The sequence below is a fragment of the Vipera berus genome (genome assembly GCF_964194415.1).
Source record: "Vipera berus genome assembly, chromosome: Z".
Classification (NCBI taxonomy): domain Eukaryota; kingdom Metazoa; phylum Chordata; class Lepidosauria; order Squamata; family Viperidae; genus Vipera; species Vipera berus.
The window spans coordinates 21574169-21627476 of record NC_138205.1 but is presented as its reverse complement, the minus strand read 5'-3'; the positions used below and the strand labels follow the sequence as shown (position 1 = coordinate 21627476).

Sequence of the window (53308 nt, the reverse complement as noted above, 5' to 3'; positions counted from 1 at the left end):
TGTTTCCTTAAATAAACCAATCTGTACTTTCAGATCAGACCCATATCCAGATACACAATTAATTTTAATGGCTACCTGCTTTATTATGTTTTCCTTAATATACATGCGGCACAATGATTTCATAATAAGTTAAATAATTAAACAAATTTCAATTATATACAAGAGGAGTTGGCCTGATACAAGTTTCGGATATGGATTTAATTCATTGAAAGGACAACACCCAATATATTTGAACGTAGACTCTGCAGTTAATATTTCTAAAGTAAGGCCCTGGGGATTCAGTAAACCTTTAAAAAAATGGAGAAAGAATGGGGCGTTAACCTAGGTCTCTTTTTGTGGAAAAGAATCTCATTCCATCAAGGGTTTGATATTTAAAACTGTCCAATGGGCTGCTATCCACACTTCCTAGAATACCATTTCAGCATCCTTCCAGGAAATTGGAAATGGTGCCTTGTAATCATTTCCAGTTGCCACAAAATGATTCTAAGACTGAGAGCTAACCAACATTGGGTGGGGCCCGTCTAGCGACAAATCTGCCAGCCCTTCTTTTACTATGCTGCCCTAGGCACTTGACGTAGTTGCCAATTGTTGAGGGAAAGCACTTTACCGATGTTCAGAGGCACTCTTTATGGTTTCACATACTTGAGGGCTGAGCCCACAGCTCCTGGAGTCATAGTCTTAGGTTTAGATTTATTCTTGGCGACAGCACAACTGTAACTTTCAAAATATATAAGGGATTTGAGATTGTCTTTAGGCAAAGAAGCACACTGTTCTCTTTCAGTCTTAAAAAAATGTCTGGACTCATCTTTTTACAAGTCATTGAAGTTTCAAAGGTTGGGCTCTTGTTCCTATTATTGACAAAATGGCACATATGTAAACATGGCTGAAGATCCTTAAATTAAAATGATTGGAACTGAAAAATTCTGTACATTCTGTTCCTGAAGAATTACACAACACACACACACATGCACAGAAAGCACACACACACACACAGAGATTTTCTCTAACACTGTTCCCTTCCTGGGACACACAAAGGATGCCCTTTCAAACAAATCCTTTACATCACTCTTTCCCAAACCTGATAGTCTCTAGAAATCCTAGGATTGTAATTCCTAGTTTCCCTTAATCTTTGTTTACAGGTATGGCTATTAAATTATCAACTAATTCTATAATAATATATTTTTGTAACTGTTGTGTTGGTCTGATTTGTACTAAACCTTGGGAAAAGTGTATAACAACAAGGACCTCAGTTGGAGGGCAAAGACTGGGAAAGTCTAGAGGGGATATTGTTTTTTGAGTTAATAGCTGGAGCAGATTCTACACAAACAGTCTGAAACTCCATTCTCAGCTGCAGAATTACAAGAGCTAATGGACCACACTCCAAAAAACTGGCCTTCATAGAGGTTGAAAGAATAAGGTCTTCTCTTGCTGTCTTCTAAAGATAATACATTATTAAAAAACCTGATAGGTTACGTTGGGTTTACAAACCTGGCAGCTTTAAGATATGTGGGTTTCAACTCCCAGAATCCCCTAGGCAGCATGGGAGTTGAAGTCTACTCATCTTAAAAGTTTCCAGCTTTGAAACACACTGCATTAAATCAATGGCATAGTTGCCCTGGATTCTGTTTCACATTGTGGCTAACCAGATGCTATTGGGTACTGCAAACAGTAGGAGGTTACTCTGTCCCCTTCTTTTAAACAATTCTGGGCTGGCAACCATTATGACTAGGGAAGGAATACTGAAAGAATTTGGCACAAGGATCTGCTAACAGCCTCATCATCACCAGTGTGGTCTATAATTCAGTAAAACAACACACTATTTGTATGCAGCAGATTCTGTCCCATTAGTTAGGATTTACTATGTGACATGATGAACTCTGATATTTCCTCTATCAGTTCAGCTTCACTGCATGTACTCATGTTCTACTATTGGTGATTATCCATTCTGCCTAATTTTATACAGTTATTGCCTGTCTTGCTCACCTTTTCCTCCTCATGAAATTTATCCCAACATTGTAAAAAAAAAAACCAAAACACTTATTTGGGAATTGCTCAAAGCTCCTAAGGATTTTGGTTGCTACCCTATATTCTGTACCCTTTTTAAAAAAAAAAAGAACAGCATGGATGCATACCCATCCAAGACTTGGCTACAGCTGCAGGGCTCATGGGGCCTTAGGGACAGCCCCACCACACCTCACCCCAAACACACTGCAGGTCCAGTAGGAAACCAGGAATCTGAAACAGGATCACCGAAAGCAAAGGTAAATACCAATGTTCCTCACTTTCTTCCAGAACCTGTCCTTTTATTCAAGATCCCTTGGTTCCCCACTGCTAATGACAAAACACTCAGAGAAATGAGTCATGTTCAATGAAAAATGGACAATCCAGTGTATCTCCTACCCAGTCCAGGAAAGCAGAAAATCTATCAAGCTCTGAATCACAGCCCAACAGAGCTGATGACACAGAAGCATCCTTGCCAATACGAAAATAATTTAATGAAGGCTTAGAGTTCCAAAATCTATCCTGTACCTGTGGAACACAGGACAGCTAGTTTTCCTCCTTCTTTGGTGTGTCTACAAAATTCCCCGAAGCCAAGTAAATAATGTTTCCATGGGTGGGTCTCGAAGTCTTCAGGGTGTTTGGAGCTAAATGCCTCACCAATGTTACAGTCAATATGAGAACCGGTTTTCCCTAGTCAGTGTCCAAAAATTCATCAAGCTTTCTATATCCAGGCGTCCGTTCCTTCCAAAGTTTTCCCCCTTCCATCAGTTATAAGGAACAGGTGTGTTGTCACAGACTTACATTTTCCCATAATGCCACAGGAATATTTCTGGCATGATGGGGATTTTTACCAGTCCTCTTTGTCCAACAGGAACTTTTTACAAAATTCCAGGGCCATAAAGGCTGCTTTGAGATTAAATTAGGCTGACATGTCTTCCGCAAGGAGACATGGCAAAGAGCGTCTCCGTTCCCTCAGGCTTTTCCTGCCTCAAAGAAAGCTGTGATGTGGGGAATATTGTTACGGAGCCTTGCTACAAAGTGACCTTTGGCTTTCTGGAATGTGGTTCTCAGCCTAAAAGCTTCGACTTCCACTATATCATAAAGCCACTGCCGCACGTTCTTGAGTGGCTAAACACTGTAAGGCCCCAGTCTTTATGTCCCTGATGAACCGAGGAAGGTATGCTTTAACTGTCTGGCAGTGAAAGCCACAAACTGCAGGATCTGAGCTCCTCAGATGGTGGAGATGAGAGATTTGAGAGAGGACTGATTGGTGGAAGAAAGGTTCTCATAGCTGTGGCAGAGGCACGAGCAATCGGAGGAGGTCTCGTCGTCTCCTCCGGCAACTCCACCCCCATTGTGCAGGGGACGGTGATGGGGGGCCCCACGAGTCGTGCAGATCACCACACGGGTATGTCGGTAGGCTACAGCCCAGGCCTCACCCCCAAGACACTGGCAGCGGTTCCGTGGCCCTTTGAAGGAGAATGGGACTAGAGAATTCCCCGTCTTCTTTTGTACAAAAAGGCAGGTCCTGGAAAAGAGGGAGAAACAGGTGACATGGCCAGCTAACTCTGACAGCAAAGACATCAGCAGTAGCCACGCAATCATGCCCAACGCCCCCCACTGTACTTGACAAGAGCACAATCGTGCTCTGGCAACATCGGTTTTCATCACCTTCCCAGGTGGTTGGTGATACACGTAAATTTGTTTAACAACTATCTTGTTTAGCAACCATTCACGGTTGCGATGGTGATGAAGAAAATAATTTTGGCACCAGCCTTTGCACTTTTTGACCTTTGCAGGTCTTAAAAGCCAAGAAGCGCTGAAGTAAGAGTATAAGCACAGTCATAATTTCAGAGACCACTTCGCTTAACAACTGAATTGTGGGTTCCAATTGCGGTAGCTAAATAAGGACTACCTGTGTCTTTCTAAATTGCCTTTAGCTGTCTTTTTCCCTATAAACCAAAATGATTCTACCATGCCTTCAAAATGTGTAAAAATGATAGTTTTGTGTCATCCATTATCTTGGAGATAAGGTCAACTGACGTGTTGCTGATGTGACTGGAGAGTTTTGAGAGATGATGGTGTGCCCCCTCCCTTCTGATCATTTGTCATCCTTCATCTCAGCCTTTAATGCTTAAGTCTTCTTCATTAATGCTTAGTTCCTTGAACTAAGTGAGTTTGGCTATAACTTAGGCCTGGGGAGAGGCGATGTCACCTGTTGGGTCATCTCAGGGGTAGGTGGGTCTTCCTTTATTCACCACAAGCCAAAGAGGTGGCTTGTGGTGACAGTGAGAACAATTAATCAATGGAACAACTTGCTTCGAGAGGTTATGGATACTACAACACTGGAGGTTTTTAAGAAGAGATTGGACAACCATTTCTCTGGAATGGCTTGAGCAGGGGGTTGGACTAGAAGACCTCCAAGGTCCCTTTCAACACTGTTATTCTGTTAAGGGAGACCCAACTTAGAATTTAGGAGAAATTTCCTGACACTTGAGAACAATTAACAAATGGAAGTTGCCTCCAGAAGTTGTGGGGGCTCGAACACTGGAGGCTTTTAAGAAGAGATTGGATAACCATTTGATTGAAATGGTATAGGGCAGGGGTAGGCAACCTCGGCTCTTTTATGACTCATGGACTTCAACTCCCAGAATTCCTGAGCCAGCATGGCTGGCTCAGGAATTCTGGGAGTTGAAGTCCATGAGTCATAAAAGAGCCGAGGTTGCCTACCCCTGGTATAGGGTCTCCTGCCTGAGCAGGGGGTTGGACTAGAAGACCCCCAAGGTTCCTTCCAACTTTGTTATTCTGAACTTCTTTCAGACCCATTACTTCCTGGAGCCCTATCTGTGGCTGACCTCAAAAATGGAGAACAGAGGAGAGCCAGCTTCCAGTATTTTCTAGGAAAAAAGAAGGTGGGGATATGTTTATCCCTCCCTGTTTTAGCTGTATTTTGAAACTTGCCTTTATTTTAGCATACAGAAGTCTTGTTTTTTTTTCTTCATGCAGAAAAGAAGGAAGGAGGCTGAACTGGGCTTCTGGTGCTTATTTGCTAGTTTCCCTGCATTTGTCAATTTTAATCATTCTCTTCTCTTCTGGAAATTGCTCCACCAATTAGTCTGTCAGATCTTTTCCTCTATGGGACATCGCTACCTGCGGTTTCGTCCCTGAGACTAGTTTTGTCCTGATGTCTTTCACTCATTCATTCATTCATTTGTTCATTTATTTTACATTAGTTTAATTTGGGAGTGGGGCAGAAGTACCAGCCTACAGAAGACAAGCCAAATCTTACACACAGCTTCTGCAGTGCAGAGCCAAAAGAGGCAAGATGGCCTCACAGTAGCACTTGGCAATAGCACTTAGACTTATATGCCGCTTCATAGTGCTTTGTAGCTCTCTCTAAGTGGTTTACAGAGTCAGTATATTGCCCCCATTTTATCAACCTCAGAAGGATGAGTCAACCTTGAGCCAGTCAGGATTGAACTCCTGGTTGTGAGGTGAATTAGCCTGCAATACTGCATTCTGCGCCACCAAAGCTCCTCACAATCAAAGCTTCCCCACTTTCATACATTCATCAGTGCCACATATGTGTACAAAGGGATGGAGTTCGATTGCATGGCTGCACCCACCATCTTTTGCTAGATGATTTCCCAGTCCCCTGGTCACATATTCAAATGGAGTATTTGAATAGTATTTGTGAATGAGGCAATTGCCTGCAGCAATTGCCTCTTTCACAAATCAAAACAAGGCCATTCAGCAGTGGCTTTGGACAGATGCAACCAAGACAGTACGGTAGCAAAAATAGTTGAGGGAATGGCCCTGGGGGGACAGTAAATGTTGGCCAACATTTACTGCCTCCTCAGGGCCATTCACTTAATTACTTTTCCCTCAGGGAAAAAACAGGTGGGCAGCACTTGAACCCAGCAATGGGAAAAGGTCCTAGAACTACGGTATATTGGTTGCCCATCATTAGAGGCATAGGATTCAAACTTTAACATAGGCCTCCTCATAGTATTTCCATCAGGCCAATCAAGGACAATATCTACCAGGATGAGGAGGATAATGGACCCAATTCATATGAATCTAAATTAAATCAGTGAAACCAATTATTTCCACATTCCTGCTGTAGTTGATAAAGCATGCTTCCAAACTGAGGATTCCAAATTCCGTCAATCAAGTACATCATGCAGTTACAGATAGTCCTCGACATATAACCATTTGTTTAGTGACCATTCGAGGTTATAATGGCACTGGGGGAAAAAGTGATGTGACCATTTTTCACACTTATTATGACCGTTGCAGCATGCCCATGGTCATGTGATCAGAATCTGTGCACTTGGCAACTAGTATGTATTGTACAGCTGCATTGTCTAGGATGGGGGTCACCTGATCACCACTGTAGCCTTCCCAGCCAGCTTTGGATAAGCAAAGTCAATGGGGAGGGGGAGCCAGATTTGCTTAATGACTGTAGGATTCACTTAACAACTGGCAAAAATAGTCCATAAAATGGGGCAAAACTCACTTAAAACTGCCTGGCTTAGCAACAGAAATTTTGGCTCAATTGTGGTTGTAACTTGAGGACTACCTGGTACTTAGTCCTTTACTCCTTAGCAAGGCTTTTATTGCATTTTGTTTGTTTTAGGTAGGCACAATCAGAGGTGAGAAAATATTTGAAGACTACAGATAAAAAAAAAAGCAACAATGTCTACATGTCTACAATTCCATTGTGCCAATAAAACGCTCCTTCTGGAAACACTACATTTGGGCTTATTATTACTATAGCGACAGTATCAGATTCCACAGTAACTTTCATGAATATATATCACACAAATACATTTCCCAGAGTGACTAATGGGGCAAAATCCAGTGTACTTGCTGACTTTTGGTACCTGCACATTATTATTTTAGAACATAGTGCAGCGTAGTACTTAATCTTGCTTTTAAAAATGCAATATGGAATATGTGGCCCTTCAAATGTTGCTGAGTGACACCCATAAGCACTGGCCACGCTGTCTGAGTATTAGGAATTGTAGTTCAGCAGTACCTGGGGGGGTGTCACTGATGCACTACCCCCTTTCTTTCATCTGTATGAAACAACTTTCTTGATGGACAGTGGCATCTATAAGCAAACTTTGGACTCCTAAATTTTCCTATACACTTGATCACACATTTGTGATCACAAAAATGGGCCTTCACCATCCCCGAAGATGCCCCTGTTGCTAACAGATATTTTGTACTGTTCTCTCTCTTTCTTCTCTATGAACGACTCAATTGACTAGTCCTTACTTATTCCTTTAATGATCATTCAGAGTTACGGGTGCTGACTTATGACTGGTCCTCACCCTTACGATTGTCACAGTGTCTCCACGGTGACATGATCTCAATGTCTTGCGGAAGAACAGGGTAGAACAACGGCTAATGACCCTCTTTTACCGGTCTACTATAGAGAGCGTCCTCTCATATGGTATTGTGGTTTGATATGCTGGTCTGACAGCCGCAGATAGGAAAGTATTACAGAGTTTGTGGGCTGTCCCCTGACACCACTGGATGACATCGCCAGGGCTCGCTGCCTTGGAAGAGTGAGGAAAGTTCTCAGGGAGGACTCACATCCTGGTCGGTATCTCTTTACTCTCCTACCATCGGGTAGGAGATATAGGAGTATAGCCAGCCGTACCAACAGGCTGAAGAACAGCTTTAATCCATGGGCTGTTAGGCTCTTGAACAGGAAATAATTTTATAAACTTTATGTATGCTTGACTTGCGAGGCCAGTGTGTTGTGCAATTAGCTCACATGGTGTAATAAGATGGAGGGTTTCTTATCACTGTGAGTTGGGGGGGGCACAAAGGGAGGCTCAGCCAATCTCAATGTATACATGGTTGTACTTTGACAATAAAGGTTCATTCATTCATGATCACAATCTAAGAGGGCTTGCAACAGGCATATATTTACAAAGGCCGCAGCATCCCGGTCTCATGGGGGTTGCCGTTTGCAACCTTCCCAGGGAGCTTCAGATAAGCAAAGTCAGTAAAGAAAGTCATATTTGCTTAACGACCTTGTGATTCACTTAACAACCGCAGCAAAAAGGTCATAAAATCAGGCACAACTCACTTAACAACCATCTCACTTAATGACAAAAGTTCTGGTTGGAGTTGTGGTCGTAAGTCGAGGACTACCTACATTGCTTGTCTGTGCTTGATGACAACTTTTGTTTCATGGGGCTCAGGGAGTTTGCCTGCACCCACGCAGCCTCCACACCCCTTCTTTTCAATCTCTGGGCCTTAACTTATTCCCCCCCCCCAAATCTATTGTCTTTCATCCTGCAAAACAGGAAGGGAAGCCACCACTCCTTGTTCCCAGCAGGGATTCCTGGGCTTCCATTCCTCCAAGAAATTGGAACAAGAAATTACACAACATCTCCCAGTCAGCTTGAACCTACCTCTTGCGCAAATGGTATGAGACAATGACGATGGCTAAGATGAAGGTCCCTGTGGCCGTATACATCACCCAAGCTGTGTCACAAAAGAACAGAAGAAATCAATGGGTGTTCAACAAATGAGGAACCATTAATTAAACAGCCTGCTAAACACCACAGCCTTTTTCAACCTGGTGCCCTCCAAAGGTGTTGGAATTCCAGAGCCCTAATTGCCTGCCACTAACAAAAATTAAGGGACGCGGTGGCTCAGTGGGTTAGGACGCTGAGCTTGTCGATCAGGTGGTCGGCAGTTTGGTGGGTCGAATCCCGAGTGCCGTGTAACAGAGTGAGCGTGTTACTTGTCCCAGCTTCTGCCAACCTAGCAGTTCGAAAGCACATAAAAAGCAAGCAGAAAAATAGGGACCACTACGGTGGGAAGGTAACAGCGTTCTGTGCGCCTTTGGCGTCTAGTCATGCTGGCCACATGACCACGGAGACGTCCTCGGACAAGCGCTGGCTCTTCGGCTTTGAAACGGAGACGAGCACCGGCCCCTAGAGTTGGAAACGACTAGCACGCATGTGCAAGGGAAACTTTACCTTTACCTAACAAAAATTAAGAAGCGATCACACCAGGTTCAATTTGGCCTAACTGGGACGGCTTTAAAGCCCCCATCAGCCTATCTGTAATTGCAAAGCCTCTGCCACTAGGTGGTGCCATATTTAATATACTGAATAATACCAACGTCTTCCAGATGGGGTGGGTAATGCAGAGCAGCAAAGCAACCTCATTGCTCTGGAAGGGACAGAAGGCTAGAAGATGGTAACTAATTATATAAAATTCCAGACAGCCTGATGAGCAAGAAGTCAGTGTTCTTAAGAACATGGCACACACCTCAGAAGTGGAGATACTTGCCATGAACCTTAGGGTGATCCCAGTGGTGGGATTCAAATATGTGAACAGCCGGTTCTCTGTGAATGCCGCTTCTGGAAGTCTATTCTGGGCCTGGGCAACAAAAAATTAGCTACCGGTTCTGCCGAACTGGTGCGAACCAGATGAATCCCACCGCTGGGTGACCCTGTATACTTCTGTGTATGGTATGTATAATACACACATACACACAGTTTTGCATGAACAGAAGCCAACAAGCAACCTAGCCAGCCCCTTCTATTGACAGCATGCATTCCATTCTTCTTTGACTGCGTCATGGAAGTTTATGCCACGATGAGAAATTTTGGCTTCAGCTTGGTGTGCTCTTCTTAGTCCCTCTGGCTCAACAGACAGATATGAAAGTGGCAGAGCGACACTTAGTAAAGCTGAAGTCAGCTAAGGCAGAGGCTGAACAGAAGCCGAAAAGGGAGTTTTCCAAGCCATTCTTCCCATTCCCATAAGGGCAGCAGAAAAAGATGTGCCAAATAAGCATATATCTACCATATTGCTAGCTTTGCATTCTGCGTGCATCACCGTGCCCCTGGTTTCTTTGCACAGAGTTCTGATTTATCTTGCTTTTGTTATTTTTCCCATTCATTAGAGTCAAAGTCTCGTCCTAAATAAGGGGTTGTCTGCTAGGATCCCGGATGTGTTCATTCACCCAATTTGGAATACAAAGAGACTGACATAAAGTACATAATATGTATATAAAGTATATATACGGTATGCAGTGCTTTTTTTGTAAAAGAAAAAGGTGCCGGAACTCACACATGTCATACAACCCGCCTTGCCTACCCTACAAGCTTCCATCCAAAAAAGGTGCCGGAACTCCGTTCTGAGCGTTCTGTGAGAAAAAAAGCCCTGACGGTATGTATATAAAGTACAAAGAGAGCCAGTTTGGTCCAGTGGTTAAAGCACAAGGCTAGAAAGTGGGAAATCGTGACTTTCCCTTTAGCCATGAAAGCCAGTTGGGTAACTTTGGGCGCGTCACTCTCTCTCACCCCAGCCCACCTCACAAGGTTGTTGTTGTGGGGGGAGGAAAAGAGGAAGGTGTGTTGAATATGTTTGCCGCCCTGAGCTATATGTAAAAATAAATAAAGGCAGAATAGAAATAAAAGAAAAGAAAAATCAGAATAAAAGGAAGCGATAACTTCTAGTACAATCTTTCTGAATCTTGGCAACTTCAAGTTGTGTAGAATTCAGCTCCCAGAACTGGGGCTGGGGAGTTCTGGGTGTTGAAGTCCACACATTTTCAAGTTGCCAAGGACGAGAAACTAACTGTTGTGGTGGTCCATTGCAAGACTGTGATGCCCCAGTTTCATCCTTCCACAAGTTGACCAGACGGTCTCGGAATTATGAGAGTTGCTGTGCTAGCACATCTGGAGAGAGGCCACATTAGGAAAAGCTGAGCTGCACATCAACCTGTTTCTTCTCCATAATACTATATTAACCTGTTTACAATGACTACATCCTTTTTTTTTTGTTTGTTTATCCTGCATCTCATTTTACAGAGCGCTAGATATTTAAATACACAATTACGTATTTTCTTTTAAATATTCCTTTACAGGCAGTCCTTGACTTATGACCGTAAGGAAGCTACCCATCACAGTCATAAGTCGTGACGGTCATAAAAAGGATCTGTCACAAAACTGACCCGATTTTATGACTTTTTTTTTTTTGCTGTAGTCATTGAGCAAGCACCGGGGTTCATTTAGTGAACCCATAGTTCAGCATAGGTACAGTTTGGCCAAAAATCAAAGGTAAATGCTGGGGTTTGGCAAAACTATTGTAAATCACAGTTGTACAAACACGGGACGCTGCAAACACCATAAATGCAGCCTGGTTGCTGAGCACACAAAGTCGGGTCACATGACCATGGGGAGGGCAATTGTCAGAACTTTGAATCTGGGTCATAAGTAGCCCTCCCCTCTGGTATCTATTGTAACTTCAAACAGTTGCTAAGCAACCGGTCGTAAGTTGAGGACTACCTAAGTGAACTCATTTCGAAAAATGCACATTCCAAATGTGTGGCGATGAGGGAATGGCTTCAATTCATAATCGGCAGAAGGAGGAATAGTTTGTACAGAAATGTGAAAAGATCCCATTCCTCAAATGTTCCTCTTATCCATTTGAAAAATATGTTTTAGATACTTTTGGAATATGCTTTGGTGCACCCCAGTGTGTTTCTGTTTCTTTAAGCCAGGAACTATTTATGGGAAAGAGAAATTCTGCAAAGAATAAATGGGGGGGGGGGCTGCTAGATCTGCTTTCCATCCATCTCCATTCCAAATTATTACCCTTGAAAATATCCAAATGGATATACCCAGAACGGTTGCTGGAATTAGGTATGTCTAGTTTAATGAAGGACTACGGATGACATGATAGCAGTGTTTCAATGTCTCAGGGCTTGCCACAAAGAAGAAGGAGTCAAGAAGCTATTCTTCAAAAGCGCCTGAAGATGGGACAAGAAGCAATGGATGGAAACTAGTCAAGGAGAGAAGCAACCTAGAACTAAGGAGAAACTTCCTGGCAGTTAGAACAATTAATCAGTGGAACGACTTGCCTCCCAAAGTGGTGAATGCTCCAACACTGGAAGTTTTTAAAAAGAGATTAGACAGCCATTTGTCTGAAATGATATAGGGTTTCCTGCCTGAGCTGGGGGTGTTGCACTAGAAGACCCCCAAGGTCCCTTTCAGCTCTGATAATTCTGTTATTCATCACTGTGGGGGAAAATGCTGAAAGACTGCTCTGCTTAGAACAGTATTTCTCAATCTCAGCAACCTGAAAATTATAGACTTCAACTCCCAGAATTCTCCAGCCAGTGCTGTTGTCTGAGGATTTCTGGACATTGAAGTCCACAAATCCTCAAGTGGCTGAGATTGAACAACAATGATTTAGAAGATGGATAGGATGTATTAATCAGTATTCAGTAAAGGAGGGGGTTAATATGTATACATGTGTTGCGGGGGGGTTTTCTATTCTTTTTTACGCGCTTTTTAAATAACTTTATTGTATTTTTTTGTCCTTTTTTAGATTTTTTTTAAAAAATTGTATTTTATCTTGCTTTTGAATAAAAATAAAATTATGACAGGAAGAAGATGGATAGGCAACATTTTTAGCTCTGGATGATCCTTAAAATTTCTTTCTGCTCCTGAAGGATAAGGGAGGTATATATAACCACACCTATATACTATTACCAAAGATGGGATTGAAATCCCTTTTCCAAGTCTGGAAGGCTTTAAAAATGCAAAAAAAAGTGGATTAAACCTTCGTATGCTTCATCTATTATGCATATTTTGGGAGCAAAATCAGGTAGGGGGAAATTTTAAGCTCTGTGATTTGGGGATTCTCCTAAAAACAATGAGTCTGAGGATGCATACCAACCAGTGGTACATACAGTTGGCTTACCCTAGATTCAGAAGAAATAGATAGGTAAAAGAATTAAGTACATTTCATCTTGCAAATGTATTCTCTAACTTCGAATTGCACTCTTTGAAATATTATAAATTTTAAAATGGGCCCAGAACATCCAAGAAGTTATTACAATGGATACGTGGGAAAAGATCTGGGTGAGGAACGTAAAATTTACACAAGCTCAAAACTTAAGAGAGAACTTTTATAAAATGTTTTATAGATGGCATTTAGATCCTAAAAAGCTTGCGAGTATGTATCCGAACTATCAGCCAAAATGCTGGAGGTGTGGTGGTGAAGATGCAACATATTTTCACATATGGTGGACTTGTAAAAAGGTCAAGGCTTTTTGGATAAAAATTTGGTGGAATATGCAGAAGATCTTCAAGCAAAAGATAAAGTTTTGTCCGCAATTCTTTTTGTTGGGTATAATTACAGATGCTACTGTTGTGGACACTAAGTTGATGTTAAATTTAGTTACAGCAGCAAGACTTTTAATAGGTCAGTATTGGAAGAAGGAGGAACTGCCGACTATAGAAGAATGGACTTTAAAGGTTTCTGACCTGGCAGAAATGGCAAAGATTTCGGCTTATTTGAAAGATCATTCGCAAGAACGTTATATTATGGAGTGGGAAAAATGGATTGAATATATCCAGAAGGAATACGGGACTAAAAAGTTTCACTTAGCATTTGAATAAGTCTTCCTTTCTTTTTTCTTTTTTCTTTTTTTTATATGTAATATTAATATTGCTTGTAGTTATTTTATATGAGCTAGAGAGTGATAGATTTAAGAATTTATTGTTGGTAGCATATGGATGTTTATGATTGTTCTTTGTTTTTATACCCTGTACTTAGCTCTGGGAAGTCGGGGGGGGGGGGGGGGGAGGGGGGAAAGGGGGGGGAGGGGTAGGGAGGGATAGGTAGGGGAGGGGGAGGGGGGATTGTTAAAGATAAAATGTATTTTAAAACTTTTCAATAAAAAAAAAGAAATATTATAAATTTAATGGCACCCTGGTTTCCTTGGCAGGCATAACCAGAACGGCTCCAAGGCCTCCTTGGTCCAGTGCAAAACTACAGTGTCAAAGAATCTGCTTTGCCTAAAGCCAGTCAAGCTATAACACAAGGGTCTTCAAACTTGGCCCTTTTATGACTTGTGGACTTCAAGTCCCAGAATTCCACAGACACCCTATTGCAGGGGTCTTCAGACTTGGCCCTTTTATGACTTGTGGACTTCAACTCCCAGAATTCCTCAGCCAGCGTGCCTGGCTGAGGAATTCTGGGAGTTGAAGTCCACAAGTCATAAAAGGGCCAAGTCTGAAGATCCCTGCTATAACATATAACAGCTTCATAGGATAATATGCCCCCTCCCCCGCAGTTTGATCCTTTACCTCCTACCCCAATGGCAGAGTCATTGCCACTGTAGGTCCAGGTTGAGTTCAACCAATCAGAAGAGGTAGGGGCCAGACGGGATCCATCACCTGGAAGGGTCCGCAAGTTGACCGAGGAAGCTTTCAGGCCTGGAAGGAAATCAGAATCATGAAGGATTTTACAGTGGATTTTCAGCTTAACTTCTCATCAAAATCTCAGGCTTTCCTGATATGTTAAACAGTAACACCAACCTCACCAGTTTTCCTACATTGATTTGACATGAACATAGTACAGTGATTCTGAATGTAATCCTGGCCTAGTGAGAACATTAATTTATTATTGAAGTTTAGCCTTTCTGTGTGCATGTGTGTGCGTAGCCATGATGAGAGCTGTAGTAAGGGCAAGTTGCACAGATACAATAAATGCAACAAATGCATCTCATTAGCATCTCCTTTGAACCCTTAGAGTCTTCCCCATACAGAGATTTCAATTAGTGGAAGTTGTGGAGCATTGCTTTAGAGAAAGGTTAGATAAAATACAAGAATTTAAATCAGCCAAACAAGCAAAAACTTCACTGCAAAAGGAGCCAGGTCAAGGTGTCTTTAAAATTTGGAGAAGCTCAACAGCAAAATGTCCATCTGACCTTTTCTTCTCAATGCAAAATATATCAATTTAGCTTCTCCTCCCCTTTCAAATTAGTGACTCTATAAATGTGAATATGTACAGTTACATCTTAACACTACCAGAACAAAACGTACTGATCCAATCAATCATTTCAAAGACCAAACCGTACCTTGTGAAAGCCTGAGACAATTGTGGCCCCCAGGCTTGCAAAATCAGCTCTGGCCATCTCTGTTAAAAAGAACCCTGGTGTCACAGACAGATTACCGATCTGGGACTACAGAAAGATTTGAAGAGATGTCGAGAGAGATTGACCTACAATTAACCGTTGGGGGATATTACAAAAAAAATAATTAAATGTAAAAAAGAAATGTAATTAAAAAAATTTGGAACCTTACAAAAAAGATGTCGAGACTTTGAAAAAAGTGCAGAGAACAGCATCCAGGATGATTAAAGGCCTGGAGACTAAAACACATGAAGAACAGTTGCAGGAACTGGGTAGGGGCTAGTTTAAAGAAAAGAAGGACTAGGGTGACATGATAGCAGTATTCCAGTATTTGAGAGGCTGCCACGAAGAAGAGTGGGTCAACTTATTTTCTAAAGCACCAGAAAGCAAGACAAGAAACAATGGATGGAAACTAATCAAGGGGAGAAGCAACCTGGAATTAAGGAGAAACGTCCTAACAGTGAGAACAATTAACCAGAGGAACAGCTTGCCTTCAAAAGTTGTGGGTGCTTCATCACTGGAGGCTTTTAAGAAGAGATTGGGCAGGCACCTGTCTAAAATGGTATAGGGCAGACATGTCAAACACAAGGCCCGGGGGCCGGATCCGGCCCGCAAAGTGGTTTCATGTGGCCCACGAAGCCATCCTGGAAACAGTGAGGGAACGGCCCCCACTGCCTTGGCCCTGGCCCAGAGACCCTCCTTCCGCCAGAGACCCTCAGATCTGTCCCACTCCTGCTCAGCCCCCATAGGCACCCTTGATGCCAACGATGTAGAGCTGGCCATGCCCACCCAGTAGGCCATACGCACTTTAGCCACGCCCACCCAGTAGGCCACACCCACCCTGGCCATACCCACCCAGCCCCCTGAGGGCAACCGCAGTGCTGATGCGGCCCTCAATGAAATTGAGTTTGACACCCCTGGTATAGGGTCTCCTTCTTGAGCAGTGGGTTGGATAGAAGACCTCCAAAGTCCCTTCCAGCTCTATTATTGATTGATTGATTGATTGATTGACTGATTGATTGATTGATATGGGAAGAAGCCTTTTTTCATATTCAAGGAGTATGGCCAGATAGCAATGTTTGGGTAATAAATTTATGGAGTTTCTCCAGGAATCCTGAAAGATGTTCCAAGACGGAACCATCTGTACTCCTAACACATGTGGATCTAGGATCTACTAATTAGAGCTCAGGGTGCAAGGGTAAGATGTCACCAGTACAAGTGTTTATCCACCGCCTTGCAGGTCAAAGGCATCTGTGGTTACATTGCCCCAAAAGTTGACTTCATTCATCTTGCTAAGATGGTCTCCCCTGTCCCCCTCTGTAAGCAGGGCCGCTTGGGAGAAAGAAGGGGAGGGGGAAAGAGAAAGCACTCCTATGGAACATCGTCATATAACTTTCCTATAACATTTTAGTCAGGTGACAGCATCATCCGGGAAGCCAAAGTTCAGTGCTTACCTCGATACAAGACGGCAAAGCCTTGGGCTTGCAGGAACTGGTCTGACTGGAAGAAGAGGGAAAGACAGTCCGTGGGGAACAGCAGAGGTGCGCCTGGCCTTCGGCGCCCATCAAACTGGGCCAGTAAGAGATTGCTGTGTCCATCCCGGACCTCCAGGCGGTCGTTTGGATCACGCACGTCAAAGATCCGGAAGCTGAGCTCTATAGAATCACAACCTGCAGGGTAAAGGATCCAGCTGCAGTTGCTGTTGGCCTCATAGTCATCTGGGAATTGCGGAGAGTAGATCACTCCAGAGAGATCACTGAAGTTCCCCTGACAGGCCCCCATGGAGACTGGAATGGGAAGGGAAAAATCAGAACAGAATTGCAATCGATATTAAAGGAAAAGCCTCTGATGAACCGAGGTTATGAAATTTAGATATTTTTAAATTTAAAAAATGATCAAATGCTGAAATACAAAGAAGCACAACGTCAACATAATGGCTATTCAATTACAAAAACTCCGTTTTGTTGTTTAATGATGAAAATAAACTAAATGTAACTGCACAGAAAATAAAAAGAGTTAATTTAAATAGATCCAAAATGCATGTAATATCCATTTCATATTGGTATGAGATTATTTCAGTCCTCAAGTTTTATCATTAAATCTAGACCATATAGAGACATATTGCTTCAGTTTCTTATTTTTGGAATAAAAAGATTTCAAAAATAGATAACAGATATTCCTTAATATCAGGAAGATACGGTTTATTCAAATTATATAAGATCATCCCCTTTACCAAGATTTAGGGTCTATAGCCAAACCTCTTCGTAAAAGACCAAATTCCCTGTTTTAGGAATATAATATCTCATTTGCATTCTATTTCTTTCCAGAATGATGTTAAAAAAATATTTATAATGCCAGTACAAAAAAATCTAATGTCCAATCTTTTTTAAACTTTACCTGAGAAGTCCAGTAGATATAAAATATAATGCATTCTACTGAATTTCTTAAGTTTTTCAAAATAATAAGTATGTTTACAGTTTTTTTTTAAAAAAGGTGCACCCCTTGATTTTTCCAAAATTGGATATTTCAATTCTTCATTCCACAGTACAGATATGTAATTAAAGTTAGTCTTCCTTTTATTTTTTTAAAATCCCATATAAAATTGAATTGTTTGGATCACTTTAAGTGCTGCATCTCTTAAGCATCTCAAGACTCCAGATACTTCTAAGCCTGCTAAAAACGTCTGGCTTGTGCTATTTTGTCAGTACATGTTTCAAAGATACATACTTGCCAAACAGATGTTATGGGTAAATCATATTCAGAACACAATCTCTCAGAATATTTAAAACAACTACTAAAATTCAACTGACTTAAGGAGTTTATCCTTTGTTTGGCCCAGACATTCAAAAAGAAGATCGTCTTCTTCTTCATTTTCAAACTTGGATAATTCAACATTAGTTTCTTAAGTGAGTCTGCATCGAACCATAAACACTTTCTGACCTTCCAAATACGTTTAGAGAGAAATCCACATAATGATTTAACATAATTTGTCATTTCAGACAATATCTCTTAAACTAATTAATATTAAAGGATTTTGAGCAACCCAAAATGTCTAATTAGATTAGAAGCAGGAAGACCCAAAGTTGATTCTACCATCTTCCATAAAAACTCACAGGTGACTCTCTTTCACACAATCTTTGGTTATTTCCTGGCAAATAGATGGGGAAGAAATGGAGGTAGTGAAAGATTTTATTTGCCTGGGCTCCAAGATCACTGCAGATGGGGACTGTAGCCAAGAAATTAAAAGACGCTTGCTGCTTGGGAGGAAAGCCATGATAAATCTAGACAGCACACTAAAAAGCAGAGATATCACTCTGTCAACAAAAGTGCGTATAGTCAAGGCTATGGTCTTCCCAGTTGCAATGTATGGCAGTGAAAGTTGGACCATAAAAAAGGCTGAGCGCCAAAGAATTGAGGCCTTTGAACTGTGGTGCTGGAGAAGACTCCTGCAAGTCCCTTGGACTGCAAGGCAATCAAACCGGTCAGTCCTAGAGGAGATCAACCCTGACTGCTCTTTAGAAGGCCAGATCCTGAAGCTAAAACTCAAATACTTTGGCCACCTAATGAGAAGGAAGGACTCACTGGAGAAGAGCCTAATGCTGGGAAAGATTGAGGGCAATAGAAGAAGGGGACGACAGAGAATGAGATGGCTGAATGGAGTCACTGAAGCAGTAGGCGTGAGCTTAAATGGACTCCAGAAGATGGTAGAGGACAGGAAGGCCTGGAGGAACATTGTCCATAGGGTCGCAATGGGTCGGACACGACTTCGCAGCTAACAACAACAACAACAAATGGAGGTTCAAAGGAATCTTCTTCTGGACCTTGAGCTTCTGGAGAAAAATTGAAATAGCCTCTTGGCCCTTTCTGCTTGGTCTACTGGAGAGCACAGAACTTTACTCAGCAAATTTTTCTTTTTTGATTGAAGAAATAGTCTCTTTTTTTAGTAAATAGAGGTTTGTTTGTAGACAGTTAATCCTCACTTACCAACAGTAATTGGAATTGGAAACTATTGCTAAGTGACACAGTTGTATAGTGCAACATCATATGACCACACTGACTTATGACAACATCTCTGGCAGTCCCAGTTGCTGTTATTAGATGAGTTGGGCAGTCCCAGTTACTGCTGTTTGATGAATCTTGCAAAGGTTACAATGCCCTATGGTCACATAATCAGCATTTGAGACCTCCTGCTGGCTTCCCCATTGACTTTGCTCGTCGGAGGTTGACAGTGAAGGTCACAAATAGCAATCATGTGACTGAAGTGCTGTGACATTGTAATTGCGAGCTTGTCCTCCTCATTCAGCACCATCATAATTCTGAATGGTTGAACGAATGGTTTAAAACAAGAACTACTTATTATCGTATCTTGACTTCTTGTCAGTAAACTTTTATTGTTTTATCTCTTGTGAAATTGGTCTATTGAGGGTGAGCTTGTGGGTGGGTTTCTGAACATTTCATTACCAGGCTAGGTAACAACTTCAGCAGGGCTTCAGGTGTGGGTGTGTCAAATGAGGGTCTGGGATGGGTCTTGTGATGGGTCAGGTGTAAGTCATCAGTGTGGCAGCCTCTGAGATATTGGAACACTGCTATCATGTCTCCCCTCGCCCTTCGGTTCATTAAACTACACATACCCAATTCCAGCAACTGTTCCCTATATGTTTTAGCCTCCAGTCCCCTAATCATCTTTATTGCTCTTCTCTGTACTCTTTCTAGAGTCTCTACATCTTTTTTACATCGTGGTCACCAAAACTGGATGCAGTATTCCAGGTGTGGCCTTACCAAGGCATTGTAAAGTGGTATTAGTACTTCACATGATCTTGATTCTATCCCTCTGTTAATGCAGCCTAGCACTGTGTTGGCTTTTTTGGCAGCTGCAGCACACTGCCGGCTCATATTTAAGTGATTGTCCACTAGGACTCCTAGATCCCTCTCACAGTAACTACTATTGAGCAAGGTATCACCTATACTATGCCTGTGCATTTGGTTTTTCCTGCCTAAATGTAGAACCTTACTTTTTTCACCATTGAATTTCTGTTTGTTAGATAGATTTGTTAGATTTGACACCCAAGCTACAGATATTTGCCACTATTGAAATTTGGTCTATTTTTCAAAAGGAGGAAATAAAGGCTGCTACAAGGCCAATCTCATCCTTTCAAGGTAGATCAGACTAGGAAACCCACACCACGTAGGCCAAGACACACCTTTATTGTAAGGTTACAGTAACAGAAACTTGCAACTCTGAATACATCTCCTCCCTCCTTTTATCTTCTTGAGAATTAGGGAGAGGTTTGTCTGAGAAATTTATTCACACTACATTCGTGCTCTGGACTGAGGCTTCTTTTATCTGACTGTGGCCTTGGTAGCAGCTCTTCCTCCTATCCCTCAAGGTCACTCTCTCTTCCCCTTATGGCCAGCAAGTTGCATTATGGAATTTATTTTTCTTCCCCTGATTGCCATTGCAGCAAGATAAAATAGGTGATGAGAATCCCCTTTCAGACACATAATAGGACTGTGAAGTTATCCATTAGGTATTGCTTGGAAAGCAGTGAGAATTGCCCAGCCACTATAAGTAGCAAGAGGCGAGGACAGGATATGTGTATCCCAGGAGAGAAGACTTGAGATCTCCAGCCTTCCATATTACTGCTAAAAGGTAAAGGTAAAGGTTCCCCCCGCACATGCGTGCTAGTCATTTCCGACTCTAGGGGCCGGTGCTCATCTCCGTTTCAAAGCCGAAGAGCCAGCGCTTGTCTGAGGACGTCTCCGTGGTCATGTGGCCGACATGACTAGATGCCAAAGGCGCACGGAACGCTGTTAACCTTCCCACCGTAGTGGTCCCTATTTTTCTACTTGCATTTTTTACGTGCTTTCGAACTGCTAGGTTGGCAGAAGCTGGGATGAGTAACAGGCGCTCACTCTGTTACACGGCCCTCGGGATTTGACCCGCCAAACTGCCGACCTTCTGATTGACAAGGTCAGCGTCCTAACCCACTGAGCCACCGCGTCCCTTACTGTAAAGTTATCCATTAGGTATTGCTTGGAAAGCAGTGAGAATTGCCCAGCCACTATAAGTAGCAAGAGGCGAGGACAGGATATGCGTATCCCAGGAGAGAAGACACGAGATCTCCAGCCTTCCATATTACACTGCTACACCTCTCTTAATAGCCAGTTGAGTTCTCATAAAAATGGAGAAAGGGGTTCCCCCCATTTTTAAATTTACCCCACCTCCTGCTAGTGTATAACCAGTATTCCTACCCTGACATATCCTTATTATTATTATTTATTAGATTTCTACCCAATTTCACTCACACACAATTCCAGGAAAAGGTGTTCACAACAAACGCTATGTGCACATCCACGTATGCTACAAATTCAGTGTAGATCTTTAAACCTGGATTGCTGCATAGCCTTAATGATTATAGAGGGCTGGTGAAAGCTGAATGCCTAAGCAACTTGCCTGAGGCTGAGCAGTAAGTGCTTGGCTGAACTTAGATCTGAATCGAGCTTGTCAACAACTACAGTACTACATCCCACATCATAACGCTAAAGGCAATTAATAGGGAGTATTAAGCATTGCATCCAACTACCATGGAGTTGTTATAACCTGGCCAGAGTTAAGACCCACCTACATGAACAGTTGGATCTTTTCCTACACAAGCAATATTCTTACATCTTGCAGCTGGCTCAATTTAACAATTATGCTTCATAAGCTCATCCATTTCTGTGTGCAACCTCTGAGATAAGAGGGAGGTGGAACCCAGAACTGCAGCTGTTTTGAGGAATCATATGCATAAAATAGTACTCTGCATAGTTAAGCAGCTCACTTTGATGGGATGTACAAGTGCTTGATTAAACTATCTCAATTATAGAGAACTTCCGCAGAGCACCAATTCTACTTCCCAATCCTACCCTCCCACCCCCATTAAATTTGGAAAGACACCCGAGATTGCTGGCCTTCCCTGGAAAACTGAGGACAGGCAAGAATATCATAAGCCAATCCCTCAAGTTAACCAAAAAGTGAGCACAAAAAATACCATTTATTCTTGACCTGTGCCCTGAGCTATAGCAGTTCCGGGAGCCACAAACTCCCCTTTGCCTCTGACCCAAACTGAAAGTGGGGGGGGGGGACCCAAATTTCTAAACCCACCTCCATGTTTTCCATACAGTGTGTGCTTTTGTTGTTGGGCATTGTGTAAAAACATCCCTAAACTACCAGTATTAGGGGAAGCTCCTTTTATATGTGTAATGTATTGGGCTTGTTTTACTTGAACTGTACCACGTGTCTTTTAAGGCTGTTTGAGATTGCTTAATCAGGGAGTTGGGTAACGGTCGCTGGCTCCTCAGACAAGCAGTCTCCAGGACCACCATTGGTTGGCTCTAGGGCGGCAATAGGCTCCTTCAAACCTATTGGCCGCCGCCTAGTGGCCAGCAGTATAAATAGCTGCGTAGAAGCCTTGGTTAACAGTTCAGTTCCTGCATTCAATAAAGCATGTTCCTGCCTGAACTCTCTCGCCTTGTCTCCTGCTTGCTGCAAGGAACCCAGTACACAACAATATGCATTTTTCCCCCTGCATATATGAATTCTCAAAGTCAGCATAATATTGTTGGGTGATGCCTGCCCTTCTGTGGAAACTTCTTAAAGAAGGTGGAGAAATGTTGCGAGGCAGTTTTGAGTTATGGTGAAACTTGCTAGGAGAATTAAGATTGGGTTCGCTGATAAGGTTGTGAAATCCATTAGATGGAGGTTTCTCAACCAGGAGGACACATAGCGATGGTGGCATGCAGAAGTAGTCAACATGGGATGCAATCCTCCTCCCCAAGTTGAGAAACAGTCTGACAAGAAAAAGGGGAGGATACCGAAAAAAGAGCAACAACATCCAGGCTCTAGTTAAGTGTGATGCTAACAGTCCTGAAAATTCAGGACTAGATCAGCCTCCGAATGGTTTGGGCTAGGGAAAAAGATCAAACACAGGCAGTCCTTCACTTATATTACAGTGGAGCCTTGAATTTCCATCAGAAAAGAGGCAGTCCTACGGGAGAAGGGCAGTATATAAGTTTAATAAATAATAATAATAATCATGATACCACCATCCTGCTTCTGTCAATCTGACCCCTCTTGCCGCTCCTTCCAGATGCTGCCTCAAACCAGGTTCTCTGATAGCTGGGATTTAATACACAAAGGATGCTATTATGAGGGTGGCTATCCTAGAGCCAGACTGGCGTGGTGGTCAAGGCATCAGGAGAGAAACTGGGAGACCATGAGTTTTAGTCTCACCTTAAGCACAGCTCCAACTAGCTGGTCAGACCAGTCACTTTCAGCCCTAGGAAGAAGGCAATGGCAAATCACTTCTGAAAAACCTTGCCAAGAAAACTGTAGGGACTTGTCCAGGCAGTCGCTGAGAATCAAATGCGGTTGAATGGAAGAAAAAAAAATCCTAGCAAATGCCAGGTGAAGAAGCAACTTTCCATGTGCCGAAAAACAGTCCAGCCAAACCTCCATAGAGCTCCAGCACTGCAAATCAGTTGTGGGAACACATTGCCATGATGCCAATTGCTGGACTGGCATGACTGCTATATGCCTGAAGGGCTCCAGAGTTGGCTGTCAGTGGATTTGGGAGGCGGAAAAGATGTTAATTGGACTCTAGGTTAGGTTAGGAAGACACTCGGGTACTGGGTGTATATAGCAGTGTTTCTCAACCTTGGCAACTTTTAGATGTGGTGGACTTCAACTCCCAGAATTCCTCAGCCAGCATGCTCGGTCAGAGCCACCTAGAACTTACAAATGTTCGTAAGGAGCAGGGATTCCCAGGTGCACAAAAAGCTCCCAGGCAGTTGACTTGTTAAATTCAGGGGCTGGCAGAACAAGATAAAACATGGCTAAATATCCGCAGCCATTGCAAAGAAGGCACAACTATTTTGTCTGACTGTGGAGAAGCTGGACATGGGTATGTTCTCATCCCTCTGATCCCTTTGGGCCTCTTTTTAATCCCCCGTGTAGTCACAGGTATATCTGTGTGAAAATCAGAACGCTGTCAGAGATTATGAGGTGGTCAGAGATGATGACGTTAAAGAAAATCTACTCTTCTTTAACGATGTCACCTCAGAATTGGCCATCAATTGCTCCTCTGTCTAGTTGCATGGGTGACAACTGTCCAGGAGGAGCTAATTTAATTTAATTTAATTCTAATCAAATCTGGAACTGTTTAGAGCTAAATGTGAAATAGCTGGATCATTTTAAGCTACCTTTTCTATTTATATAGTAAACAACTCCTGAGTCCCCAATGAGCTGCCAAAGGGATTGACCAAATAATATGTAATTCTCCCTCCCCCAATATTTATGCCAATATATGCCAGCTCTTGAGACCGACCTTCAAATATGATACAGGTATTCCTTGAATTACAACCATTCATTTAGCAACCATTCAAAGTTATAATGGCACTGAAAAAAGTGACTTATGACCAGTCCTTGCATATGTAACATCCAGCATCTCTACAGTCATGTGATTAAAATTCAGGTGCTTGGCAACTGGCATGTATCCATGATGGCTGCACTAACCTGAGGTCATGTAATTGCCATTTGTGACCTTCCCAACTGAAATGAAAAGCCAATGGGGCGAGCTGGATTAATTTAAAAAACTGTTGTGCTTTGCTTACAACCATGGCAAAAATGGTCGTAAAATCAAGTGCGTCTCACGTAACAACTGCCTTGCTTAGCAATAGAAATTCTGGTCCCAGTGGTGGTTTTAAATCAAAGGCTATTTACACTAGTGTTTTCAGTTGCTTAATTTGATGAACCATGCAAAGAAGGCTCCAATTGTCCTCTTAATATTTTTTTTCGTCAAAACTGTTCCTCCCACCCTTCTGGCTAGTTGGGGTTTTTGTTTGTTTGTGGGTTTTTTTGATAAAAAATGTGTATATAACACATGATATTTCAAAGCAGTACTATTGATATCTGAGGGAACATCTGCTGCCGGCATCAAGCTCCCTTCGTCCTGTGCGCTCCCACAGGGAGGGTCTTCTCAGGGTACCGCCGGTAAAAGATTGCCGGCAGATAACACCCAGGGGGAGGGCCTTCTCTGTGGGTGCGCCGGCCCTTTGGAATCAGCTGCCCGTAGAGCTTAGGACTGCCCCTGACCTTCGCTCATTCCGCTGGGACCTGAAGACTTGGCTCTTTGAGCTTTCTGGCCTGGACTGAGAGTATTAATTGGGGTTTTAAATTGGATTTTAATTGGGGTTTTATATTTATTCAAGGTTTAAATGTAATTATTTTAACTGTTTTTAATTTTTGTAATGTTGTATTGTTATTTTAATAAAACCTCGTGAACCTCCCTGAGTCCTACGGGAGAAGGGCAGTATATAAGTCTAATAAAGATAAAGATAAAGATTTTACTTTTAGGATATTTTGGGGTAAAGTAGAGTCAATTTCAAATGTCTTAGTCTAGTTAGCATAGTAAAACTGACAAAGACATATGAAATTGACTGGACTAGGGTGAGGGTATAAAACTGACAGCAGAATAAGCGAAGGACTCTGGAAGTGATAGATAGTAGCGCTCCTAATCATTCGGCCTCTAGAAGATACAACCAGAAGAACTTTTTTTCCCTTTCCTTTTGAATTAAAATAAAAAATTTTTTTTTATTTTTTATTTTTTATTTTAATCCCATTTATATCCTGCCCTTCTCCGAAGATTCAGGGCGGCTTACAATCTAAACACAAATCAAATGTGCTTAGCAATTACATTTAAAGGAACAAAGAACAATTCAAAAGAGAAAAACAGATTTAAAAGGCCAAACTGGAATTTGCAATTACAGAGCTATTAGTCATAAAACACACAAACTTTTCTTTTTCTTTTTTTTTTGCACCTCCCACTTCTCCCACAATTGCTCAGTGTGCATCTCACGCACATATTCAAAATAAAGCGAACACTGCCTTGTTGTGTTTGTCATGTGCCTTCTAAGTTGCAATTGTATTATGGAAAACTGCCAGTGCACTGCCTCATACGTGAAAGGAGATCCTATATAGATCCCGGCTTTTTTATGGTTGTTAAAAACTAATTAAAATGGAAATAATACTAAGTTGCAAACAGACTTTGTCAAGAGTCAAAATCAGGAAGGAAAAGTGCCCAGCTGCATCTTAAATAAACAAGAAGGCAAAGCAAAGTTCTTGAAAACTAACACTAGTTAAAATAAATAACTGCATTCCAGATGCTGAGAACATAAAACTAGCAGGATGGGAGCAAATACCGTCCTTCTCTCCTATACCCAAAAATATGCAAGAGCTAGTTCCTAAAATGGCCTTCCTATTCGTATAATAAGGGTTATGGCACTTGCAAATGAAACTTGCAAATATTTATTACTCTCTATGGCAAAATAGGGGCGCGGTGGCTCAGTGGGTTAGGATGCTGAGCTTGTCGATCAGAAGGTCGGCAGTTTGGCGGGTCAAATCCCGAGTGCCGCATAACAGAGTGAGCGCCTGTTACTCGTCCCAGCTTCTGCCAACCTAGCAGTTCGAAAGCACGTAAAAATGCAAGTAGAAAAATAGGGACCACTATGGTGGGAAGGTAACAGCGTTCCGTGCGCCTTTGGCGTCTAGTCATGCCGGCCACATGATCACGGAGACGTCCTCGAACAAGCGCTGGCTCTTCGGCTTTGAAACGGAGATGAGCACCGGCCCCTAGAGTTGGAAACGACTAGCACGCATGTGCGGGAGAACCTTAACCTTTACCTTTATGGCAAAATATGAACTCAAGCACATCGCTGCATTGTTAACACTGGAAGTTGTCTAATCCCAGGTATAAAAGCTGTTATGCTGCAGCATCGGTTGCCACAAGAGAAAACACATTTTACCCAGAAGAGTCTGCAGGATGGGAGGCTGTCATCTTAAATGATGAGAGCAAAGTTGCACCTTCTACGAGGCAAGCTCATCTCCTTTTGCATGTGTGTGCAAGGTCACTCAGGGCACAAGAAAGAGATCATCATGATAGCGTGACAGTGTTTTTGTCATATATATTTTTTCACACTGCCTAGCCCTCTTGCCTCAGATGCCTCTGAATCTATGAATGTCTCTTCTCGGGATTCCATCCCACTCAATTTTAATGGAACTTTATCCTCTTCTCTATAGTCACCGATTTACCCCCTCCAAATGTAAGCAGTGTTTTCATGCCAGTGTCCCACTTAAACCTTCTCTTATGCCAATGTGATGGATTCACCAAGGATTTCACCTTCCATCCTGTCAGCTGACTGGCACTTCCTCCAACTGACCAATGAAAGAGACCGAGAAAAGGTAGCAAGCTGGCAATCTTCTACCTTCCTTGTTTCCTTTCTCACATTTTCATTTTCACGAGAAGAATTTTAAAAAACAAAAACAATCCTTTTCCAGCCCTTGCGTGGTGCAACTATAGAATGGTGGCAAGGGAAGAAGAGAGAAATTCCAGCATTTAGGAAGTGAAAAAGGAGAAATGTTTTCTCTGGAGCAGGAAATGAGCCAGCAGTTAATTGGATCACTTTTCAAAGCCTCACAGAGAGTTCACAGGGAGGGGCAATGACTATCTCAGACCTTAACCTACTGTCTAGGTCAACATGGCCTCAGAACGTGCATAGAACAGGGTTTCTCAACCTTGGCAGTTTGAAGATTCAGTTCTTCAACTCCCAAATCCTGGCTGGGGAATTCTGGAAGTCTAAATCTGTACATTTTCAAGCTGCTGAGAAATACTGTTATAAACAATATGAAACTTCTGAAAAACCCCTGGTATGCCACTTAGGGCAGAGTTCCCCCAATTTTTCCCGCTCTGTGGATCGGTGGAGGGGAGGGGATGGTGCCACACAGGCGGTGGGCAAGCACGTACACACAACTCCATTTGCACGAGCAGTGGGCAAGCCTGCCCGCTGCTACCAGCAAATGGAGCGCACATGCACACATTCACCCACTGCTCAAACAATGTACGTGCACGCTCACCTGCCACTTCTGTGGCTCAGTTCCAAATGGCTCAAGGCCTGGTAGTGGGCCACAGACCAGGGGTTGTGGACCCCTGACTTAGGGTAACTTGGATTCCAAATCCTTGAATAAAAAGATAACTTGCCTTTGTCTTTCTAAAAGTGTATTGGAAGTTATTTCTAAACCCCATCAACTTCACTGGATGGCCTTCCAACGTGTAATATGCAGAGGGAAGAAGTTTCACCTATAGGCATTTAGCTGTAGCAGGTACATCTTTACCAAAGATATGCATCCAATTCTCACACTTACCATTGTATATGCCGATCCGGCCATCTCCTCCACACAGTTCACTGGACTTGCCAAAGCAGACTTGATCACATTCCACAGCACTCACTTGCTGGCTGTGCCGGATATCCCCTTCATGGCCACAGAAACAGGCATAACCAGCTTCTACTCCAGCAAACTTCCAAAAAGGCAGAAGAAAATAAGTGAAGATTTAAGATGGACCCATCTCTTTAACTGCATTGCTATGGCAAGAAGATGAAACATGAAACAAGGAAACAAGGATAGGACAAGCAATTGTCTTGAAGGAAATTCAAGACTTCCTAGGATATACTCGTAGACTGAAAGCCATGCTTGATTTAATCAGGGTTTACTGAATAAGCCAAATTGGTTGGGTTCACTCAATATGCTAGACCATATTGAAGGTACTTACCTTTAAAGCCGTACATGGCTTAGGCCCGGGATACTTGCAGGACCATCTGCTGCCGGGAACGACTTCCCATCGCCCAGTGCACTCACACGGAGAAGGCCTCCTCAGGGTACCGTCAGCTAGACAATGTCGGCTGGCGACCCCCAAGGGGAGGGCCTTCTCTGTGGGAGCGCCAGCCCTATGGAACCAGCTCCCCCCTGAGCTTCGGATGGCCCCAGATCTCCAGTCCTTTCGCCGCGGCCACAAAACACTCCTTTTCCACCAGGCTGACCTGGACTGACAGGGATTTTAATTATGTTTTTAATTTTTAACTTTAATTTTTAACTTATTTTAATTTTAATTTTAATTTATTCTACAGGGCCATTAATTTAATTTTTCTTTTAACTTCTGTATTATTGTATGTTATTGTTGTTAGCTGCCCTGAGTCCTTCGGGAGATAGGGCGGCATATAAATCCCAATAATAAATAAATAAATAGATAGATAGATAGATAGATAGATAGATAGATAGATAGATAGATAGATAGATAGATAGATAGATAAATCATGGTTTACAGACCATAAAGATTGTATTTGCATGGTAAACTGTTGAGCTAGTTGTCCACCTTAAAGCCAGAAGAAATGGTTTACTTTCTATGGAGCAATTACGCAGAGTAATACCAGCAGATTTATGTTTCCATAAAATAAAAGGGCTGGAAGATATGGAAGATTATAGGAAAAGAGCCAAAATTACTTACAAGAGCCCCAAATTTTTGTTATTTCCAAATGAGAAAGCTTAAACAGATGACATAATCAACTAACCAGACTGTATAATGCTTTCCCAGATATTAAAAAAAAATAGACGAATCTTCAAATTCAGTATCTCCAGAACAGAAGCATAACCATGAGGGCAGCCGTCTGAACCAAGTGTGACAAATGGGTAACAACTGTGCATTTGTTGCGCTAATAAAAACTGATAGCCTGGAACGACAAAACAAATGCTGTTTGATGGCTGAGCTCTGTTTCACAGGATGCCAAGAATTGGGCTGATGGGATGAAAATAGAGAAGGGGGATAACATGTGTCTACTCTATTCCCATCAGTTGTCAGAGAACCGATGAAAGGGTGCAAGATCAATCCAAATAAGGGGAAAAAGTAGATCAGTGAAGGCACATGCCCAGAGCGAGTGAAGAAAATCAAGATTCAGGCCTTTCATGTAAGCTAGCTCTGCCTTACTCTGAGGTCATCATTTGATTTGCTGTTTAGATGTTGTACCTTGAATTACAAGTGAAGGGTGGAGAGCTGGTCCCCCGTAAAGTGCTGATGGTGCTGTGATCAGCAAACAAATCAAGTAGGAAAGCTTTTTTATGGCGTGGAGATAGGCACTATTGCCCATCAAATCAAGCAGCAGCTGCTCAAGGCCCAATAGTTAAGATCAGCTCAGAAAAGTTAGCAAACCAACAGTCCCTATATCAATATTAAATAGAGATCTCTTTATTAACAACCATGGATCAGTGGCCAGCAAGACCTCTATAGCTGTCTTAACAGTTTTTCTTGAAATATGAGAGATGAGCTATCTTGGTTACCCATTAATAGGGGAAAAAAAAGAATTGTCATAGCTGTTCTTAATGGGAACTGTAGTTTAATGGGACACTAAGAGATCAAATGAAAAAGAGGTTGAAATTACAAATGGAGCTTCTCTACCAAATATTTTTATTCAGGGAATGACAGCTTTTTGGTTCCCAGACAGAGAAATAGTCACTAAACTTGGTTGGGTTCCAAATTTCTTTATTCCTCAACAATAATAAATCAATATATAAATTCATCAGTTCTGTATTCAGAACCCCCTAATGGTCTCCAATGCCATACTGGCTAAATTTGTTAGCTGTGCCAGAGCACTGCTTTGTATCTCTTTGAACCACCCTACATCCTTATACAGGGGTCTTCAAACTTGGCCCTTTTATGACTTGTGGACTTCAACTCCCAGAATTACTCAGCCAGCATTCTGGGAATTGAAGTCCACAAGTCATAAAAGGGTCAGGTTTGAAGACTCCTGTCCTTATATATACCAATCTTAAAGGTCTTTAAATCAGCCTTCTCAAGCTTTGCAGACCAAGTCAGGTTAGGAAAGACAAATCTAAAAGCATACTGTATTGGAAACAGTGTCAGGATTCTATGTTTAAATTAAAAACAAGCCCAGAGCTGCATCACACAACTCCAGTGTGGCAGATTAGAAAGAATGAAATCCTTTTCACTGGCGCTTTTTTCCTAGGCTGGAGAAGAGAATAAGTGGGAACTGGGTGGAATCACTCCCTGGCTTTTATTTATTATTTTATATTATTCTAAAAATAATATAGTTTAGTTTTTCTCAACTAATGTCATCTAATTGTATCTGGACTATTTAAGAACTCAGTTCCTGGATTCTTAATCAACCCCAGATTTTCTAGCCAGTCTGTTATCCGGGAATTCTGGGAGATGTAGTTCTAACACACCTAGACAAACCCAGGTTGGGAGGGCCGTTTGAAGCAACCTCTTCAATGGACTGTGAAGGCCTCCTGAGCTGCTGTACCTTATAGCCTCGCTTGCGGCAGAAACTGAGGCAAACTTGCACTGTGAGCTTGGTGGAGGTGCCACTGCTCCCACTTAGTGTTGGGGGAGTACCAGAGTCCAAGAAGCAGCCAACATAGCCAGGCACTGAAAAAAAACAATGGAGGATGAGGGTAGAAATTTTGAATGTTTATACAGGAAGGTATCACAATGCTACACAACTGTAGGACTTTACAAGCAGTCTTCATTTACCAACCACAATTGGGACTTGCAACACAGTCACTAAGCCAAAAAAAGCCATGTGACTGCGCTGGACCTTTGATGTCAATTCTGCTTCCATCATTACACAAATCACCATGGTCAGTAAGTGAAACATCACATGACTGCGACTTGGGGTTTCACTTTCGCATTCTCCATCAATTGTGCTTGTTTGAAGCTGATTGTGAAGCTCACAAATGGCAATCACTTAACCATGGGACACTGTACGGCTGAAAACGTAAACTTTGGTTGCAAAGCTGTTTTTCTTTTTCAAGCAGTCACTAAACAAGGCAGTCAATAAGTGATGACTACTTGTGATACAAACTGACCGTATGCAGCCAGATGTGGGGAGTTCTGGGAGTTGTAGTCTACCCATCTTTAAATTGCCAAGGTTGAGAAACACTGACATATTGTTTTGAGTGAAAGGCATCAGAGGCAGTTGTCTCAAAATTGTTGCTCTTCGGGTACAACAGATTTAATACCAACTTACACTTTCTCTGAAGTGTTTTCCGCTATAAGAGCTGTTCATGTTTTTCTGTATTTTTCTGAGGCTTGAAAATTGCATTCCAATACATCTCTTCTTGATGTATTGGGTTTACAGTACGTTCCTGTTGAAACTGAGAAGGGTGCTACAGCGTTATTTTGTTTCTTTGACTTCAGAGTTGCCCTGGCTGCCCAAACTTCAAAATCTGAAAAGGGACAGTAGAAGGGACACCCCTAGACTGGATTTTCATCTAAAACTCTTGGTCTCCCATAATAAAGGCAAACCACAACACTCCATCTATAAGAATTTCATTTAAATGTTCTTCTCCTTTGAAATAAATTTCAAAGCAAGCAAATCTTTCTTCTGAGCTGGTGATTGATCAGAATGGGATCTGCTTGTCAGTTTGAAGGAGAACAGTTAGGATCACAGTGTCAGAGAACTGTAAGAATGGGACTTCCATAATTTCTACCCATTCTGGCCTTTATAGGACACCCATTTGGGAAAAGCTGGGTTAGAGACTCCAGGCAGAACCAGCAAGCAATTGAGAAAAGGATGTTTAACTTCTGAGAAGGTCCACCAATTATTAACTTTCCTACAGAGTGGACCAAACTTTGAGGGGTCCTTGGTGCTCTCTGAGCTTGCTTTTTTCTTGCAGACGTTTCATTACCCTATCTAGTAACATTGTCCGGGCTAGTAAGGACCGCTGTTTGCTGTCAGTTTATATAAATCTTAAAGGTCTTTAAATCAGCCTTCTCAAGCACTCAAGCACTCCTTACTAGCACGGATGATGTTACCTAGTCAGGGTAATGAAACGTCTGCAAGGAAACAAGCAAGCTCAGAGCACCAAGGACCCCTCATTTCAACCCTTAGCTACACATATTCTCCATCATTGGGACCAATTTTATTTTATTTTATTTTATTTGCTAAACTCTGGCTGATTCCCCCAACTTCAATGCAAGGTTCAACACTTACTGTGGCAGGTTGGGATGTCACAATACTTCCAGTAGATCCCTTCTTCGTTCTCTGAGATGTAGCACCAAGGCTGTACATCACCGTCTGGATTTCGGCAGTAATTGTGACTGCCCAGCCCCCACTCGCCATTGGGATACTTGACCGTGTTGTAAGCATGTTCTCGTGTCTGGTTCCAGTAGAGGCAAGGCTTCCCAGCGGATCCAGGCGCAGTTCTGTTCTGCAGTCCCCGATAATCAGCTCCATTCACCATAAAACATTCAGATAATTCTGGGGAGTAATCAGAGGGAAGAGAAATGGTAGGAGGCAGGTTTCTCCACGTTTTCTCCTGCATCTTTTAATTTTCTATATGGGGGTGGTGATGGTTGTTATCGTGCATTTCCTCCCCATTCACTAAAGAACAAAGTCACAGAAGGCTATTTTGAGACAAATCATCAACTCTTGATGATGGCGTTGGATGTTCTTCCAACTTCTCAGACCCAACTCTTAGCAAAGTCAGCCAAGCAACGCCTTTTCTTCATACCTAAGACATATTTGATTGCTGCTTTATGATGAAACATAAGTGTTTGGTCACTTCCAACCCAAGACCTATCTCTGATCAACAATCCCCCTTTCCTTTTCTCTCTTGACAACCACAGCAATTCTCTCTGTATCATATGCATCTGATAAACTGAACTGCGATGCACAAAAACTATAGATATCTGCCTTTGAAGTGGCATAAGAGTCTGTTTCGATTTTGCCGCAGAAGAGTAACACAGCTATCCCCTGGGAAGCTATTATATACAAACAAAGTTGTCCTCACAACAACCCAGAGAGCTTGGTTAAACTGAGCTATAGTAACCAGCTCAAGGTCATCTAAGGGACTTATGGTAGCCTGCCAGGAAAACAATCCACAGTTCCTCATGGATGAAGAACTTGTGGCTCTCCTGGTATTGCTGAAATTGTAATTCCCAGCCATTGGCCATAGCTGCTGGGAGTGCTGGGAGTTATAGTTCAGCAACATCCTGGTGAGACACATATATATACACACACAAATATACGTACGGATACAAATTGCATAATCAAGAAAATAAAGGGTTTGCAATTTTAAAAAACCTAAGCCTTCTGGACTAATGAATTTGTATTTGGTCAGATTTTAGTGGCCTGTCCACACAACAAAGCTTCAGACAGTTAAAATATAGCAAATTCACATACAAGTTACTAAGCTTGGTTATTTTTAACCTCTTGTCAATTTTTGTAAGTTGGTGTTGGTGTGTTGGGTGAATTTAACTTTTTTGGTTAACGCATGATTCAGTGCATTGTGCAAACCAGGAAAATGAATGCAGGTTAAGTTGTGTGAATGCAGCCAATGCCCTTAATTGTACTCAGGTTGTCAGTGAGCGTTGCAATTATAATCAGGAAATCCCACTGAATGTTTTTTTCTTAGAGAGGGATAACAATGACATTGATAAAACTGACACAGTAGGAAAGTAAATCTTGTTTAGCTACTGTTCTCATTTAGTGACTGTTCACAATTAACAATCATGATGAAAAAGTAACTTGACTGTTCCTCATATTTAGGTCTATAAAGCAAAGGAAAGCTTAAATAAAGACCACAAATGCAGTCGTAGTTTCATTTACTGACTGTTAATGATTGAGTTGCCAGTCCCAATTAGAACTATCATTTATTTTGTTGTTGTTAGTTGCGAAGTCGTGTCCGACCCATCGCGACCCTATGGACAATGTTCCTCCAGGCTTTCCTGTCCTCTACCATCTTCTGGAGTCCATTTAAGCTCACGCCTACTGCTTCAGTGACTCCATCCAGCCACCTCATTCTCTGTCGTCCCCTTCTTCTATTGCCCTCAATCTTTCCCAGCATTAAGCTCTTCTCCAGTGAGTCCTTCCTCCTCATTAGATGGCCAAAGTATTTGAGTTTTAGCTTCAGGATCTGGCCTTCTAAAGAGCAGTCAGGGTTGATCTCCTCTAGGACTGACCGGTTTGATCGCCTTGCAGTCCAAGGGACTCGCAGGAGTCTTCTCCAGCACCAGAGTTCAAAGGCCTCAATTCTTTTGCGCTCAGCCTTTCTTATGGTCCAACTTTCACTGCCATACATTGCAACTGGGAAGACCATAGCCTTGACTATACGCACTTTTGTTGACAGGGTGATGTCTCTGCTTTTTAGTGTGCTGTCTAGATTTGCCATGGCTTTCCTCCCGAGGAGCAAGCGTCTTTTAATTTCTTGACTACAGTCCCCATCTGCAGTGATCTTGGAGCCCAGGAAAATAAAATCTGTCACTACCTCCATTTCTTCCCCATCTATTTGCCAGGAATTAAGAGGGCCAGATGCCATGATCTTGGTTTTCTTAATGTTTAGTTTCAACCCAACTTTTGCACTCTCCTTCTTCACTCGCAACAAGAGACTCTTCAGTTCCTCTTCACTTTCTGCCATTAGAGTGGTATCATCTGCATATCTTAGGTTGTTGATATTTCTTCCAGCAATCTTAATTCCAACTTTTGATTCATCTAGCCCTGCCTTTCTCATGATGTGCTCTGCATATAAGTTAAATAGGCAAGGCGACAGTACACAGCCTTGCCGGACTCCTTTCCCAATTTTGAACCAATCAGTGGTTCCGTGTCCAGTTCTCACTGTTGCTTCTTGGCCCGCATATAGGTTTCTCAAGAGACAAATAAGATGTTCTGGTACTCCCATCTCTTTAAGAACTTGCCACAGTTTGTTATGATCCACACAATCAAAGGCTTTAGCATAGTCAATGAAGCAGAAGTAGATGTTTTTCTGGAACTCTCTAGCTTTCTCCATGATCCAGCGTATGTTAGCAATTTGATCTCTAGTTCCTCTGCCTCTTCGAAATCCTGCCTGTACTTCTGGTAGTTCTCGATCCACATACTGCTGGAGTCTAGCTTGTAGGATTTTAAGCATAACTTTACTAGCGTGAGAAATGAGTGCAATGGTGCGATAGTTTGAACATTCTTTGGCACTGCCTTTCTTTGGAATTGGAATGTAAACTGATCTTTTCCAATCCTGTGGCCACTGTTGAGTTTTCCAAATTTGCTGGCAAATTGAGTGTAGCACTTTTACTGCATCGTCTTTTAAGATTTTGAATAGCTCAGCTGGAATACTGTCACCTCCACTAGCTTTGTTGTTGCTCAGCTTTTCTAAGGCCCACTTCACTTCACATTCTAGGATGTCTGGCTCGAGGTCAGTGACCACCTCATTGTGATTATCAGGGACATTAAGCTCATTCTTGTATAGTTCTTCTGTGTAATTTTGCCATCTCTTCTTAATCTCTTCTGCCTCTGTTAGGTCCCTGCCATTTTGGTCCTTTATCATGCCCATTTTTGCATTGAACGTTCCCTTCATCTCTCCAATTTTCTTGAAAAGATCTCTGGTCCTCCCTATTCTATTGTTTTCTTCTATTTCTTTGCACTGTTCATTTAAGAAGGCATTCTTATCTCTTCTAGCTATCCTCTGGAATTCTGCATTCAATTGGGCGTATCTTTCTTTTTCTCCCTTGCCTTTTGCTTCCCTCCTTTCCTCAGCTATTTGCAAAGCTTCCTCAGACAGCCATTTTGCTTTCTTGCATTTCTTTTTCTTTGGGATGGTTTTGGTTGCTACCTCTTGTACAATGTTGCGAACCTCTGTCCATAGTTCTTCAGGCACCCTGTCTATCAGATCTAATTCCTTAAATCTATTTGTCACCTCTACTGTATATTCAACAGGGATATGATTTAATTCATACCTGACTGGCCTAGTGCTTTTCCCTACTTTCTTCAGTTTAAGCCTAAACTTTGCAACAAGAAGCTCATGGTCTGAGCCACAGTCAGCTCCTGGTCTTGTTTTTACTGACTGTATAGAGCTTCTCCATCTTTGGCTGCAGAGCATATAGTCAATCTGATTTCTGTGTTGACCGTCTGGTGATGTCCATGTGTAGAGCCGCCTCTTGGGTTGTTGGAAAAGAGTGTTTGCTATGACCATTGTATTCTCTTGACAAAATTCTATCAGCCTGTGCCCTGCTTCATTTTGTACTCCAAGGCCAAACCTGCCTGTTATTCCGGTTATCTTTTGGCTTCCTACTTTAGCATTCCAATCCCCCATGATGATAAGGACATCATTTTTTGGTGTTAGTTCTATAAGGTGCTGTAGGGCTTCATAGAACCGGTCAATTTCATCCTCTTCAGCACTGGTGGTTGGGGCATAGACTTGGACTACTGTGATATTGAATGGTTTGCCTTGGATTCGAACTGAGATCATTCTGTCATTTTGAGGATTGTATCCCAGTATTGCTTTTCCTACTCTTTTATTGACTATGAAGGCTACTCCATTTCTTCTGAGGGATTCTTGCCCGCAGTAGTATACCTGATGGTCATCTGAATTAAATTCACCCATTCCTGTCCATTTTACAGGGAGTGCAGAATTATTAGGCAAATGAGTATTTTGACCACATCATCCTCTTTATGCATGTTGTCTTACTCCAAGCTGTATAGGCTCGAAAGCCTACTACCAATTAAGCATATTAGGTGATGTGCATCTCTGTAATGAGAAGGGGTGTGGTCTAATGACATCAACACCCTGTATCAGGTGTGCATAATTATTAGGCAACTTCCTTTCCTTTGGCAAAATGGGTCAAAAGAAGGACTTGACAGGCTCAGAAAAGTCAAAAATAGTGAGATATCTTGCAGAGGGATGCAGCACTCTTAAAATTGCAAAGCTTCTGAAGCGTGATCATCGAACAATCAAGCGTTTCATTCAAAATAGTCAACAGGGTCGCAAGAAGCGTGTGGAGAAACCAAGGCGCAAAATAACTGCCCATGAACTGAGAAAAGTCAAGCGTGCAGCTGCCAAGATGCCACTTGCCACCAGTTTGGCCATATTTCAGAGCTGCAACATCACTGGAGTGCCCAAAAGCACAAGGTGTGCAATACTCAGAGACATGGCCAAGGTAAGAAAGGCTGAAAGACGACCACCACTGAACAAGACACACAAGCTGAAACGTCAAGACTGGGCCAAGAAATATCTCAAGACTGATTTTTCTAAGGTTTTATGGACTGATGAAATGAGAGTGAGTCTTGATGGGCCAGATGGATGGGCCCGTGGCTGGATTGGTAAAGGGCAGAGAGCTCCAGTCCGACTCAGACGCCAGCAAGGTGGAGGTGGAGTACTGGTTTGGGCTGGTATCATCAAAGATGAGCTTGTGGGGCCTTTTCGGGTTGAGGATGGAGTCAAGCTCAACTCCCAGTCCTACTGCCAGTTTCTGGAAGACACCTTCTTCAAGCAGTGGTACAGGAAGAAGTCTGCATCCTTCAAGAAAAACATGATTTTCATGCAGGACAATGCTCCATCACACGCGTCCAAGTACTCCACAGCGTGGCTGGCAAGAAAGGGTATAAAAGAAGGAAATCTAATGACACGGCCTCCTTGTTCACCTGATCTGAACCCCATTGAGAACCTGTGGTCCATCATCAAATGTGAGATTTACAAGGAGGGAAAACAGTAAAACCTCTCTGAACAGTGTCTGGGAGGCTGTGGTTGCTGCTGCACGCAATGTTGATGGTGAACAGATCAAAACACTGACAGAATCCATGGATGGCAGGCTTTTGAGTGTCCTTGCAAATTGGTCACTGATTTGTTTTTGTTATGTTTTTGAATGTCAGAAATGTATATTTGTGAATGTTGAGATGTTATATTGGTTTCACTGGTAAAAATAAATAATTGAAATGGGTATATATTTGTTTTTTGTTAAGTTGCCTAATAATTATGCACAGTAATAGTCACCTGCACACACAGATATCCCCCTAAAATAGCTATAACTAAAAACAAACTAAAAACTACTTCCAAGAATATTCAGCTTTGATATTAATGAGTTTTTTGGGTTCATTGAGAACATGGTTGTTGTTCAATAATAAAATTAATCCTCAAAAATACAACTTGCCTAATAATTCTGCACTCCCTGTAGTTCGCTTATACCTAAGATGTCGATGCTCAGTCTTGTCATCTCTTGTTTGACCACGTCCAGCTTGCCTTGATTCATGGATCTTACATTCCAGGTTCCTATGGAGAAAAAATCTTTACAGCATCGCACTTTCCTTTCACCACCAGACACATCCACAGCTGAGCGTCCTTTCGGCTTTGGCCCAGTCGCTTCATTCTTTCTGGCGCTACTAGTACTAGCCTTCTGCTCTTCCCCAGTAGCATATTGGACGCCTTCCGACCTGAGGGGCTCATCTTCCAGCGTCATATCTTTTTGCCTTTTGGTACTGTCCATAGGGTTTTCATGGCAAAGATACTGGAGTGGTTTGCCATTTCCTTCTCCAGTGGATCACGTTTTGTCAGAACTCTCTGCTATGACCTGTCCGTCTTGGGTGGCCCTGCACGGCATAGCTCATAGCTTCATTGAATTACGCAAGCCCCTTCGCCACGACAAGGCAGTAATCCATGAAGGGGATCATTTATATATATATGATTCAACTATTCAATCAGGCATAATTTAAGCAGGACAGCTGTGACATCCTACATCATCATGACTTCTGGAACTTCATTTCTAGATGAGGAAGAGATCCCAAATTTTTAAACAATCTTCATAAACACATGGCACAACATAGGACAACATCAGGACAAGATTCAGCAGTCCATCTGCATTTAAAAAGACACCCTTTTGAAGGTAGCAAAGTCCACATTTTGGACCGAGAGGACCACTGGTTGAAAGAGGGGTCAAAGAAGCTGTCTATGTCAAAACTGAACAGCCCTCTCTCAACAGAGGGGAAAGGATATGACACCATCTATCTCCAGTCTACAACACAGTCCTTTCAACAGTTCCAAGAAGGCTCCACATCCATTTGCACTACTCAGGTGACCCTGACGACACAGATAAAACTTCCAGGTAGCCTCAATGACTCTCTAAAAGAATGCAAATGACCAGCTGTCTAAATCCTTCCATTCTCCACCATCCAATCAGAGCTGAAAAAGCTTCTTGGATGAGAAGCGAAACATCTTTAAAAAAAAAGCCCAGTTGCCTCACGAAAAAGCATCTTTGGGATAACTATGACCTGGATGACTGAAAATCTCCATAGACAAGCACTCTTAAAGCTAATCTCTCAGTCTTAGAGGATTGCTGATGGGTGAATTCAGCCCTTGATTTCTCATTGGTGAAGGAAACTCCCTCTGTTTCTTCACAGAAAGAGTTTCTGTCAAAACGAGTTATAATTTCAGGGCAGAAAATTTGAAAAAAATAATAATAATCGTGCTTCTCTTTTACCCATAATCTAGGGAATTCACTTTGGTCAGAAAATTGAAGGAAGTTTGAAGAGCTGCAGCTGGAGAAGAGACCTTGAGGTCTTCTGGGAAGTTCACAGGAGACCTCCAGCTGCCCCTTCTTTCTTTCCCCTCCCAATCCTGAAATGTGGAGCTGGAAAAACATCAGAGCAAGCCATGACAAGACAAGCTTGGAAGAAGAGGGACTCCTCTCAAGGCTGCCTCCAGGGTGGGGGCCAAAAAAAAACCCCCGAGATTAGAGATGCTAAATGTGTAATCAGTTAAAGCATGCAAGAGCTTTGAAGATTCAAAGGGAAATGGCGGAGGGTGTCCTGTGAGATTTGGCTGGAGGCAAGTGAAACACAGGAGACCCTTTTAGATCTCACATTTGGGAAGAGGAGGGATTGGAGGAGGATCAAAGAGTTCAAAGACACATTTAATCGGCCATGCCAAGACAGTCAAGTGCAGGCAGAACACAAAGAAAGAGTATGGGGGACAATGAGATGGCACAGCCTCTGCTAAACCTCTGACCTCTACCGAGGTCAAAGAATGAGTCTTTCTAAACCAAGGATGAACAATATTGGGGGGGGAATGAGTCATGTTTGGTCTTTTGAGTAGAGTGACCGGTGGGGATAGATTCCCCAAAGATGGCAGAGACTATATAATGAACTGGGCAAAGCCCAATTGGGTTGAAATGGAATTGATTTATTTACATGCAGATGATAGGATTATTCCTATGTATTTAATTTTCCTGTTTAGGCTTATCATTTGTCTTTTATTTGTTGATTGGTTTCATCTCCATTCTCATGCTCCTAAACAGATTTGGAGTAGCTTACCTCAAAACCTAATTAATTATATTAAAAGAAATATACAATCAACCAAGAACTCGAGATTCAAGTGTTTACAACTACAGGTAGTCCTTGACTTACGACCACTGCAGGAACCAGAAAATTTGTTAAAATAGTGCAGTCATTAAGTGAGACATCATATGCCCACATCTGATTTTAACTTTTTTGTTATGGTCATTAAGCTAGACATCGCTTGCCTGCAGCTTGTGTCTTTTGCTGAGGGCTTCCCCACTAACTTTGCTTCTCCAAAGCTGGCTGGGAAAGTCACTTTTTTCAGCATGGTCGTAACTTCAAACAGTTGCTAAACAAATGGTTGTAAGTTGTAAGAACTAATTAATTTAGAAATTGTAGAAGGCCTCCAAGTATTTCAACCAAGGCTTTTACGAGTCTTGCCCCACTGTGGAGAGCCATCCAGTTCATCTGCAATATCAAGACTTAATCGTCCCAGAAATCCCATTTTTACAGTGTTTTCTCCTTACATCATAAATGCTAATCCCGGGGGGAAATCTTGTTTCTTTAGGCCAGTAGTTCTCAACCAGCATGCTGGCTGGGGAATTCTGGGAACTGAAATCCACACATTTTAAAAAGGGCCAAGTTTGAGAATTTTTACTCGAGGCAGCCGATTGAAGTGGTTGAAATGTGAAACGAATGAAAGAATGCACCACATCAGATTGCAAGTTACTGTGTCATTTCTAAATGTTTCTGCATTGAAAACAAAAACAAAACATACAAAACCTACACTCCCTTTCGCCCAAGTAAAAACTGACATATCAAGGAAAAAAGTTCTAGCCCAGCCCAGCCCTGGCTTTGCTTGCATTCTTTCAAAGTCATACAAGCATGTTCTTCGCCGCATTCATATGTCTCTACATACAAAGAACCTTCACATATCAGTTCAGTCATCCAGAGTCTGAAGTACAAATATTGGAATTCTGCCACTTATTTCCACTACATTTTTAGTCAAAGAAAATAGCGTGCTGGATCTGAAGAGATGCCCATGAGAGAACGTGCCCAGTGGCTCCTGCCATTCTGAAGACTGCCCTGGCATTGAACAGTCCCGCAAGGGGTGCAAAGGGAGAATGGAGGCATAGTACGACACGTCAAGGAAGCAAAAGGATCATAGCCAGCCACAAGTTTAATGAAGAGAAGGGTGAGGGGTGACATGATGGCAGTGTTCCAATATCTCAGGGGTTGCCACAAAGAAGAGGGAGTCAAGCTATTCTCCAAAGCACCTGAAAGCAGGACAAGAAGCAACAGATGGAAACTAGTCAAGGAGAGAAGCAACCTAGAACTAAGGAGAAACTTCCTGACAGAACAATTAACCAGTGGAACCACCTGCCTCCAGAAGTGGTGAATGCTCCAACACTGGAGGTTTTTAAGAAGAGACTGGCCAGCCATTTGTCTGAAATGGTATAGGGTTTCCTGCCTGAGCAGGGGGTTGGACTAGATGACCTCCAAGGTCCCTTCCAACTACTACTTCTTCTCCTCCTTCTCCTTCTTCTTCTTATTATTATTATTGGCAATTTGCACAACCGTGTATATCTGCTTAAAAAGTAAGGACAAAAACAGGCATAGAAATACATCTGTGGTACTTGGCTTTGCACAAAGTAGGTTGCAGAAGTGGCAGAAGGCCATTTTCCTTGCAGAATCCAATCTGGGCTGTAGTTCTCCCTCCCTCTCTCTCCCCTTTTTTTTAAAAAAAAATCTGGAAAAATGGCAGAGATTCAGCAAGTGGTCCTTCAGGCTAAATAATGCTGAATGCCGGGTGGTAGAACTCACAAGGGTGAACAAAAGCTGTGTTTTGGGCTGGCAAGGAGATCAGACAACCAGCGGCTCCCACTCGCCCTGACCAAGAACTTGAGAGGGCTGGCTCCTAGCCTGCCTTGTTTTATCCCAGACATAGTAATGTCCTTCCACAGCTGGGAATAACCTATGACTTGTTTTCTCTTCACTTGCCTCCTGCCATCCACCCACCCTCCCAGCCCAAACCTCTCCTGGTGTAACCAGATGCCTTTCCAACCTAGCAGACATGAGCCCCAGGGGGACAGGACCCACCTGTTGTTGGAGATGGAAATAGCTGAGAACATAATAAACAGGTGGTCGATATAAAGCAAAAGGACCAGACTAGGAAGGGGAGGGTAGCAAAGTGAGCTCTTCATGGGAGGATGTGGAAGCCCACAGAGGCCGGAGACTGGATGTCTAGCAGGTGGTGGGTGTTGGCAGCTGGTCCTTTAGAAGATGCTTAGGACCAGTGGAGTGCTATCTGGGGGGCATGAATGTGAGATGGCCCCGGGGAGGTGAGGGGGGGAAAATAAAAATCAGGGGTGAGGCATTAGACAAATGGTACAGGAGGCCTTGGTGTTACCGCACTGTTGAATTGCTGAAGAAATGTGACATGAATGTAATGGAACGCATACAGGCGGGCCGGGAGACTCATAGCTCTGTTTCAACAAACGTGGGATTAGCTATTTTGGTACCATTGTGGAAAGCTTCCTCCTGTTGGGGTTGCAGCTGTCGAAAGACCAACAGGCTGTGGAGAACAGACGAGGAATAGGACAGGCAAGAATGTCAAACATGTCTGTAATGCCTTTCTTTAAAAAGAAATCAAGGGTATATTCACACCTTTATGTTGCATCTCTGGGGCTTGCATCTGTGTTCCGGATACTCTGGAGATCCTTGGATACTTACCAGGCCCCTTTAGTGAGAGTAGCAATCATATTAGATCAGCTGCTTTGGGTGTTGTCCCCCAAATTCAGGTCTTAGCTTGGCGCCATAGCCGATGAAGACTATTAGACACGAGGTGCAGGATTGATTTCCCTTTACTGAAGCGCTTCAGCAAAAGGGGTCCCAGCCTGCAAAATGCCAGGACCCAGAACAAAGGATTTAACAACTTTTATACAGTTTTTTTAAGGTGGGATAGAGAAACATTGTCCAATAGGTTTTTAAAAAAATTATCTAAAGGGTCTTAACAACTTTTATACAGTTTTTTAAGGTGGGATAGAGAAACATTGTCCAATAGGTTTTTAAAAAAATTATCTAAAGGGTCGTCTATTGGCTCCATGCCATTCCTACTTCTAAACCTTAACTAATAAATGGTTCAAAAGTTATCTAGCAAGTATTCTACTCGCTCTACTTCAACCCTATTCCTAAAAGTTAACTAATAGGCATCCTAGAAGACTTTTAGCAAGTGTTCTATTGGCTGGTCTTAACCCTATTCCTTATCTTAGCAATATGTCTTGTATGATATGCCTGACAGTCAGCTCTTGTTTTCTACATTGAAAGGGGTCCCACTTGTCCACACTCCCTCTTCCTTTATCTTTGTTATGCAGGCTTTGCAAATACCACATCTTCTCCCTTCCGAGTTCATGCCATAACCTTGCATTTTTACAGCAAAGGTCCCTACAGCAAATGGCCCATCATTCAAGACAGCTGCTTCACCCCCACAGGATCTTCTCCTTCCCCATGAAGCAGGCTCAGGGAGGAACTGGGGTGTTCTGGGGCCAAGCCAGACTGAACAGGGCCATCATTCACATGTTCACAAAGTGGCCAAGCATAAAGGGAGCTGTTCTGTTCCAGCCTACGACCGGCCCTGTTTGTGTATCAGGGACAACCCCTTTTTCCTTTTTACAGTCAATAGGCTGGAAAAACCTAACCCAAATTTATTTACAGTTTGTTTGAAGCAATAGAATAAATGAATCAAAATATCAAACAAGAGTTAAACAGAAGTAACAAGAACAGACCAGGACTCTCTCAGAATGTCTTCAAACGGTTGCCTTCAGCAACCAGCCCCGCCCACGCCTTCCCCTTTTATTATCAGTCCCAAGGCATGGCTTCTCACTGCCTTCTCCTCCTCTCACTGAGTTGCCTCATTGATTTTCTCTGCTCTGCTCTGCTGGATTGCCTTCTGCTTCTAGCATCTCTGAACAGATTCAGCTTTGACTCATCTAAGTCCGACACCTTGCGCTCACACAGCTGGGCCTCATGAGGAACATGACTGGAGGGGCCAGGCTGAGAGTCCTGCAGTGCATCAGAACCTCCCTCCGACACCAAAGGCTCTCCAAACCCCTCCTCCTCCTCCTCAGATTCATCAGACTCAGCTGCTGGGAGCACAGGCTGACACTGAATCACAACAGGAGCACATTAGAGAAGCACCATTGCTTTGGACTTCAGTCTATCTATCTCCATTTTTCTAGCCACAGCATTCTCCTTTCAGTTCAAACATAGCCAAAGTGAGCTGGAAATGGAACGGAGAAACACTGTGATGGACTAAAGAGGTAGCAAAGCCCAGAAACCCTGAAGGGCTTGGCCTTCCCCTTCTTCATCACCATTTCTATAGTTAAGTAAAACTATCTACACTCTCTGTTCCTCATGTTACATGTTAATGGACAAAATTGCGAAGGGATCTGGGTTCATTGCTAGGGCCACATCCAGTTCGGCCTTCAGGGCCCATGGGTCAACAATGGTGCTCTCAAACAAATCCTCAGGGCAGCCTTCCTGATTCACTCAAAGGTTCTATGGCAAGCAGCACATATTCAGCCTTCTCATCTGTGGGAGATTTGGAACGATTTGAGCCCTGAGAAATGTGAGAGAATAAAAATTGAAATGCAAACAAACCAAAGTGACGCACTTCTTGATGCTTCATGTACAAATGAGAAAACTAAAAGACTCAAGTGAGAGGTGGTTAAGGAAAAAACAAGAGTATGAGGAAGAAAGGAGGAACAGGGGGAAAAAATCTTACGTGGCCAAAGATTTCCTTCTCAGTTTTCTAGCTAGTCATTTATAACTCTTCCAGGGTATCCCACCTCGTTCCTATTTACACCTAATTTTCCATCTCCATCCAGTTCTGCATACAGTTCTGGTCACCAAGATGTAGAAAAGATGCGGAGAAGAACAACCAAGATGATTAGGGGACTGGAGGCTAAAACAGATAAGGAACAGTTGCTGGAATTTGGCATGTCTAGTTTAATGAAGAAAAGGACGAGGGGTGACATGATAGCAGTGTCCCAATATCTCAGGGGCTGCCACAAAGAAGAGGGAGTCAGGCTATTCTCTTGAGGGCAGGACAAAAAGCAACGGATGGAAACTAATGAAGGAGAGAAGCAACTTAGAACTAAGGAGAAATTTCCTGACAGTGAGAACAATTAATCAGTGGAACAACCTGCCTCCAGAAGTTGGGAATGCTCCAACACCGGGAGTTTTTAAGAAGAGACTGGACAGCCATTTGTCTGAAGTGGTATAGGGTTTCCTGTCTGAGCAGGGGGTTGGACTAGAAGACCTCCAAGGTCCCTTCCAACTCTATTATTATTATTGTTATTGTTGTTATTATTATCCCCACCTCCCAAAATATCAGTATAAATCAGACTCTTCAGAAAAAGGAGCTCCTCTTAGTTTTTGTTGCTTTAACTGTGTGATAAGTGTTAAGAAACCTCTGCATATACTTAACTAAGTATATATAAGTACTTATATAAGAACTGATGGCAGGTGGACCAAGGCAGTCCTAGAATGGATCCCACTTGATAAAAAGCACCCACAAAAGAGACCTAAAACAAGATGGATTGACGACATCAGCAAGTATGGAAGGCCCAATTGGCAACACAAAACTCAGGACCGTATAGGTTGGAAACATGCGGAAGAGGCCTTCATCCTGCAGTGGATAGACAATGGCTAAATTATTATTATTATTATTATTATTATTATTATTATTATTATTATTATTATTATTATTATTATTATTATTATTATTATTAATTAAATTTATATACCGCCCTTCTCCCGAGGGACTCAGGGCGGTGAACAGGGCATATATAAATAACAAATACAAAAATTAAAAAGAGAATTAAATAATCGCCCAATAAAACAATACAGTATAAAAACCCATTAAAAACCCTAAAATCCCCCCATCAGGCCAGGCCAGCTTGTTCGAATAAGTGGGTCTTCAGACCGCGTCGGAAGGAGCGAAGGTCCGGTGCCGTCCGGAGCTCGACCGGCAGCTGGTTCCATAAAGCCGGAGCGCCCACAGAGAAGGCCCTCCCCCTGGGGGCCGCCAGCCGACATTCTCTGACCGGAGGCACCCTGAGGAGGCCCTCTCTGTGGGAACGCACAGGGCGGAGGGAAGTTGACGCCGGCAGCAGGTGGTCCCCAAGGTACTCCGGACCCATGCCATGTAGGGACTTAAAGACCATAACTAGAACCTTGAACCTCACCCGGAAGACAACTGGTAACCAATGTAGCTCACGGAGCAAAGGTGTAACATGGGAGTACCAGGAAACTCCCAAGACAACTCTCGCGGCCGCATTCTGTACCAGTTGGAGCCTCCGAGTGGTCTTCAAGGGAAGCCCCATGTAAAGAGCATTGCAGTAGTCCAGACGAGAGGTCACGAGCGCATGAGTGACCGTACACAGGGCATCCCGGTCTAGATAGGGCCGCAACTGGCGCACCAGGCGAACCTGGGCGAAAGTCCCCCTAGTCACGGCCACTATATGGTCTTCCAGAGTAAGCCGTGAATCTAGGAGGACTCCCAAGTTGCGAGCCCTATCTACGGGGGGTAAAAGCTCACCCCCCATAGAAAGAGATGGAATATTTTGAATGTCCCGGGATGCCGGAATGCACAGCCACTCAGTCTTGTCAGGGTTGAGCTGAAGTCTGTTCCTCCCCATCCAGACCCGAACCGCCTCCAGGCAACGGGACATCACGTCGAGGGCATCACTGGGGTGGTTTGGGGTCGAAATAAAAAGCTGGGTATCATCGGCGTACTGATGATACCCAACTCCAAAACCACGAATGATCTCACCCAGCGGTTTCATATAGATGTTGAACAGAAGAGGCGAGAGGACCGACCCCTGAGGAACTCCACAAACGAGAGTCCTTGGGGTCGACCTCTGCCCCCCTGCCAACACCGACTGCGAGCGTCCCAGGAGATAGGAGGAGAACCACCGAAGAACTGTGCCTCCCACTCCCAATCCCCTGAGACGCTGCAGCAGGATACCATGGTCGATGGTATCGAAAGCCGCCGAGAGGTCTAATAGGACTAGGACAGAGGAATATCCCCTGTCCCGGGCCCTCCAGAGATCATTCACCAGAGCGACCAATGCCGTCTCCGTGCTGTACCCGGGTCTGAAACGACGATGATGATGATATAAGTACTTACACTCACTCACACAAATATCATCTGTCAGAATAAGCTGCAGTTCAACATTTGCCATAATGTCACTACTGATAAATCGGTGCTACCGTGTCTCTGTTCACTGACATTAAGTGGTATTTTTCTAAACATTTCAGGAAGGTAATTCCTGTTGCATAGCTTTGAAACCATTACCAAGGGATCCACGAAAGCTTAGGACAGATAAAAAAGGGGGATGATTTGAATTTCTATCACATGCCATTTACATGCATGTTATTGGCAGCATATAATATCTGGGCTGCTATACCTCAGGCAGCCATAAAATGAAGATCACTTTTCAAAAATTGCCTTTTCCTTGTATTGTTTTTTTCACCAGCCAGATGCCCTTTTTGCTTGCAGCCGACACAATGTAGCATGAATGCAAAATCATTTACTGCTGCAAATTACCGTAAATAAATATGCCAAGCAGCAGTGTTCCTCAATCTAATGCTCCTCAGCAGTGTTAAAAAAAAAAATCTAGCACCCCATCATCCTGTCCTATTTTAGGAATAGGGGGAAGAGGTTAACCAATTAAAGTGAGAAGCTAAAGAAAAACATGACCTGTTTAAACGGGGAATGGGCAAGCTCCATAAACATTCAGTTCATGTTCGACCCATCGCGACCCCATGGACAACGTTCCTCCAGGCCTTCCTGTCCTCTACCATCTTCTGGAGTCCATTTAGGCTCACGCCTACTGCTTCAGTGACTCCATCCAACCACTTCATTCTCTATCGTCCCATTCTTCTCTTGCCCTCAACCTTTCCCAGCATTAGGCTCTTCTCCAGTGAGTCCTTCCTTCTCATTAGGTGGCCAAAGTATTTGAGTTTCAACTTCAGGATCTGGCCTTCTAAAGAGCAGTCAGGGTTGATCTCCTCTAGGACTGACCGGTTTGATCGCCTTGCAGTCCAAGAGGTAAAACGCTTTAAAAAGACAGTCAAGAAGAGAATTGAGAAGCAGGGGAGAGATTTGGCAAGTAAGTCCTTTGAAGGAGGAAAAGTAAGAGCTCGGCACATTGAATCCTAAGAAGAGAAGATTCAGCACAAAGCACGACAAGGGTCTTAAATACCTGAAGGATTGTCACATATAAGTTCCTGCTTGTAATTCGGAGACCTGGACTGGAAGCCATGGGTAGAAAAAAGATAAATGCCAGGAAATGGTGTGCTTCTGGCTAACTTCTTAGAAGTCATTTCCTAACGATTCTGAGCTATTCTCAATCTCCTTGGCGTTTTCTTCTGCTGTATTGTCTGGGGCTGATGTCATACTGTAGTACAGCACATCTGGAGGGCAAAAAGTTCAGAAGCTGCTGTCTTCAGCACTAAGGTCCCTTCCAGCTTTGGAACTCTATTCTTTTACCCTTTTCAACATTTCACAAAAAAAAGACCCAGAAACCCACCAGCACGATGCACTGATCAGAGGAGATCCAGGCACATTTCCATGCTCAGCTATATCGCACACCAAATGACCTTGTGCTAATTACTCTCTCTCTCTCAGACTGACTTGCCTGCCAGAAGAATGGGGGGGGCAGGGGAGGCAGAGGCAGGGAGGGGAATCCCATATGCTGCTTTGAACTTCTCTGAGAAAAGGTGGGATAGAAACAGAACTCAGTTCTCCTACCAGGAACTGATGCTCGAACACATCTGTTACACATTGCTGAATTCTCTATCCTGCCTGGTCTTCATTTAGCTTGCAATGCTGTATTCTGTCCTCCCCTGATTTAAACAGAGTGCACTTTTTTCTCTCTCTTCAGTTGAGGAGTTCCTTGAAAAATCTAATTCAGGGTAGGCCTTCCCATCAACCGTATTTGCAGGGCAGGGGTTACACGTTCCCTCGTGTTTGTGCATTTGTATGTGGAAACAAATACATACAGCCCCTTGCTGAGACCTAATTTGAAGCTGACTGAAGGAGGAAACTGAATTTGGGAAGACTGTCAGCTCAACCTACTGCATGCATGGGAAGGAAGAATAGACGCAGCTCTGGCGTCAGAATAATGGGTTTGACAAGCATAGGAACGTCTCTAGTTTACTTGTGAGAAACTGAAAGGCGTGCGCTTTTGATACAAGCCCTTTGGCTTAAGCCTTTTGGCAGGAGTTCTTGCTCATAAATTAATAAATTGTGGCTTAGCCAAAATCCACACAACAGCATAATGAAATGACTAGGGTTATTCCTACGGCAAGATGTGACAATGCCGCTAATTCAGATAACTCTTTAATTTTGGAGCACGGATTATGTATTAAGGTCACGCCTCTGCGTTCTACATTCTTAACTACTCGGCATTCCACAAAACTGGAAAATTACCTTATTGTTTTCTTTTGTGTTACCTCTTCCTGAGTCTCGTCTTTGAACAGGTTTCCAAAATGAAATTCAGCAGCTAATTAAGGCAACTAGATTTTCAATGTCAGTGAGAATTGCAGAGGCATTATTAAAAGATCGTACCCCAGGAAATAAAGAAAAAAAATATCAAAATACGTAGGGACATTCTGAAAATTGTCTGGAACAAAAGGAAACAAACGGGTTTAACTGCCTCTGTGATCTAGTGCCCCCTTATGGAGCCCGAAGCTTTAAAACTGGCTTTTTTTTTTTTTGCTCTGTTCAGAACATAGAAAAACACAAAGTAGCTACTTTGAAAGAGACTAACTGGCATTTCCTGTTACAAAAGAAATAGAAAGAAATTATAATTGATTCAGGCAAAACAACAAAGAGAAAATGGAGTATTTCATGATCTGCAACCATCAGAGTTGTCAACAACCCCACCTTTGCTAACTGCACCAAAGGGCAGAGGGTTCAACCAGTAAATCTTTCATGATCCACTACAGCTTCAGTGCAGGTATTCATATTTCATCTGCTGAATTGCTGTTTCACCCTGAACATGTCAGCGTAAGAGCATAAGCAGCAGAGGAGGTTTCAGAAAATGTTGGATCACATGATAGGTAAATTCTGGGTAAATTAAATGCGGTCCTCCAAAACCCCCATTCCCTTATCCGTATTATTCCTAATCCCACCCTTCCTCCAAGAACAAGCTGAATGGTCTTCTTTCTTTACTCCCCATCATTTTCTTTTAACAACGGATTAAGAGAGCCTCAAAAAGAATGGATGGACGGTCCCAAGTCATTTAGTGGATTCACTTTCAGATTTAATCAAGTCAATGAAAAAGCTGTGGTGGTTGCATTCACATGACATGCTAAACTGAACAGTGACTAATGGGTGGAGGAATAGTGATGGGGGGGCAAAGTAAAAGTGGGTTAGTGAGAAGAGCCCAAAACAAGCAATGGGTGGGGCCAGTTAGTGGAGTTTGCAAAACTGGAAGACTGAATCTCACTTCTCTTCTTTGTGTCACCCTATCCTTCCCACTGCCGTTCTGATTTTGGCATCTCTCTTTGGCTATCTCTGTGCATCTCACGACACACATGTCCCTATCCAAGTGACATCTAAACACTCTGAAGGAGGCCCAAAATGGGAAGAAGAAAAATGGAAGAGTTGTTCATCTTCCCGGATGAGTTTTTCCCTTCCTCAACAATCTTAGAAGCCCTAATCTGGACTTCTCTGAACAATGGCACCTGTCAAGCATACCTGTGCATGGATCAGCCATATCACCCAAGAGTTTCCACACCACTTGTCCATGAAAGAGATAGAGAACAAAGAGTTCCCAAACAGAGGAATAAATAGAGAGGTAGGATGACTTCAGGAAAGTATTACATTAAAGGCACTGAAGGACAGCCAAGATACGTTTGGGAAGGGGGAGAATATTGGCAGCCCTAGTAACTGTCAGATCTCAGGGATTAATATCCAGCTCTATGATATAAGTCCTTGCTTGGCTGGGAAAGTAGCCAGACATCTTTCCCTCTCTTGGGGAGATACAATGAAAGGAGGTGTGGAATAGAAATGTCTTCTTCCTGCATACCTGCACAGCATTTATTATTTGGTCTTCAGCCCAGAACATATCTACTATCAGGGCTTTTTTTCTCACAGAACGCTCAGAACGGAGTTCCGGCACCTTTTTTGGATAGAACCTTGTAGGATAGGCAAGGTGGGTTGTATGACATCTGTGAGTTCTGGCACCTTTTTCTTTTACAAAAAAACCACTGTCTACTATATTGGCTGGGTTGTGAATATACGAAGCAGTCCCTCACGTGGAGAGCAAGTGGTCCTCTGAGGCTGAGGTAGTCTGCTCTGCCGGAAGGCCACCTCTGGAGGATAAAACAGGGATGCTTCCCTTCACCTGCTATAATTGGATTTTTCCAATGGAATCCAGCCTCTAGCATGCCAAGCAGGTACTTTTAAGAAGCTGCCAGGATCCCTTCCCAAAGGGAGGCTCACTCTTGGAAAATGTGTGCAGGAAAGAACGCCATCGAATAGGTACAAAAACTAGACTTAGCACAATCAACTCCCCTCCGCCCTGTGCGTGCCCAGAGAGAGGGCCTCCTCAGGGTGCCTCCGGTCAGGGAATGTCGACTGGTGGCCCCCAGGGGGAGGGCCTTCTCTGTGGGTGCTCCGGCATTATGGAACCAACTGCCGGTTGAGCTCCGGATGGCATCGGACCTTCGATCCTTCCGTCGCGGGCTGAAGACCCATTTATTTGAATTAGCTGGTCTGGCCTGATGGGGGAATATGGGTTTTTTAATTGGTTTTTATTATTCTATCATTGTTGTATTTTAATTGGGCATTGGTTTAATTTTCTTTTAATTTTTGTACTGCTATTTATATATGCCCTGTGAACCGCCCTGAGTCCCTTGGGAGAAGGGCGGTATAGAAATCAAATAAAATAAATAAAATAAATAAATAAATCGGCAGGGATGACAATCCTGGCTAGGTCCTTTCAACACCAGGGGTCAGAGTTCCCACTTCAATGGCAGAGTGGTGGTGATTTGTTTTATTTATTTACATCCTGCCTTTGTTATTTTTTTATAAATAACTCAAGGTGGCGAACATACCTAATCCTTCTTCCTTCTCCTGTTTTCTCCAAAACAACAGCAACACTGAGGTGGGTTGGGCTAAGAGAGTGTGTGACTGGCCAAAAGTTCAGTCTCCTGGTTTTTAGCCCGGAGCCTGAACCGCTACATCAAGCTGACTCTAGTGATGATGGATACAAACACACCTTTCACTAGACTCTTCCTCCCATGTAATTACTTTAATTAATCCACAATACCTCTGGAACTCTCTACAGTTCCTTGCATCCAATTCCAGCTTTCTCCAATCCCCCCCCCCGAGGATTTAAAACTACA

General features: G+C 42.9%; 1 protein-coding gene across 1 annotated transcript; it reads right to left on the bottom strand.

Annotated features, from left to right (window-relative positions):
* Positions 1 to 1430: 1430 nt before the first annotated feature.
* Positions 1431 to 33173, bottom strand: KREMEN2 (kringle containing transmembrane protein 2; the record flags this gene model as incomplete). Its single annotated transcript, XM_081345931.1, has 7 exons — positions 1431 to 3529; positions 8436 to 8508; positions 14139 to 14267; positions 16420 to 16752; positions 28203 to 28356; positions 31151 to 31275; positions 32843 to 33173. 7 exons carry the CDS (start codon positions 33171 to 33173, stop codon positions 3232 to 3234), a joined length of 1443 nt encoding a protein of 480 aa, XP_081202057.1. The 3' UTR covers positions 1431 to 3231.
* Between the last annotated feature and the right edge of the window lie 20135 nt (positions 33174 to 53308).